Below are 72,089 nucleotides of genomic sequence, written 5' to 3'. Positions count from 1 at the left end.
TAATGTTTCACTGTTTTTTTATGAAATTCACTGAGGAAGATGGTCCTCCCCTTCCTCCTCTGAGGAGCCTCCACTGCTGTTGACATGTAGAGTAAATGTGAGTTATTGATTATTTATGACATGCTCAGGTATGACCTTAAAATACCATACCTAGGGTTGTTTAATAAAATATGACGATCCATACCGTAATGGTCCAACTCCTGCATAAACTTTTAATAACAAATCATGCTTGGGCCATCTCTAAACTTCAATAAACTTAGAGACTAGTAACCATTTTGGAACTTGATATACAGTATTTTACCCTTCACTGCACTCACTGCTACAGTAGCAGCAAATATCCTGATTTCTGTCAGTCCTGATACAATGCTCCCTGGTTGGGAGACAAACTCACAGACACAAGTGGGTGTATGTGTCTGTAGAGTCACCACAGAGTAAAGTTAGATTGTGTTTGACACCCCTATGAGCTGGGGACCTCTGCTCTGTCTCTGTCTGCACAGACCTGCCACCACCATTTTCTAAGAGCCTCTTTCTCTCTCTCTCTCTCTCTCTCTCTCTCTCTCTCTCTCTCTCTCTCTCTCTCTCTCTCTCTCTCTCTCTCTCTCTCTCTCTCTCTCTCTCTCTCTCTCTCTCTCTCTCTCGCCTTTGACGAGAGGTGCTGTCAGTGATACAGCAGCTGCATTTGACTAATATCCCCAAAAGGAGGGATTCGGGACCGCTAAATTGCATTCCTCTGTAAAAGAGATACATTTAAAAATGTTGTTTACTATAATCTGTTCCTTGCCAGTGTGGTGAATATCGAATGTGTTTATGCATAGAGAATGAGACAGAGGCTGTTATTGGAGTCAGTGTTGCCCTCACCGTGTTAAATGGATCTGACTAAACCTGTCCCTCTCTGGCGTGTCCCAGATGGCACCCTATTCCCTAAGGGCCCTTGTCAAAAGTAATGCACCACATAGAGAATAGGGTGCCATTTGGGAACCTTTTAGGCACATAATGTAGCTAAATGAATTCCTGTTTAACTCCCTTTCTGAATATGAATTAGCATCCAACAAATATTAAGCTGAATGAAAACAACAAATGCTTTATTTGCTAATGCATCCTCAGTATTTAGAGCACTTATTTGACGTATAAGTGATAGGTCTATAAGTGATAGGTCTATCACTGGAATTTATTATGGTTCAGCAGGCGGGTATAAAGGAAACCGTCTGTGGTTGAGTCGTGACAACCTGAGCTCTCAGTGTATTAGGACCCTGGCTATGTCCTAAATGGCTCCCAATTCCTCATGGGCCCTGGTCAGAAGTAGTGCACTATGTAGGTTATAAGGTGTCATTTGGGATGCAGCACCATGCCTTCTTCCCGAAAGCCCTATTTCCCCAGAAACCTCTGTTCTGTAATATTGAAGTCTGACTACCGGAAGGGACAATGAGCCCACACTCTTTTCCAAGCCTCTTCAAAAAGGAGAGAGTCTAGAAGAAATGAGCGTGGCACGATGCTACCTCGCCGTCCGAACAAAGCATCTTGTCAAGGTCTCCAGTTCAAAAAAAGACACCGTGGTTCTCCCGTATTCTGTTACAATACCTTTCCCTCGGAAGTTAAAAGTCTTCTTGGTAACCTTCTGTTTCAGATACAGCTTCATCATCGCTCAAGGAGAATTTCACCTGGTCTGAAAGTCTGTTTATTTCAAAATCAAAGTCCAATTCTATTCTTTAGTGTTGTGCCATGCGTGGGTGAATAGATCAGTACATCTGAGCTCTTTTGCACATGTTCTAAAATATACTTGTTTCCCTTTTGGGGTTAGGCAGACAAAACACTAAGGAAGTGCTAGATTATACTTCCCTCTGATGGTCCAGAGTATGAGAAATTCCCAAACTTTTGAAAATTGTTTCATTGTGAGGTAGAATAATCCTATTGCAGTATCACTTCCTTTCCGCCCAGAAGGAAAAAAGGACATCACTGCAGTATGTGGGAACAACTTGTACTAACTTCTATATGGCCTAAGAACTCTCATTTTTCCCCCTAGCTAAGATAATGAGATTTCTCTAGAGGAAACCTCACAGTGAACAGCTTGAGAGATGTGATGTGCTTTGACAAGGCAATTTTTTCTGTCTGTGGAGTATTGTAGACGTGAATGGCAGTCTAAACTGAGTTCATCTCAGTGCGTCCTCTCTGGGCTCATTGTAACCCAGGACAGGTGTGTTTCTCCGTCCCCCCCACGGGTAAGAGAACGCAGGCCGCCACATCAGACGGAGAGAAATGAATCATCAAGAGACTGTGCCTGTCTGACGTGCGGATGTTGTCTCAGCGTGTTGTACAGCAAAAATATCGACAAGATGCTGTTCCGCAGCATCAGTCAAAGTCGAGAGGGATGCAGTATAAATATACAGTTTGACAGATGAAAGTTGATTCGGGTTCGCTTTTGTATTCTCACATATTTTCTGCAGACAGAATTAATCAGGTAGTGATGTTAGCACAGAAGTACAGTATGGCTCCTGTAATATGTTGCTTGTCTGATCCTGAGACAATGAGGCATGAACGTTTACATCTCTGCTCCGGAACACTGTAAAGCAGCTTGTAAAATATTTATGAATTTCACCTTCCGTACGGTGGTTTTGATGTGATAAGATGTACCTGTGTATGCCTCAAGGATATTCAAATACTTTTGGGTCAGGCATTTGCTATTAGTGTCAACTGAGATTAGAGAGTCTCTTTGTGAGGTAAAAATGGATGACTTAGAACTAACACTATTTTAAATAGAATATCTGAGTGGAGAATATATGAATAGGGATTGACCCTTGACCCTTGACCATTGACCTGTTGGCCATTGATTATGAGTGTCATATAATTAATATAATGTCAGATTATTGGTTTTCAGGGTCATTTTCCAATTCCCAGTCTCATTCACAGCATCTTTCACGGTTCGCTGGTAATATGAGAAAACATGTCAGAGTGATAGCATCTGTGGACGCCATGCTGCGCTCTCTGAGAATATTCAGTTTCTCATCCACAACCTACGTGATAAAAAGAGAGATAGAAATTGAGATAGAGAGGAGGCAGTTGTTTCAAAACTCTAAGCACATTTTTAAAAAATATATATTTTACCAGGTAAGTTGACTGAGAACCCATTCTCATTTACAGAAACAACCTGGAGAATAGTTACATAGATGAATGAGACAATTGTTAACTGGGGATGATTAGGTGGCCATGATGGTACAAAGGCCAGATTGGAATTTAGCCAGGACACTGGGGTTAACACCCCTACTCTTACAATAAGTGCCATGGGATCTTTAGTGACCACAGAGAGTCAGGACACCCATTGAATGTCCCATCTGAAAAACAGCACCCTACACAGGGCAATGTCCCCAATCACTGCACTGGGATATATTTTTTAGACCAGAGGAAAGGGGGCCTTCTACTGGCCCTCCAACACCACTTCCAGCAACATCTGGTCTCCCATCCGGGGACTGAACAGGACCAAACCTGCTGAGCTTCAGAAGCAAGCAGTGGGATGTAGGGTGGTATGCTGCTAGCATTGACTAAGTACACACAAAATCATAGTCACTTTTTCACCAAACTTACTCAGTGTTTCATCTAGAAATATGTATCACATTGTAATGCATGTTCATATAAAGAATGTACCTTTCACAATGCAATGCTAACATTACTTTTAAAATGATTATCTTCTCTTTTGTTAAAATAAATGTTACTATTAATTAATCTGACTGCTACTAAATGACCACTTAAACATTTGGTAAAACTTTAGATTTTCCATGGAAAATGGTTTGTTTATGTCACGAATACCACCGAAGGTGGCTCCCCTTCCTGTTCGGGTGGCGCTCGGCGCTCGTCGTCGCCGGTCTACTAGCTGCCACCGATCCCTTTTTCCTTTTCGTTTGTTTTGGTCTAATTGTTTTCACCTGTTCCTTGTTGGGGTTTTGGGATGGGTGTTATTTAAGTTCGTTTAGCCCGCTGGTGTTTGTGCGGGCTTGTTGTTATTTTGACGTTAGTGGTGTTTGTGTTCTTTTGGGTTGTCGCTGTCCGGTATTTTAGTAACTATGGTTTTGGGTTTTCGCTGTCCGGTATTTTAGTAACTATGGTTTTGGGTTTTCGCTGTCCGGTATTTTGGTAACTATGGTTTTGGGTTTTCGCTGTCCGGTATTTTGGTAACTATGGTTTTGGGTTTTCGCTGTCCGGTATTTTAGTAACTATGGTTTTGGGTTTGTTGCGCCTGTGTTTTGGGCTTTACCCATGTTTGTAACTGGTTACTGTGCTAAAGGATATTAAAGCGTTTTCCCCGTCAACCTTCTGCTCTCTGCGTCTGACTCCACACCCATCACTCTCCAGACGTTACAGTTTACTACAGATTTTGAAAACTACATAATGAAAATGTGTTTCTGTAAAGTAGAAAAATAAAATGTATGATATATACTCGAATGTACTGCTATGATGATGACTATTTTGATTTGACTTCACAGTAAGTTTATAACAAATCTGATGTTGACACGATCAGAGTTGTACTGCTTGTAACAAATCAAATTTGATTGGTCATGTACACAAATGATCAGACGTTAGAGCAGGTGCAGTGAAATTCTTGTGTTTCCAGCTCCTACAGTTCACACTGCTTTACTAACATTGTATTGGCAAACACAGTGCTGTAATATGCAATTTAATTAGCAATCACATATCCTTGGTGACAACAGTCCACACATTTTGGTATGTGACCCCAGTGGGAATTGAATCCACAACTCTGGTGTTGCTACTGCCTTATGAACTGAGGCACATACAGTACCACTACAATACAGAAGTACGAAACAATACTGTAAAATACAATACACTATCACAGTACATGTGGAAGGAGTACAACACTCCTTCCGTGGCCTCCAACTGCTCTTAAACGCTAGTTAAACTAAATGCATGCATTTCAACCGATCGCTGCCCGCACCCTCCCGCCCGACTAGCATCACTACTCTGGACGGTTCTGACTTAGAATATGTGGACAACTACAAATACCTAGGGATCTGGCTAGATGGTAAACTCTCCTTCCAGACTCATATTAAACATCTCCAATCCAAAAATAAATAGGCTTCCTATTTCGCAACAAAGAACTCCTTCACCAACGCTGCCAAACATACCCTCGTAAAACTGATTATCCTACCGATCCTCAACTTCGGTGATGTCCATTACAAAATAGCCTCCAACAGTCTACTCAGCAAACTGGATGCAGTCTATCACAGTGCCACCCGTTTTGTCACCAAATCCCCATATACCCACCACCACTGCAACCTGTATGCTCTCGTCAGCTAGCCCTCGCTACATATTCGTCGCCAGACCCACTGGCTCCAGGTCATCTATAAGTCTTTGCTAGGTAAAGCTCCGCCTTCTCTCAGCTCACTGGTCACCATAACAACACCCACCCATAGCATGCGCTCCAGCAGGTATATCTCACTGGTCATCCCCAAAGCCAACACCTCCTTTGGCCGCCTTTCCTTCCAGTTCTCTGCTGCCAATGACTGGAACGAATTGCAAAAATCCCTGAAGTTGGAGACTTATATCTCCCTCACTAACTTTAAGCATCAGCTATCTGAGCAGTTTACCGATCGCTGCAGCTGGCCCATCCAATCTACCTACCTCATCCCCATATTGTTTTTATTTACTTTTTTACTCTTTTGCACACCAGTATTTCTACTTGCACATCATCATCTGCACATCTCTCACTCCAGTGTTAATTTGCTAAGTTGGAATTACTTTGCTACTATGGCCTATATATTGCCTTACTTCCTCACGCCATTTGCACACACTGTATATAGACTTTTTCTATTGTGTTATTGACTGTACATTTGTTGATTCCATGTATAACTCTGTGTTGTTGTTTGTGTCGCACTGCTTTGCCATACCTTGGCCAGGTCGCAGTTGTAAATGAGAACTTGTTCTCAACTGGCCTACCTGGTTAAATAAAGGTGAAATAAAAAAATATTTAAATATGTATTATTGCCATCCCTATGAGCTCACCACCCTCCTCCAGGCCATGGATGAGGCATGCAATGATTTCAATCCAGACCTATGTCAGGCTTGGATTCACCATGCCAAAATGATTTTCCCCAGTGTAACGGTCGTCTTGTGGTGAATGAGCGGACCAAGGCGCAGCGGGTGATGAATACATCATGAATTTAATAAAGAAAAAAGAATAACGATGACGAAGAACACTTTATAAATTACAAAATAACAAAACGAACTAAACAGACCTGAACATGAGAACTACATGAAACGAAGAACGCACGAACAGGAAAAACGAATGCACGAACGAGACAGTACCGTGTGGTGCAACAAAACACAGACACAGCGACAATCACCCACAAACAAACAGTGAGAACAGCCTACCTTAATATGGTTCTCAATCAGAGGAAACGTCAAACACCTGCCTCTAATTGAGAACCATATCAGGCAACACATTTAACCCAACATAGAAACACATAACATAGAATGCCCACCCCAACTCACGCCCTGACCAACTAAACACATACAAAAACAATGGAAAACAGGTCAGGAACGTGACAGAACCCCCCCCTCAAGGTGCGAACTCCGGGCGCACAACCAAAGTCTAGGGGAGGGTCTGGGTGGGCATCTGTCCACGGTGGCGGCTCCGGCTCCTGACGTGGTCCCCACCCCACCATAGTCAATCCCCGCTTCCGTAGCCTCCTCCAAATGGCCACCCTCCAAATTAACCCCACTGGATTAAGGGGCAACACCGGAATGAGGGGCAGCACCGGACTAAGGGGCAACACCGGAATGAGGGGCAACACCGGAATGAGGGGCAGCTCCGGACTGGCTGGCGGAACCTGGCTGGCTGGCGGATCCTGGCTGGCTGGCTCTGGCGGATCCTGGCGGATCCTGGCTGGCTGGCTCTGACGGATCCTGGCTGGCTGGCTCTGGCTGCTCATGGCTGGCTGACGGCTCTGGCTGCTCATGGCTGGCTGACGGCTCTGGCTGCTCATGGCTGGCTGGCGGCTCTGGCTGCTCATGGCTGGCTGGCGGCTCTGGCTGCTCCTGTCTGGCGGAAGGCTCTGGCTGCTCCTGTCTGGCGGAAGGCTCTGGCTGCTCCTGTCTGGCGGACGGCTCTGGCTGCTCCTGTCTGGCGGACGGCTCTAGCGGCTCCTGTCTGGCGGACGGCTCTAGCGGCTCCTGTCTGGCGGACGGCTCTGAAGGCTCAGGACAGACGGGCGGCTTTGAAGGCTCAGTACAGACGGGCGGCTTTGCAGGCTCAGTACAGACGGGCGGCTTTGAAGGCTCAGGACAGACGGGCAGTTCAGGCGGCGCTTGGCAGACGGACAGCTCAGACGGCGTTGGGCAGACGGGCAGTTCAGACGGCGTTGGGCAGACGGGCAGTTCAGGCGCCGCTGGGCAGACGGCAGACTCTGGCCGGCTGAGGCGCACTGTAGGCCTGATGCGTGGTGCCGGAACTGGAGGTACCGGGCTAAGGACACGCACCTTCAGGCTAGTGCGGGGAGCAGCAACAGGACGCACAGGACTCTGGAGGCGCACAGGAGGCTTGGTGCGTGGTGTAGGCACTGGTGGTAATGGGCTGGAGACACGCACCATAGAGCTAGTGCGTGGAGGAGGAACAGGGCTCTGGAGACGCACAGGAGGCTTGGTGCGTGGTGCCGGCACTGGTGGTAATGGGCTGGAGACATGCACCACAGGGCTAGTGCGTGGAGGAGGAACAGGGCTCTGGAGACGCACAGGAAGCCTGGTGCGTGGTGTAAGCACTGGTGGTACTGGGCTGGGGCGGGGAGGTGGCGCCGGATATACCGGACCATGCAGGCGTACTGGCTCCCTTGAGCACTGAGCCTGCCCAACCTTACCTGGTTGTATGCTCCCCGTAGCCCGACCAATGCGGGGAGGTGGAATAACCCGCACTGGGCTATGTAGGCGAACCGGGGACACCATGCGTAAAGCTGGTGCCATGTATGCCGGCCCGAGGAGACGCACTGGTGGCCAGATGCGTTGGGCCGGCTTCATGACATCCGGCTCAATACTCAATCTAGCCCTGCCAGTGCGGGGAGGTGGAATAACCCGCACCGGGCTATGCACACGTACAGGAGACATCGTGCGCTCTACCGCATAACACGGTGTCTGCCCGTACTCTCGCTCTCCACGGTAAGATCGGGAAGTTGGCGCAGGTCTCCTACCTGTCTTCGCCACACTACCCTTTAGCCCCCCCCCCCAAGAAATTTTTGGGCTTGACTAACAGGCTTCCTACCGCGTCGTCGTGCTGCCTCCATTCGCCGGTATCCCTCCTCACACTGCGCCAGAGAATCCCAGGCGGGCTCCGGCACTCTCCTTGGGTCGATCGCCCACCTGTCGATCTCCTCCCACGTAGTGTAGCCCAGATCCTTCTCTTGCTTCCGTGCTGCCTCCTCATACCGCCGCCTCTCGGCTTTAGCTGCCTCCAGCTCTTCACGAGGGCGGCGATATTCTCCTGGCTGTGCCCATGGACCTTTACCATCCAATATTTCCTCCCATGTCCATGAATCCTGCGATCGCTGTTGCTTTCTCCCACGCCGCTTGGTCCTAGGTTGGTGGGTGATTCTGTAACGGTCGTCTTGTGGTGAATGAGCGGACCAAGGCGCAGCGGGTGATGAATACATAATGAATTTAATAAAGAAAAAAGAATAACGATGACGAAGCACACTTTATAAATTACAAAATAACAAAACGAACTAAACAGACCTGAACATGAGAACTACATGAAACGAAGAACGCACGAACAGGAAAAACGAATGCACGAACGAGACAGTACCGTGTGGTGCAACAAAACACAGACACAGCGACAATCACCCACAAACAAACAGTGAGAACAGCCTACCTTAATATGGTTCTCAATCAGAGGAAACGTCAAACACCTGCCTCTAATTGAGAACCATATCAGGCAACACATTTAACCCAACATAGAAACACATAACATAGATTGCCCACCCCAACTCACGCCCTGACCAACTAAACACATACAAAAACAATGGAAAACAGGTCAGGAACGTGACACCCAGGTGCATGAACAATTAATATATTTGCTGCAATGTCGTTGAGAATCTATAGCCTAATGCTCAAGACAGTTTCTTTAATATCTTTAATTTGATTACATTGTGAAAGATTTCACACCTGATCACACCTTTGATTACACATGGAATAGAAATGATGGAAATCGATTGTTCAGTCAATTCTATTAATGGAAGAGCAAGTGTAAAACTGTATAATAGCATTGTAAATTTAAAAGGCAATTTTGAAACATGTAAATTACTTCTTTTTTTTCTCCTATTGGATTAACTGGTTGCTAAAATGATCAAATTGAGAAGATATGATTATGTTGTGTTTTGGTGATTAAACCAAAATGGGTGACTTAGAACCACCACTATTTTAAATAGACTATCTGACTGGGGAATATATGAATAGGGATAGACCCTTGACCTTTGACCGTTGGCCATTGATTATGAGTGTCATATAATTCATATAATGTCAGATTATTGGCTTCCAGGGTCATTTTCCAACTCATAACACTTCATTCCCAGTCTCATTCTCAGCTTCTTTCACACTTTGCTGGTAATGTGAGAAAAAGTAATAGCATCTGTGGACGGCATGCTGATCTCTCTGAGAATATGCCATTTCTCAACCACAACCTGAGAAAAAGAGAGAGAGAGATGGAGATAGAGAGAAGGAGGATAAGAGACACCGATGGAGTATTGTAATTGAGGTATTTTAGGGAGAAAGGGACACAGAAGAGATGCACTGACACAGAAGACACATGGATAAAAAGTGTGAGACGTAAAAGAGCAAGACAAAAGGGCACATACAGTGGGGAGAACAAGTATTTGATACACTGCCGATTTTGCAGGTTTTCCTACTTACAAAGCATGTAGAGGTCTGTCATTTTTATCATAGGTACACTTCAACTGTGAGAGACGGAATCTAAAACAAAAATCCAGAAAATCACATTGTATGATTTTTAAGTAATTAATTTGCATTGTATTGCATTACAAAAGTATTTGATACATCAGAAAAGCAGAACTTAATATTTGGTACAGAAACCTTTGTTTGCAATTACAGAGATCATACGTTTCCTGTAGTTCTTGACCAGGTTTGCACACACTGCAGCAGGGATTTTGGCACACTCCTCCATACAGACCTTCTCCAGATCCTTCAGGTTTCGGGGCTGTCACTGGGCAATACGGACTTTAAGCTCCCTCCAAAGATTTTCTATTGGGTTCAGGTCTGGAGACTGGCTAGGCCACTCAAGGACCTTGAGATGCTTCTTACGGAGCCACTCCTTAGTTGCCCTGGCTGTGTGTTTCGGGTCGTTGTCATGCTGGAAGACCCAGCCACGACCCATCTTCAATGCTCTTACTGAGGGAAGGAGGTTGTTGGCCAAGATCTCGCGATACATGGCCCCATCCATCCTCCCCTCAATACGGTGCAGTCGTCCTGTCCCCTTTGCAGAAAAGCATCCCCAAAGAATGATGTTTCCACCTCCATGCTTCACGGTTGGGATGGTGTTCTTGGGGTTGTACTCATCCTTCTTCTTCCTCCAAACACGGCGAGTGGAGTTTAGACCAAAAAGCTCTATTTTTGTCTCATCAGACCACATGACCTTCTCCCATTCCTCCTCTGGATCATCCAGATGGTCATTGGCAAACTTCAGACGGGCCTGGACATGCGCTGGCTTGAGCAGGGGGACCTTGTGTGCGCTGCAGGATTTTAATCCATGGCGGCGTAGTGTGTTACTAATGGTTTTCTTTGAGACTGTGGTCCCAGCTCTCTTCAGGTCATTGACCAGGTCCTGCCGTGTAGTTCTGGGCTGATCCCTCACCTTCCTCATGATCATTGATGCCTCACGAGGTGAGATCTTGCATGGAGCCCCAGACCGAGGGTGATTGACCGTCATCTTGAACTTCTTCCATTTTCTAATAATTGCGCCAACAGTTGTTGCCTTCTCACCAAGCTGCTTGCTTATTGTCCTGTAGCCCATCCCAGCCTTGTGCAGGTCTACAATTTTATCCCTGATGTCCTAACACAGCTCTCTGGTCTTGGCCATTGTGGAGAGGTTGGAGTCTGTTTGATTGAGTGTGTGGACAGATGTCTTTTATACAGGTAACCAGTTCAAACAGGTGCAGTTAATACAGGTAATGAGTGGAGAACAGGAGGGCTTCTTAAAGAAAAACTAACAGGTCTGTGAGAGCCGGAATTCTTACTGGTTGGTAGGTGATCAAATACTTATGTCATGCAATAAAATGCAAATTAATTACTTAAAAATCATACAATGTGATTTTCTGGATTTTTGTTTTAGATTCCGTCTCTCACAGTTGAAGTGTACCTATGATACAAATTACAGACCTCTAGATGCTTTGTAAGTAGGAAAACCTGCAAAATCGGCAGTGTATCAAATACTTGTTCTCCCCACTGTACATAGAGGTTTGTTTATGACTGTTTAGTTGTATCACTGTAGAGGTCACAAAGATAAGGCTAGTTTTCATAACTGTGTTGGACAGAGTGATATCCACTAATGACAGATCCGAAATGCAATGCAGAAGGCTGTTGGGTACATCTAAAACTATTTAGTTACAAACATTTGCTGCTCATTTAGTGGATTTACTGTCATTTAAAAAAATGTAAATCTCACTTTTGTTTATTATCTATTTCACTTCCCAATAAACCATTTGAATTGATTTGAACAGAATTGAGAGAGAGAGAGAGAGAGAGAGAGAGAGAGAGAGAGAGAGAGAGAGAGAAGAGTGTATCCCTGTAGAGATTGATATTACCACAGAGACAAATACAGCTTTTGTTTGTTCTTGGTGGGCAGATTTGTGTAGAGGAAAATATAAAACACATTTCTCTCTCTTTCTCTCTCGCTCTCGGTCTCTCGCTCTCTACTTGTGTGTTCTGGCTGTGGAGTATCAAAGCCTGATCTACCAGCCTGGCACCACCATCTCAGATCACATAGACCCACATCACACAATGGGTCAGACCTGGTCTGCTGTATGTTTCATATCTTATCTGTTAGGAGTAAACACAGACCTAGCTGTGATGTTTGAGCAACAGCACTCTCCTGTATGACTCAGCTATTGACCAGAAAGCCAATCAATACTGCTTGTTCAATGGCAAGCCAAGCTCTCCAATTGCTCCCTGCTGAGACATACTACCCAGCTAGCACATAACATTCTGAGAACCATATGTTTCTTAGAGCTTGGTGAAAGTGTGTTGTCCTATGGTTATTTTGCATAAAACATTCCTCCAATGTTCTGGGAATGGTGCAGGATACTCAGCTAACACATACCGTTCTAAAAACCATGTTTCTTAGGTGTGAATTTCAGTACTTCAGCATAACGTTTCCTACAGGTTACCTTGTGGTTCTATTTAAAGAAAGGTTCTCAGGCCATTAAGAGAACTTTCCATAAAAAAGCAACAAAACATTAGTAACGTTCAAAGAACTTTATAAGAATGTTATTTTAAAACATATGCATTCCGTTCTCAGTATCAACAAAACTCTCTCTATCCTCTATCTTGTTAAGTGTGTTCAGGTGAGTTGTCCGCACCCACTAATTGGCCACACCTGATATTAATGAAATGTGGTCTGTTTGAATAGACTAAAATGAACACGTTTGTATGAGTTAAAAAAACATGGCATGTTAGCTCCATCGTTGTCACGCCCTGACCTTAGGTTTCTATGTATCCTGTATTATTTTGGTCAGGTCAGGGTGTGACGAGGGTGGGTATGTGCGTTTTTGTCTTGTCTAGGGTTTTTGTTTATCTATGGGGATTTTGTATGTCTAGGTAATGTAGGTCTATGGTGGCCTGAATTGGTTCCCAATCAGAGGCAGCTGTTTATCGTTGTCTCTGTTTGGGGATCCTATTTAGGTTGCCATTTTCCATTTTGGCTTTGTGGGTAGTTGTCTATGTGTAGTTGCATGTCAGCACTAGTTGTTTATAGCTTCACGTTCGTTTTGTTAGTTTGTTTAAGTGTTCTTCGTTTATTAAAAGAAGAATGTATTCCAATCACGCTGTCACGATCGTCGTATGGTGGAAGAGAGGAGGACCAAGGCGCAGCGTGATAACAATACATCTTCTTTTAATGATAACGAAGACGAAACGAAGAACACTGACAAACTATACAAAACAACAAACGTGAAGCTATAAAACGAAAGTGCAGACACAAGCAACTAACGTATAGACATAGACAATCACCCACGAACTACCTAATGAATATGGCTGCCTAAATATGGTTCCCAATCAGAGACAACGATAGACAGCTGTCTCTAATTGAGAACCAATCTAGGCAACCATAGACATACATACACCTAGACTAGACACTGCCCCATAAACATACAAAACCCCTAGACAATACAAAACACATACATCCCCCATGTCACACCCTGACCTAACTAAAATAATAAAGAAAACAAAGATAACTAAGGCCAGGGTGTGACACACGCCGCGCCTTGGTCTCCTCGTTATGACGAACGTGACAATCGTGGTGCCGCAGTGGACAAATTCCATGATTAGAAAACAGAAGATAATAGGTTCGAATCTCACTGATGCAATGCCACAATAAAACAAATTATGTGTTTGTATGATCAATGCCTAAGAAAATGAATTTGTGTGTCCTATCTGTGCTTGGAGTTCAAAACAGTTAACCCAAACTATTGCTAGCAGTGTTAATAAAAGTCTTATTGAAACATGTTCTCAGAACCTATAATTTAATAATAACCTATAATTTACGTTAATAAAACCTCCCGGGAAAACCTTCAGGGAACCATAGTAAAAGGTTCTCAGAACCACCCTATAACTTAAAATTGCAGGGTCGACAGGCAACAGAGAACTTCCGTTCTCAGAACGTTTAAAAAACATTCAGTTTTACCAGTCAGGAAACTTCTGGCTTTGTTCCCAGAACCAATGGAAAACCAAAAACTTACGGTCCCACACAACTTCCAAGGAACCACATGTGCTAGCTGGGTAGTATGTTTACACAGCATCCCCTTTAGCAAAGGGAGAAAACCGCCCTGTAAACCGCCAGCTAAAGCACTCCTTTTCACCATCCCAAATGACATTCAAATCAAATCAAATTGTATTGATCACATACACGTGATTAGCAGATGTTATTGCGGGTGTAGCGAAATGCTTGTGCTTCTAGCTCCGACAGTGCAGTAATATCTAACAAGTAATATCTAACAAATTACACAACATATATAATACACAAATCTAAGTAGGAATGAGTTAAGACAAATTAAGACCCTTGTCTATTTGTTGTGCACTACTTTTGACCAAGTTCAAAAGTAGTGCACTATATAGGGAATAGGGTGCCATTTGGAATGTAACCGAGGTGTCTGTGATTTAATCCCCTTTTGGTAAATATGGGGCCGTTTGAAGACGTGAGCTGGCAGTCAGACAGGGCTGGCAGCTGTTTAAACAGTCGACCAGAGAGTGAGGCTCTTTCTCCTTTTGTGAGAGGGGCTGTAGTGTTTGGACGTTTTTAAAAAACAAAGGCTGTGTTGGTGATTAGGAGCTGTGTGTGTGTGTGTGTGTGTGTGTGTGTGTGTGTGTGTGTGTGTGTGTGTGTGTGTGTGTGTGTGTGTGTGTGTGTGTGTGTGTGTGTGTGTGTGTGTGTGTGTGTGTGTGTGTGTGTGTGTGTGTGTGTGTGTGTGTGTGTGTTATACACACAAAGAACCAGGCTCTCTGCTCCTCGCTGCCAAGAGGGAGAATGGAGGATGGGAAAAGTTCTCCCTTAAGTAAGATGAATATTTTTGGTAAAATGAAAGAGATGACAAATGGCTCAAGCAGGGAGGAGAGTGAGATGACGGGGGATGTTTGAAAAGGACAGATCTATTGAGCGTTAGGAACAGAGTGGTGGTGAGTGAGAAGAGTGCTGTTATCAGCACCATGGCCTGCTGGCTGGTGTTAGTTATCCCATCCTCTCATAAAGCCTTGCTATGCTGATTGATACTGGTTTATCTCTGTGTTACCAGGAGGGCTAAACAGAGATACTGCTGTAGGGCTAACAGACATGATGCTACTTACTGTAACTGGGTGGGGAAGGTGTCAGTGGCGGTCAGTGCCGTTTAAGATGAGGGAGGACGATTATTATTTTTCATGAGCATGGCCTTATTTCTATTACAGTATATTTGTTGGATCACTGGGTGGTCTGAGGGGAAGAGGTGTATGTAACGTCCGTCGTTAAGGGTAGACCAAGGCGCAGCGTGATTTGGGTTCATCATATTTTATTAAAATGTGAACCAGCAAGAAAAACAATAAACAATACAACGAACGAAAAGCTTTGTCGTGCAAAATACATGCAACTGTACAAAGACAAGATCCCACAACTGAAGGTGGGAAAAAGGGCTGCCTAAGTATGATCCCCAATCAGAGACAACGATAGACAGCTGCCTCTGATTGGGAACCATACTAGGCCAACAAAGAAAAAGAAAACATAGATATACAAAAACTAGAGTACCCACCCTATTCACACCCTGACCTAACCAAAATATAGAGAATAAACAGGGATTTCTAAGGTCAGGGTGTGACAGTACCCCCCCCCCCCCCCAAAGGTGAGGACTCCGGCCGCAAACCTGAACCTATAGGGGAGGGTCCAGGTGGGCATCTACTCTCGGTGGCGGCTCCGGTTCGGGACGTAGCCCCCGTTCCCTACGCTGATCCCTCCACTTCTGTGGAACCAGACCGTGGATCGTCGCCGGAGACTCCGGACCGTGAATCGTTGCCGGAGGAACCGGACCGTGGATCATCGCCGGAGGCTCTGGACTGCAGACCGTCGCCGGAGGCTCTGGACTGGGAACCCCCGCTGGAGGCTCTGGACTGCAGATCGTCGCCGGAGGCTCCGGACTGCGGACCGTCGCCGGAGACTCCGGAATGCAGACCGTCGCCGGAGACTCCGGACTGCGGACCGTCGCCGGAGGCTCCGGACTGCGGATCGTCGCCGGAGGCTCCGGACTGCGGATCGTCGCCGGAGGCTCCGGAATGCGGATCGTCGCCGGAGGCTCCGGAATGCGGATCGTCGCCGGAGGCTCCGGACTGGGGACCGTCGCCGGAGGCTCCGGACTGCGGACCGTCGCCGGAGTCTCCGGACTGCGGACCGTCGCCGGAGACTCCGGACTGCGGACCGTCGCCGGAGGCTCCGGACTGGGGACCGTCGCCGGAGACTCCGGACTGCGGACCGTCGCCGGAGACTCTGGACTGCGGACCGTCGCCGGAGACTGCGGACCGTCGCTGGAGACTCCGGACCGTCGCCGGAGACTCCGGACTCCGGAACGTCGCCGGAGACTCCGGACTCCGGAACGTCGCCGGAGACTCCGGACCGTCGCTGGAAACTCCGGACCGTCGCTGGAGACTCCGGACCGTCGCTGGAGACTCCGGACTGCGGACCGTCGCCGGAGACTCCGGAATGCAGACCGTCGCCGGAGACTCCGGACTGCGGACCGTCGCCGGAGGCTCCGGACTGCGGATCGTCGCCGGAGGCTCCGGACTGCGGATCGTCGCCGGAGGCTCCGGACTGCGGATCGTCGCCGGAGGCTCCGGACTGCGGACCGTCGCCGGAGGCTCCGGACTGCGGATCGTCGCCGGAGGCTCCGGACTGCGGATCGTCGCCGGAGGCTCCGGAATGCGGATCGTCGCCGGAGGCTCCGGAATGCGGATCGTCGCCGGAGGCTCCGGACTGGGGACCGTCGCCGGAGGCTCCGGACTGCGGACCGTCGCCGGAGTCTCCGGACTGCGGACCGTCGCCGGAGACTCCGGACTGCGGACCGTCGCCGGAGGCTCCGGACTGGGGACCGTCGCCGGAGACTCCGGACTGCGGACCGTCGCCGGAGACTCTGGACTGCGGACCGTCGCCGGAGACTGCGGACCGTCGCTGGAGACTCCGGACCGTCGCCGGAGACTCCGGACTCCGGAACGTCGCCGGAGACTCCGGACTCCGGAACGTCGCCGGAGACTCCGGACCGTCGCTGGAAACTCCGGACCGTCGCTGGAGACTCCGGACCGTCGCTGGAGACTCCGGACTGCGGACCGTCGCCGGAGACTCCGGAATGCAGACCGTCGCCGGAGACTCCGGACTGCGGACCGTCGCCGGAGGCTCCGGACTGCGGATCGTCGCCGGAGGCTCCGGACTGCGGATCGTCGCCGGAGGCTCCGGAATGCGGATCGTCGCCAGAGGCTCCGGAATGCGGATCGTCGCCGGAGGCTCCGGACTGGGGACCGTCGCCGGAGGCTCCGGACTGCGGACCGTCGCCGGAGTCTCCGGACTGCGGACCGTCGCCGGAGACTCCGGACTGCGGACCGTCGCCGGAGGCTCCGGACTGGGGACCGTCGCCGGAGACTCCGGACTGCGGACCGTCGCCGGAGACTCTGGACTGCGGACCGTCGCCGGAGACTGCGGACCGTCGCTGGAGACTCCGGACCGTCGCCGGAGACTCCGGACTCCGGAACGTCGCCGGAGACTCCGGACTCCGGAACGTCGCCGGAGACTCCGGACTCCGGAACGTCGCCGGAGACTCCGGACCGTCGCTGGAAACTCCGGACCGTCGCTGGAGACTCCGGACCGTCGCTGGAGACTCCGGACTGCGGACCGTCGCTGGAGACTCCGGACTGCGACCGTCGCTGGAGACTCCGGACTGTGGACCGTCGCTGGAGACTCCGGACTGCGGATCGTCGCCGGAGGCTCCGGAATGCGGATCGTCGCCGGAGGCTCCGGAATGCGGATCGTCGCCGGAGGCTCCGGACTGGGGACCGTCGCCGGAGGCTCCGGACTGCGGACCGTCGCCGGAGTCTCCGGACTGCGGACCGTCGCCGGAGACTCCGGACTGCGGACCGTCGCCGGAGGCTCCGGACTGGGGACCGTCGCCGGAGACTCCGGACTGCGGACCGTCGCCGGAGACTCTGGACTGCGGACCGTCGCCGGAGACTGCGGACCGTCGCTGGAGACTCCGGACCGTCGCCGGAGACTCCGGACTCCGGAACGTCGCCGGAGACTCCGGACTCCGGAACGTCGCCGGAGACTCCGGACTCCGGAACGTCGCCGGAGACTCCGGACTCCGGAACGTCGCCGGAGACTCCGGACCGTCGCTGGAAACTCCGGACCGTCGCTGGAGACTCCGGACCGTCGCTGGAGACTCCGGACTGCGGACCGTCGCTGGAGACTCCGGACTGCGGACCGTCGCTGGAGACTCCGGACTGCGACCGTCGCTGGAGACTCCGGACTGTGGACCGTCGCTGGAGACTCCGGTCTGCGGACCGTCGCTGGAGACTCCGGTCTGCGGACCGTCGCTGGAGGCACCGGACTGGGGACCGTCGCTGGAGGCTCCGGACTGGGGACCGTCGCTGGTGGCTCCGGACTGGGGACCGTCGCTGGAGGCTCCGGACTGGGGACCCTCGCTGCAGGCTCCTTGCCATGGATCATCACTACAGGCTCCGGGCCATGGATCATCACTGGAGGCTTCGTGCCATGGATTACCACTACAGGCTCCGGGCCATGGATCATCACTGGAGACTTCGTGCCATGGATCATCACTGGAGGCTTCGTGCCATGGATCATCACTGGAGGCTTCGGACCATGGATCATCACTGGAGGCTTCGTACGTGGAGCCGGAACAGGTCTCACCGGACTGAGGAGACGTACTGGAAGCCGGGGAGCTGCCACAACACGTCCTGGCTGGATACCCAGTTTAGCTCGGTGAGTGTGGAGAGCTGGCACGGGACGCACTGGGCTATGAAGGGGCACTGGAGGCATAGTGCGTAGAGCCGGTGCAGGATATGCTGGGCCGTGGAGGCGCACTGGAGGTCTGGAGCGTAGAGCTGGCACAACGTGTCCTGGCTGAATCCCCCCTGTAGCACGGCAAGTGCGGGGAGCTGGAACAGGCCGCACTGGGTTGTGCTGGCGAACTGGGGATACCGTGCGTAGGGCTGGCGCAGGATATCCTCGACCGAAGAGATGCACCAGAGGCCAGGAGCGCTGAGCCAGCACAATCCGTCCTGGCTGAATGCCCACTCTAGCACGGCAACTGCAGGGAGCTTGCACAGAGCGCACCGGGCTGTGGATGCACACTGAAGGCATGGTGCGCAGAACCGGATAACACGGTGCTTGACCGGTCACTCGCTCCCCACGGTAAGCACGGGGAGTTGGCTCAGGTCTGAACCCTGACTCCGCCAATCTGGGGAGGCTGCCTCTCATGCTTGCTTCGTTGAGCTATCTCCTCGTATCGTCGCCATTCCGCTTTCGCTGCCTCTATCTCCTCCTTCGGATGGCGATACTCCCCGGCCCTTGTCCAGGGTCCTGCTCCCTCCTGGATTTCCTCCCAGGTCCAGTCCTCCTGACCACGCTGCTTGGTCCGTTGGTGGTGGGATCTTCTGTAACGTCCGTCGTTAAGGGTAGACCAAGGCGCAGCGTGATTTGGGTTCATCATATTTTATTAAAATGTGAACCAGCAAGAAAAACAATAAACAATACAACGAACGAAAAGCTTTGTCGTGCAAAATACATGCAACTGTACAAAGACAAGATCCCACAACTGAAGGTGGGAAAAAGGGCTGCCTAAGTATGATCCCCAATCAGAGACAACGATAGACAGCTGCCTCTGATTGGGAACCATACTAGGCCAACAAAGAAAAAGAAAACATAGATATACAAAAACTAGAGTACCCACCCTATTCACACCCTGACCTAACCAAAATATAGAGAATAAACAGGGATCTCTAAGGTCAGGGCGTGACAGTGTAACAGACATTGATTGTCAAAAACAATAAAATAATACTCTTCCGCTATGAGTAATATATTTATTTTAAATTTTATTTAACCTTTATTTAACTAGGCAAGTCAGTTAAGAACAAATTCTTATTTACAAAGACGGCCTACCCCGGCCAAACCCTAACCCAGACGACGCTGGGTCAATTGTGCACCGCCCTATGAAACTCCCAATCACGACCAGTTGTGATACATCCTGGAATCGAACCAGGGTCTGTAGTGATGCCCCTAGCACTGAGATGCAGTGCCTTAGACCTCTGCACCCCTCGGGAGCACCATATATTCTCATATCCTCTAGGAGAGAATACGATCCTGTTGATTGACCACACATGAAATGAGCTCTCACCACAGCACACAACATCACATTAGCAAGTGGTAGAATCCTACAGTACATACATTAACTGAGCTGGCATGGCTATTAGTGTGTGACGGGAATGGTGATTCATTCCCATGATGCCCTTCGTGCTACACAGAGGAAGCTGATTGGGCATTTGGATGGGCAGGCAGGGCAGGCAGTGAACGGGGGAAAGTGAGGTCATTTATGAGTTCCCCTGGAAACCCAATTAAGCTTTTGAAGAGAAGACAGGATGATAAAAGGTCATTTTGTTTTGTTTGACCTTATGGGACTCTGTAATGAAGAGGGCCCTCCCTCCTTTTCCCTGTCTTTATCTCCTGAAAACCCCTCATCCTTTGTTCTTCCTTTGTCTCTCTCTCTCTCTCTATGTATCGCCCTCTTTCTTTCTCTACAAATACGCATCAGCTCTCCCCTACAGACTAATAAATACATTTGAGATAAAGCTTCAAAAAGTTTGCTACTGAAGGCCAGTTGCGACGTGAAAGAGCAATGGTAATCCATACATTCTCACTCTATTAGATGTGTGTGTGCATGTACTTGTGTGTGTGTGTTGTTTACCTGCCGCGTGTGTGTGTTTGGGTGTGTGAAAAGCATCATTTCACAGAAGAGGTAATGTCAGACAAACGATGTGGCCGGGGAGAAAAGCGCTTATCAGGCACAGTATAGCCCTGAAGCAGGAGGCCATAAAGCAAGGGAGGACTATGAAACAGAAATAAATAAGGAGAGAGAAAGAGAGCAGGAGTAAATAGATAAATGGACCATGGAGAGCAGCCATTACTCATGTTTACAGGTTGGTGACACCAGGGTTTTATTTATCTCTTAACCACAGGGAAATGCTCAATGGTAACGGTGTGTTAGGGAATCGAATTAGACTTGGCTGGCACTGTGAGGCCTTTTAACACACACGTACACACGAGTACACATACAAATGTGCAATGGGCTTGCACACACACCTACACATCATACAAATGTAACATTTCAGACACACAAACACACACACACACACACACACACACACACACACACACACACACACACACACACACACACACACACACACACACACACACACACACACACACACACAAACACAAAGGCTTTGTATATTCACACACATATGCACACACACACACACGCGTGCGCGCACACACACACACACACACACACACGCACAAACACACACACACTCACAGGATTTGAATACTCACACACTTGTGTGTGCACACATACATGCAAGCACACTAGCATGAATCATTGTCTCACTCAGTCTAGTGGGGCAGGGTTAAACCAGATCAATGTTAAATTGTGTTTTTGTGTGCTTGCATGTGTGTACTGAAAATTAATGTGCTTTCACGTGCATGTGTTAATTTGTGTAAATAGACGGGGGAGTTCTTAACTGCTCTGTTTTTGTTTTCATTGTGTTTAGCCTAATTGTGTTTCGTGGCAGGCTTATGAAGCTAGCGCCCGCAGCTTAATTTATTAGCATGGTTTCTCTAATCCTCTGGATATTCAAATTTGACACCCATAAATATAGACCTATGAATACAGATTCCTCCCTCTTAGTGGCTCCAAAGTCCACGACGAGGACTTTCTTAGCCTGAACATTATGTCTCACAGTGTCTTAACCACAATCCCTTTTTGCCTGGGCAAATGTACAGATCTGTAAATTGTTATCATTGGTTGATCATAGGTGGGTTGTGCTGTCAGACAGTATCAATCAAGTTTATTTTATATAGCCCTTCGTACATCAGCTAATATCTCGAAGTGCTGTACAGAAACCCAGCCTAAAACCCCAAACAGCAAGCAATGCAGGTGTAGAAGCACGGTATCTGCTAGGTATCAGCTAGTATCTGCTCAATTACTGTAACAGTCTGGCCCTGACTTAACTCAAACTTCTCCAGTGGTGGAAAAAGTACCCAATTGTCATACTTGAGTAAAAGTAAAGATACCTTAATAGAAAATTACTTAAATAAAGTGACAGTCACCCAGTAAAATACTACAAGTATTTGGTTTTAAATATATTTAAGTATCAAAAGTAAAAGTATAAATCATTTCTAATTCCTTAAATAAAGCAAACCAGACGGCATCATTTTCTTGTTTGTTTTTTATTTACGGATAGCCAGGGGCATGCTCCAACACTCAGACATCATTTACAAACGAAGCATGTGTTTAGTGTGTCTGCCAGATCAGAGGCTGTAGGGATGACCAGGGAGGTTCTCTTGATAAGTGTGTGAATTAGGCAATTTTCCTGTCCTGCTAAGTAATCAAAATGTAACGAGTACTTTTGGGTGTCAGGGGAAAAGTATGGAGTAAAAAGTACAACATTTTCCTTAGGAATGAAGTGAAGTAAAAGTAAAAGTAGTCAAAAATATAAATACTAAAGTAAAGTGCAGATACCTCAAAAACTACTTTCAAGTATTTTTACTTAAGTACTTTACACAACTGATCTTCTCTCAAAAACAACATGGTTTCTGTGTTATTATATTACCCTTATGGAGATGCTCCCACTCAAATCCTCTACCTTTCTCTACTCTTCCCTAGCTTTACTCTCCTGATCCAGAGACCGAATAGCAAAGCTCACATCAAATCAATGCAGTTGTCTCACTGTGCCTAATTACTGGTGCCTGGAAAAGACCATGTACATGCAGAGGGTGCTTGGTTGTCTGAAGGTGTTGCACAGCTTATACCCAGGCAATATCCCAAGGGTAGGGAGATTTGGAGGATTTAAATGGTTTTCCCTTACAAAAAAAAACACGTAACATTTGCAATTTCACAAGCAAAATTGCTTTTTTACATGTGAAATAGATGTTTTCACATGTTGAGCTTAAATTTCACATTTGAAACCATATTTTCACATCTATTACATTTTGAGTTATTTTAACACCACTTTTTCACATGTCAGGAGAATAACATGTTTTCACCTCACATGTAAATAGTAGTTTCACATGTTAAAAATGTTCATATGTGAGAATCGTATCAAGTTCACATTTACATAGCAGTTGTTTTGACAGTGTCGGAGGTGAAACTGCGTTATAGCTGTTAAGGCTCCAACACAGTTCCACGTCCGACAACGCCAAAACATCTGCCATGCTGGTTGCTGCTATCGCCAGTTAACGCTTGATCTGATTGAATTTAGGTCTCAAACTTTCACATGTGATTGTTTTTCACATGTGAACTTGCAGTTCCACATGTGAAAGTGAGATTTTCACAGTTAAAAGTTTGAACTTGCAAATCCACATGTTAAAGTGAAAATCTAATTTGCAGTTTCACATGAAAGAAAACTCCACATTTACTCCAATGTTTGTAAGCAAAGTAAATGTAAACAAGCACTGTAATGCCTAAACACATGGTTAAAACTATCATTTTGATATCATGGATGGTCAGTCTTTGGATCAATTGTGTATTCTATGGATTCCAGGAGCAAGTATCGGTACACTCAATCCAGAAACCCAGCAAGCACCCTGCATCCCTCTGCTGGTTTGCATTTGAAGCTAAGTAGGGTCAGTCCCTGGATGGGAGACCAGATGTAGCTGGAAATTGTGAAAAAAAGTGTAAGATGGGTATTTTTTTTTACATGTGTAACTTCACACGTTTCCAAAAAACACTCGTCTGACTCATGTGAAAATGTCATATGTGGAATATACACTACCATTCAAAAGTTTGGGGTCACTTAGAAATGTCCTTGTTTTTGAAAGAAAAGCAAATGTTGTGCCCATTAAAATAACATAAAATTGATCAGAAATACAGTGTAGACATTGTTAATGTTGCAAATGACAATTATAGTTGGAAACGGCAGATTTTTTTGAATGGAATACCTACATAGGCTTACAGAGGCCCCTTATCTGCAACCATCACTCCTGTGTTCCAGTGGCACGTTGTGTTGAGCTAATCCAAACCCCAGTCTCAACGTCAACAGTGAAGAGGCGACTCTGGGATGCTGGCCTTCTTGGTAGAGTTGCAAAGAAAAAGCCATATCTCAGACTAGCCAATAAAAATAAAATATTAAGATGGGCAAAAGAACACAGACACTGGACAGAGAAACTCTGCCTAGAAGGCCGGCATCCCAGAGTCGCCTCTTCACTGTTGACGTTGATACTGGTGTTTTGCGGGTACTATTTAATGAAGCTGCCAGTTGAGGACTTGTGAGGCGTCTGTTTCTCAAACTAGACACTCTAATGTACTTGTCCTCTTGCTCAGTTGTGCACTGGGACCTCCCACTCCTCTTTCTATTATGGTTAGAGACAGTTTGCGCTGTTCTGTGAATGGAGCAATACACAGCGTTGTACGAGATCTTCAGTTTCTTGGCAATTTCTCGCATGGAATAGCCTTCATTTCTCAGAACAAGAATAGACTGACGACCTTCAGAAGAAAGGTCTTTGTTTCTGGCCATTTTGAGCCTGTAATCGAACCCACAAATGCTGATGCTCCAGATACTCAACTAGTCTAAAGAAGGCCAGTTTTATTGCTTCTTTAATCAGTACAACAGTTTTCAGCTGTGCTAACATAATTGCAAAAGGGTTTTCTAATGATCAATTATCCTTTTAAAATGATAAACTTGGATTAGCTAACACAACGTGCCATTGGAACACAAGAGTGATGGTTGCTGATAAAGGGCATCTCCTCAATGAATTTCAGAAAAATAAAAAAAACATTAAAAAGCAAATTTCTCTCCACCTCTGGGTACATTGACTTCAAAACCAAATCTAGGAGGCTCGTGGGTCTCATCCGCTTCCATAGACCTATGCAGTAATTATGACAACTTGAATGGGAATTGTTTGGTCCCGCAAGGATAGTAAAACAAAAGTGTGTGTGTGTGTGTTTGGTTTTACTATCCTTGCTGGGACCAAACAATTCTCATTCAAGTTGTCAAGGAAAATGTTGCTGTTCCCCACAAGAAAAAACATCATTTTAGTCTTAGGCGTTAGGTTTAGGGTTGGGAAGACAATTAGGGTTAGGGTTAGAAGTAGCTTGGTTTGGGGTTAGGGTTAGGTTTAGGGTTAGGTTTAGGGTTAGGTTAAGGGTTAGAGTCAGGCTTAGGGTTAGAGGTTAGGGAAAATAGGATTTTGAATGGGAATCAATTGTTTGGTCCCCACAAGGATAGTAAAACAAACATGTGTGTGTGTGAGGCAGGAAGGATTGTGTGCATGAGTGTCTGTCAAGTCATCTCTGTTCTATCCCTGGCGTTGTTTTCCTTTTTCTTAACACATCCCTAGTCAGCCAGCAGGTGGACATTTTGAGTGGTGCTACCTGCAGGCTTGTTGAATTTCCAGTCAATTCATTGGAGTCGGTCCACTCCATTGGTCGAGGATGCTCTGCAGGATGTGATGTACCGCAGAAAAAGTCAAATATGTCCAGAGATCTCTCCAGTAGATAACAGGTATAAAGCTGCCGTGTTTTGAGACAGTAGTTTTATTGGTCTGTGTGATTTTGAGACTGATTTGTAGCATATTGGGACTAGAGGTCAATTTGATGTAAAAAGTATTTTGAAGCTGCCATATCTTTTTATGGCTACTGTTTGTCTCAAGTACCTTGAGGGCATTATTCAAATGTAACATTTATCTTGCTGGGAGTGTGTTGTGATGTGTTTATGTGTTGTGTTTATCTGTGCATTTGTGTGTGTGTGTGTGTGTGTGTGTGTGTGTGTGTGTGTGTGCGTGCGTGCGTGCGTGTGTGCGTGCGTGCGTGCGTGCGTGCGTGCGTGCGTGCGTGCGTGTGTGTGTGTGTGATAAACAAAGACAGTGTGCCCTGCAATCGATGTGAGGTGATCTGAGGCCATGGTCAGCTCTACCTCACTCACATAAAAATTCTGCCAGAATCACATACATCCCTCCTCCTCCATAACCCTGAGGTGCCTGCAGACCCCTGCAGAGTGGAGAGGGATTACCCTTCTCCGGTGGTGTTTCGTACCAGTCAGGGTTTGAGGTGCATCAGTAAGACAGGTATTGATTGGCCAGTTCGATCTGTGATTTGGTTATGCTGAGTGGATCTGTACATCCCCAGAGACCTGTGTGATACACACAGATTGCATCCCAAATGCACCCTATTCCCTATATAATGCATCTACTTTTGACCAAGTATGTCAGCCTGGACTCAGGAGTAGACGTAATATAGTACAAATCCAGGACACTCAAATTAGCGGTATGTGTCATGTTTGGTATCGTATGTATTGTATAATTTGTGGATGTCCATCATCCATTTCGTATGATATATTAGGAATTACGATCTGTTGTGGCTAACATTGGCTAGGTGGCAAACACTAACGTTAGCTAAGTGGCTAACATTAGCTAGGCTAGGGGTTAAGGTTTGGGTTAGGGTTAAGGTTAAGGTTAGGGTTAGAAGCTAGGTTAAAGGGTTAAGGGGTTAAGGTAAGGGTTAGGGTTAGGGGACGGGTTAGCTAACATGCTAAGTAGTTGCAAAGTAGCTAAAAGTGAATAAGTAGTGTGGTTGCAAATTTGCTAATTAGCTAAAATGCTAAAGTTAAGACTCGAACACCCAACCTTTGGGTTTCTAGACGTTAGCGTTATACAACTACTCCTCCACCTCGATCAACCACACTAATTTCATTTTTGCCTTAAGTAACTTTCTGTCTTATGTACCAAACGTACCAGTCTCCCAGATTTTCATTGACTATGTTACGTTTAATCAATGAGACCAGTAATGCACTACTAGTTTCTCTGTAAGAGTAGATTTGCATTGATCTGGTTTATGTGGGTTTTTTGTAATCATTTCTTGGCTGTTTCCATTAGGTTTTACATCTAGCCCTTATCAGAGCTGAAGTGTGGGAGGTTCAGCCAAGTTCAAGCGACAATTTAGAGGAGCAATAGAAAGAAATCTTTACAACCATTGAATCAATATGTTTTGACAATGACAGTTTACAATCTAAGGTAATACCAAGTAATTGAGTCACTTCAACTTGCTCAACAGCCGCACCATTCGTTACCAGATTCAGCTGAGGTCTAGAACTTAGGGAATGATTTGTACCAAATACAATGCTCTTAGATTTTGAGATGTTCAGGACCAGTTAATTACTGGCCACCCATTCGAAAACTGACTGAAAAATTAGGGATAACCTCCATCACTGCAGGGCAGACAGGCTCCCAGATTGCCATGGTGACTGTCGTGTTGTTGGAGGGAAGCTGTCGTTTCGTTTGTTTCCGCTTGAGGAATGTTGCAGCTAGAATTGTTGTCGTGAAGGTTGACATAATTGGCCCTCTGTGTGCCTGCATGTGTATGTGTGTGTGTGTGTGTGTGTGTGTGTGTGTGTGTGTGTGTGTGTGTGTGTGTGTGTGTGTGTGTGTGTGTGTGTGTGTGTGTGTGTGTGTGTGTGTGTGTGCGTGTGTGTGTGCGTGTGTGTGTGTGAGAGAGAGATTTTCCTTCCTCCTCCATATGGTGTGTGTGAAGCAGTGGCGGATGGTGCCATTTATGAGGGAGGATGATACATCTTATTTCTATTACAGCATATTGGATGACTGCCAATCATATTCCATTGCCCCGGTTCACTGTAAAATTGATAGGTTTAGGCTACTACATGTACCCATCATGAGGTTGCTACAACTTAGCCTATGAATGAAAGTTCAAAACGTATGTGAACAGGTCGAGAGAATTTTGAGCAATCAAGGTGACAGACTGTGACACATTCAATATCGCCTGCATAGTCTTGCCTGCATCTAGTTGATCTAGGGTGTAATCATTAGTCCAACAGTTGCAAATGTGAGTTTCTATTGGACAAATTCAGATATGTTTATTCCCATTTCTTTCCATTTGCTTCAGTTTAAGAAACGTTTTTCAACCGAATCGGCAGAATTATTACACCCCTGATGACACGCAAACACAGTTCCATTTCACAGCAGCGACATAAAAACAGCCGGATCACTTTGCTCATTTTATATATAATTGCTTCTTGCAACTTTCTACGTGCTCTCCTTCACTCACCTTTTCCCTTCGCTTGTGGACTTCAGTGCACAACACATCAGCTGTCTGTAACCAGGTGAAAAACACTTTCCAAGCCAAACCTTCATATCATGACCGCTAACCGCTAGACACAGCCTACATTATTGTCATGTTAACATATCTACTATAACTAACACATTAGTAAACCCGCTACAATCATGCAGTACTGTGAACAGTCAGCAAGCAGTTTAGCAGTTACACCGGCGGGCTCAGGTGGCAATAAATTAATAAAACCTTGACTTGAATGAGTTCCAATGTTGGATAGCCATAGCCAGCTAGCTAACATTGCATCCCTCTCTGTTTGAGCCGGGTGTTTGAGTAGGCTACACTAGCTAGCTGCATTCGCTAGCTAAGTAAAAATGAAAGTTTTAAAAAATACAACCAACTATAGCTAGCTCTCTCTCTCTGTCTCTCTCTCTCTCCTGCTTCTCCATAATTTTGGAATAAATTCATTTGTTCAACATTTTTCAACTATTGTCTTTCTCTGTTTGAGTCAACTACTCACCACATTTTATGCACTGCAGTGCTAGAGAGCTGTAGCTTATGCTTTCAGTACTAGATTTGTTCTCTGATCTTTGATTGGGTGGACAACATGTCAGTTCATGCTGCAAGAACTCTGATCGATTGGAGTACGTCCTCCGGAAGTTGTCATAATTACTGTGTAAGTCTATGGAAGGGGGAGAACCATGAGCCTCCTAGGTTTTGTATTGAAGTCAATGTACCCAGAGGAGGACTGAAGCTAGCTCTCCTCCGTTACATCATGGTGCTACACTACAGAGTGCTGCTGAGGCTACTGTAGACCTTCATTGCAAAAAAGTGTGTTTTAATCAATTATTTGGTGACATTAATATATTTAGTATAGTTTTATCTTAGTAAAGTTTTATCTTAAAAACTTTTTTGATAAAAACTTTTTTTTCACTGAGGAGGATGGTCCTACCCTTGTGAAGTGCATGTTTATGTGTGACATCTCTCCCTTCCTCCCCCTTCTTCACACTCGTGATTCATTCAGACTCACACTGACAGATTGTACACTTCAGCAAACAATTGTTTAAAAAATAACTAAACCGGAAAACCAAAAACCTGGTTGAAAACAGCCTATGTGAGGGCCTCCCGGGTGGCGCAGTGGTCTAGAGCACTGCATCGCAGTGCTAGCTGCGCCACCAGAGTCTCTGGGTTCGCGCTCTGTCGCAGCCGGCCGCGACCGGGAGGTCCGTGGGGCGATGCACAATTGGCTTAGCGTCGTCTGGGTTAGGGAGGGTTTGGCCGGTAGGGATATCCTTGTCTCATCGCGCTCCAGTGACTCCTGTGGCGGGCCGGGCGCAGTGCGTGCTAACCGAGGGGGGCGGGTGCACGGTGTTTCCTCCGACACATTGGTGCGGCTGGCTGCCGGGTTGGAGGCGCGCTGTGTTAAGAAGCAGTGTGGCTTGGTTGGGTTGTGCTTCGGAGGACGCATGGCTTTCGACCTTCGTCTCTCCCGAGCCCGTACGGGAGTTGTAGCGATGAGACAAGATAGTAATTACTAGCGATTGGATACCACGAAAATTGGGGGAGAAAAGGGGATTAAAAAACAAACAAACAAAAAAACACCCTATTTGGCATTGGTAGTAATCTATTCTAGTCCCCACATTGACTGAAAGGTGTAAATAGGATAACTTTGGTCATGAAGTCAGTATTTTACAATACTAGAATGTCTGAGATTTAGGGGATCTATGATGTCTCTGCCTTCCTTGGCATATTTGAGGGTTGGGTTTGATTGCAAGTAATTTCAAATGTGTTAGTTCATAAATTCTCTCTTGGGACGCACACTGACCATGGTAAAATGAGTTCGATGTTGGATATCTCTATGTGGCTAGTTAGTGACTATCAATAAATTACACAATGTACATACAGTACCAGTCAAAATGTTGGACACACCTACTCATTCAAGGGTTTTTCTTAATTTTTTACTATTTTCTATATTGTAGAATAATAATGAAGACATAAAAACTATGAAATAACACATATGGAATCATGTAGTAACCAAAAAAGTGTTTTTTATTTTTTAAGTAGCCACCCTTTGCCTTGATGACAGCTTTGCACACTCTTGGCATTATCTCAACCATCTTCACCTGGAATGTTTTTCCAACAGTCCTTCACTCTGCGGTCCAACTCATCCCAAACCATCTCAATTCGGTTGAGGTCGGGTGATTGTGGAGGCCAGGTCATCTGATGCAGCACTCCATCACTCTCCTGCTTGGTCAAATAGCCCTTACACAGCCTGGAGGTGTGTTGGGTCATTGTCCTGCTGAAAAACAAATGATAGTCCCACTAAGCGCAAACCAGATGGGATGGTGTATCACTGCAGAATGCTGTGGTAGCCATGCTGGTCAAGTGTGCTTTGAATTCTAAATAAATCACTGACAGTGTCACCAGCAAAGCACCCCAACACCATCACACCTCCTCCTCCATGCTTCACGGTGGGAACCACACATGCAGAGATCATCCGTTCACCTACAGTACTCTGCGTCTCACTAAAGACACGGCGGTTGGAACCGAACATCTCAAATTTGGACTCATCAGACCAAAAGATAGATTTCACCGGTCTAATGTCCATTGCTCGTCTTTCTTGGCCCATGCAAGTCTCTTCTTCTTATTGGTGTCCTTTAGTAAGGGTTTCTTTGCAGCAATTTGACCATGAAGGACTGATTCACGCAGTCTCCCCTGAAAAATTGATGTTGAGATGTGTCTGTTACTTGAACTCTGTAACATTTATTTGGGCTGCAATCTGAAGCTGGTAACTCTAAGTTCATTAGAGTTACTTATCCTCTGCAGCAGAGGTAACTCTCGGTCTTCCTTTCCAGTTTCATCATAGCGCTTGATGATTTTTGAGACCGCACTTGAAGAAACGTTCAATGTTCTTGAAATTTTCCAGATTGACTGACCTTCATGTCTTTAAAGTAATGATGGACTGTCATTTCTCTTTGCTCATTTGAGCTGTTCTTGCCATAATATGGACTTGGTCTTTTACCAAATAGGGCTATCTTCTGTATACCACCCCTACCTGTTTGGCTCAAACACATGAAGGAAAGAAATTCCACAACTTAACTTTTAACAATGCACACCTGTTAATTGAAATGCATTCCATGTGACTACCTCATGAAGCTGGTTGAGAGAATGCCAAGAGTGTGCAAAGCTGTCATCAAGGCAAATGGTGGCTAATTTGAAGAATATTGTTTAGCACTTTTTTGGTTACTACATGATTCCATATGTGTTATTTAATAGTTTTGATGTCTTCACTATCATTCTACAATGTAGAAAATAGTACAAATAAAGAAAAACCCTTGAATGAGTAGGTGTCCAAACTTTTGCCTGGTACTGTACATGGGAGAATCTTAAATTTACATCTTACATTTAAAAGTTCCAAATTTCAATGGCTTAAAAACCTCAAACCAATTGTAAAAATGTTTATATAAAAAATATTGAAAGCATTTAATGAGAAAACTAAAAGGTGTGCAACATGCAAATATTGTCCCGTGTACGTTCTATAATTTATTGATGGTTCCTAAATAGAGATATCTAACATCGAACTAACCACAGTCGCATACTGGCTAAAGCTAATTCGCTAAATCTTGCTAGCTTGCTAGTTACTTCCAGCCACAAATGAGAGAACGTCTCACTCTGACCATTTTGCTTGCCATAGCAGAGCTGGTTAGACTGTTTACAAGTTATCTCAACCTGGTCTCAGAGAATTTAAAATGATTCTGTACGTAAATCCGGGACACTCTATTTAGTATGATATGTTACGTTTCGTATGGTATGTATTAATTTGTGAATATCCATCACCCATTTAGTATGATATGTTACGAATTAAAATTCATATTATATGTTACAAATTTGCAAAACGTAGAGGTTTTGTGGATGTGGTTGCTCGGCCAAGCACACATCCCTTTGTAGACAAACTAATGTGATGGCCGTTCAATCTCCCTCTCAACACGTCAATCTACGGGAGAAGTGGAATAACTCAACTCCCTCCCACCTGGTGACATTAAAGCACAATTTGTAAGTGTGTGTGTGTGTGTGTGTGTGTGTGTGTGTGTGTGTGTGTGTGTGTGTGTGTGTGTGTGTGTGTGTGTGTGTGTGTGTGTGTGTGTGTGTGTGTGTGTGTGTGTGTGTGTGTGTGTGTGTGTGTGTGTGTGTGTGTGTGTGGGTGTGTGTGTGTGTGGGTGTGTGTGTGTATTCAGTGTATCGATGTGTTCAGAAGTTGCCTAATTAACTATAATTCCAATGCAGCTATGTTTAAAAATTGTTTTTATTGTGATTAAAGTACATACAGTGCCTAGCGAAAGTCTACACATCCCTTCGACAGTCTTCTCATTTTGCTGCCTTAAAATGCTGTGCCAGGTTGGTAGGAATCTTATTCAAAATGATTCACAGCTGTAATGGCTGCCAATTGTGCTTCCACCAAGTATTAACTCTGGGGTATGAAGATATACATCCTAATTTTATATTTCTTAGTGAATTGGAACATTTTCTATCATTTTTCTTTCACTGAAATTGTGGAGTAGGTTGTGTAGATCAGTAGGAAATGCAATCTCTTTTTAGATGACATTTTAAGGCAGCAATATGTGAAGACTGTGCAAGGGGTGTGTAGACTTTCACTAGGCACTGTATTCTCTCCATTATCAAAGCCAAGGACTGAAGCTGTGGGAGGAAAGCAGTGATATTGACAGTGAGCCAGACAAACAGACTCGGGGGCAGAACAGACAAGACAATCTAAAGGGAGACTGTTCTTTAATCTCACTGTGCTGTACTTCACCATGCCAAATATGCTTCCCAAATGGCACCCTATTCCCTATGGACCCTGGTCAAAAGTAGTGTACTGAATAGGGAATAGGGTGCCATTTTTGACGCGAACAAATGATTCATGCTCCTGGTGTTTTTACCCAGTGGAGGTGTTATCTCTGGGACAGATCTTTACCTAAATAACCTCTGACACTCCTGAATAAGACATCAAAATAAGGAGCAGGAAATGATGGAGCACAGGAAAGGTCTTCAGTATCCTTATTACAGTTTTTTACAATCCCTTTGGCACTAATTTCAGAACCTTGTGGTCATTTTTCAAAACTCTAGACACAAAACTCAAAACGGTTATCACTTGTAACACAGGCTGTCCAATGTTCAAAACATTGCATTATGCATTCATATCTTGCATTCATATCAGGTCCCGTGTGGCTCAGTTGGTAGAGCATGGCACTTGCAACGCCAGGGTTGTGGGTTCGATTCCCACGGGGGGCCAGTACAAAAAAGTATGAATGTATGTACTTGTAAGTCGCTCTGGATAAGAGCGTCTGCTAAATGACTTAAATGTAAATGTAATATCTTTAAAGAAACCTTGCACTTGCAGAATCATTGGTTCAAATAACTAATTTATCATGAAATACCATAGGAACATTCATTTAGATCACCCACACACAAGATACCGATAGGTTCACTGTGTAGTTGTTCGTACAATCATTAAATATTGTAGTACAAAATATGTGATACATGTTTCATTATGCTACTACACGTAAATACATCACTGTAAAAGGACTAGTAGAGAGAATACTACAGACACAGTGGAATCATTGAACAAAATATGAAATGTATTGATGAAATACAATAAAATCACTCATAGGTTTCTTTGAATCAAAGCAAAAATAATTAGCTACAAAAAAAGAAAATAACTACAGTAAAACATCAACTGCAGTCTCCTCACCTGGTTTACTGTAAAAAGCAAAACAAAGGATTGATTACTGTACTTCTATATTACCCTCAACCCTGTCTTGTGGATTTGGCCATAGGTTCTCATCCACATTTCAATGGATGTTTTCATTAGCCAAACATCTTGGGAAGAATCTTCGGGCATGGCGAATCCAGGCCTGACACTGGTCTTCCGTGATGTCATTGCATGCGTCATCCATGGCCTGGAGAAGAGTGGCTTGTTCGTGAGGGCGCCTATCATATACCTGCCACCTCCATGTGGAGAAAAATTCCTCAATCGGGTTTTAGGAAAGGAAAGTATGGGGGTAAGTACAGGGTGGTAAATTGTGGATGGGCCTGAAATCATGCTTGCACCATTTCATCATGGTAGAACCTGACATTATCCCACACAATGACATAGGTCATGCCATCAGCTCTACAAACCTGATTTAGCCCATCAAGGAAGGTTACATTCGAACAGCGAATCACGTGGCTGCCTGCAACTCAATATATAGAGTATATAGAGTAGAGAGCTTTAGTTGTTGTTCAACCTAACATTAGAATGGGCAAGATGCGTAATCTAAGCAACTTTGACCGTGGTATGATTGTTGATGCCACACATGGTGATTCTAGCATCTCAGAAACAGCTGCCTTCCTGGGATTGTTATGCACTACAGTCTCTAGAGTTTACAGAGAATGGTGCGATAAACAAAACACATTCAGTGAGCTGCATTTCTGTGGGCAAAAACACCTTGTTAATGAGAGAGTTCAGAGGAGAATGTCCAGACTCATTCAAGCTAACAGAAAGGCCACAAATGCTCAAATAACAGTTGTTTAAAACAGCGGTGTGCAGAATGGCATCTCTTAACGTACAACACCGTGAATAATTCAGGCTGTTGTGGAGGCAAAAGGGGGTCCTACCCAGTACTAGATAGGTGTACCTAATAAAGTGGCCGGTGAGTGTACAGTAATGTTAAATCTGAAAACATGGTCTGGAAAAGTGGTACATGGGACCATAGAAACAGTGTCTGATAAAGAATGATGATGAAATATTACATCCATAGATAATGTAGTCCAATTGGTTCATGTTCCACGGTAATTGGTGTCAATGGATCTCGTTATCGTGAAACTTTCATGATCTAAACATGGAATATTGTTTGTCAGTTTCCATAAAACTATGCATTAAGAGTAATGCAACAGTTACTTATCATTTTGAGCAGTTGTATCAATTAATTAATAGTTAGATCATTGTAATGAAATGAATAGACAGTCATCTCAGATGTAATTTGTGCATTGCATTTTGAAATGGTAACACTTTGATATTAAGTTGTGTCATTTTGAACAGATGATTTTAGTTCAATGAACAAATTATCTTAGATTAATGTGTATTGTATCCAAGCAATTGGAAAAAGTGTTAGAGTTTTGAAAAATGTGCATTTTGATCATTGGTTGTGAGTTTTGTGTCTAGAGTTTTGAAAAATGACATCAAGGTTCTGAAATTAGTGCTAAAGTGATTGTAAAAAACTGTATTAGCATGTAGCGAGTTCTGACCGAACTTTGAATCGGTCTTTTGAGGACTGTGGAATGTGTAATGTGCATAGGTCCAGAGTATCTTCTAGCCTGATTTTAAATCTCAAATACACTACAAGTGCAGGAAAGTTCTCCTGGAACAGGGTGATCAAATGAAGAGCCTACATCTGTATATGAGAGTAATGCACTCTTGTGTGGTGCATCGATTCATTCATACAGTATGTCATCTTTGTTAAGTGCGTAGGGTCTGTGACCATAATATTAGAGTGTATTGTAATCATCTTCTGAAGATGTGTCGATTGAGCTCAGTCCCGGTCACTCGTCCCTTTCCTCTTATTGTAATGAGGCTATTCATTGTTGTAGTATGATTGGGTGACTTGTCCTCTGCTGAGCCAGTGGAAGAAGTGTAGTGTTTATGAGTGTGAGCGAATAGATACACACACATACACACTTATAGACTCTTTATGCTGCTAAATGAAAAGGTTGGATCGTGTGGATCAGGTCAGGCTTTAGCCTCAACTCTGAGTGGGCGAACGCAGTGAGGAATTCATTACCAGAGGCTAGAGATCCCTTCACGCAGGTCGCTTCAGGCATGCACCTCAAGTAGGGAAAATCGAATTCCCCTGGTCGAATCTCCTCCCTTTGTGGCGTTGGTGGAGAAATTAGTGCTTGGTGGGTGGGTGCCTCTAACTATCATACATCCGTTTGTCTGAACCCTCTACTCATAAGAGTGCTAAATTCCACTGAGGCCTGTGTTGGCTGCATGCCAAATAGCACCACATTCCCCTTCATAGTGCAACATTTTTAAACAGAGCCCTATGGGCCATTTGGGACGCAGACATGGACTAATCCTCCCGAAGCCTACGCTGCACTCTGTCCCTGAGCTCAGGTGACCCTCTCCACTCTTTCTTTTCTCTCTGTCCTCCTCCCTTGCTCTCTCCCTCTCCACTGTTTCCTCTCCATTCGTTCGGATGAGTAAAAGGTTGTGGCCATTTCAAAGCTTCTGTCCTTAAAGTCTGCCGTTGGACTTTATAATGAAGACTGTCACCGATCCCTCCGGAACTTTCATCACGCACACCTGTCCCCTATTTCCACTGATTAGTATTTGTATATGTGTGCCCTTTGGTTTCCATTGGGGGTTGATTATTGTTACAATGTCCATTGGTGCGTGTGAGTACCTGTGCTGTGTGTTTTGGGCTTTCATGCCCTTATGGATTGCGCAGATGATTACGGGTCTCGTCCCGTGCGTTAATCATTGTGCGCGTGTGTATTTATTCGAGGTACTCCTCGCTCTTTTGTTTGGGTTTCAACCCTGTGTTTTTGTTACGTGTTTGTTTGGTCTTCGTCCCCGTGCCTTTACACGGCTCGCCATAATTTGGGTACAGTATAAAACGCTATTACACATTCCTCCCGAATCATTTATACCAGCGTGACAAAGACTTCATTGTGAGAGAAGTCTTGTGACTAATGTATATCCTACTCTATATAAAAATCATAATTCCTTTCTGTTACAACGGGCTACAAGTCAATTGAAAGAGTGTGTGTGTGTCTGTATGTCTGTTTGTCTGTTTAGCCATGCTGCTTGTCTCTGCCCGTCTGAAGGGGGTGGACACTTCCTCCACTGTTTCACTCCCTATCCTCCCCATCCTCCACTCCCAAACACCAGCCAATCAGCACCAAGGACAAGCCTCTGTAGGGTGCCATTTGGACGAAGACTGTGTTTTCTTTCTGGTATCAGCAAAGTCCATTATCCACTGTGTCGGACTCACTGTTCAAAGGAGTTATGGAACTGTTATAGAAAGTGTTTCGTGCCAGCAGCTAAGATTAGGCCATGAACAACCTGTTGAATGTAAAAACAAAGGTGTTATGTAAACTAATGAGTAGCAGATTACTATAACAATTATGAATAATAACAAAAAATGTAGATTGCATTTTGACTGTATTTCTTAGCTAAGTAGATGTTCCCTTTGATGGAAACTAGAATATAGACAAAGGAAGTTGCAGGTACACCACATATTATCATCTTAAATATATTTTATTTGTTTAAAACTAAGAGAGGGGGTATGTAGTGCATTCAGATGGATTGATTGTATACATGCACAATTCTTTAGAGTGTGTATGTGTGTGTGATGATGGAAAGATTAACGTGTGTGTGTGTGTGTGTGTGTGTGTGTGTGTGTGTGTGTGTGTGTGTGTGTGTGTGTGTGTGTGTGTGTGTGTGTGTGTGTGTGTGTGTGTGTGTGTGTGTGTGTGTGTGTGTGTGTGTGTGTGTGTGTGTGTGTGTGTGTGTGTGTGTGTTTGACCAGTACGAACACTGTTGCTATAAAACACCCAAAAATCACAGTAATTCCAGTAAAGATTGTGTTTGAAAAAACAGAAATAGTGACACACCGTCCATCATAGTTTTTTCCCCCTTCCATATCATTGTCTTTCAGTATATTCCGTCACATTCCATTTTCCCTCTCTCCATAGTTTGATGTGTGGTCAAAGAGAAGTTAGACTCTGGGGATGTGTCCCAAATAACACCCTATCCCCTACATAGTGCATTACTTTTGACCAGAGCCCCCTATGGGCCCTGTTCTAAAGTAGTGCACTAAATAGGGAATAGGGTTCCATTTGGGATGCATGCAAAGTCTGGTCATGATGACCTCAGCGGTCAGCATTCATCCTGCGTAATTTGGCCGGCAGGTTGTCCTCTGGTCGGCCCCCTCCTGAGGGCAGAGGGGTGTGGATGCGGGCGGGGACGGGGGCTGGGGTGGGGGGCAGCTGCAGGTCTCCAGTGGACTGGGTCATGGGTTCAAAGCCCAGTTTCAAGGCCTTGAGCTGCAGCCGAGCTGCAGCCTCTGGGCCGGGGGAGGAGCTGAGACGCTGCAACTTGAGAGGCAGGTCTCCAGTACTGCAGGCCTTCTCAGAGTGCTGGGAGCCCAGCATCAGAACCTTCCTCTGTAGGTCCTCCTTCCCAGACGAGCTCATCCTCTGAAGCTTACTGGGCAGCCTGGACTGCCCCGCCCGCTCCTCACGGTCCGTAGTGTTGATGCAGTCCACAGAGAAGACCCGGGCACGTCGGGCGTGCCCGTGGCTCTCGCCCAGCGTGGGGGTGGGGAGGGGCGAAGGCAGGGAGGACTTCTCGTCGTGATCCTTGACGCTGTAGGGTGGGGTGTTGACCTCGAAAGTGCTGTGGAACTGGGAGTAGTCCACCCTGAAGAATCCCTCCTCCAGAGACATGACGGGCAGGAAGCGGTGGCCCCACAACACCTCATCCTCCGTGTACGATGTCCGCGCCTGACACGTCATACCTGAGAGAGAGGGAGGAAGAGAGAGAATTAAAAAGTGAAACTCAGTCTCTAGCATTGACTAGGCAGCACAAACACAGGTGTTAAATAACCTTGTCATTTTTTATAAATATGATGAAAGTATTGTAGTTAACAGTTAACATCAAACAATAAGGCATGAAAGAAAGGGGGAAATTATGCAGCAACCAACCCCCTCCTGCTTATCTCATCCTCTCCATCCATCCCCCTTCTCTTTCTTTCTCTTCCACTCTCAGCATGTGTGGAAACAATTCAGTCTTTGAATTGTTGTCTTACAGCATGAGAAAAAAGCAATTTTCCTGACACAGACCTGCTTTGGCACAGACCTCCCTCACTCTTGCCATAGAGGGGAGATTTAAATACTGAGAAGCCCGTAAATCTAGCTGGAAGACATTTGCCGTTCCTCTGATGGCTCATAAAAATGGCCACGGCACTGTTACTCATCGAACCGTTTCCACTAATAGGTATGGCTGAGGCTGACCCTGAGACAAACAGATATTGCACTCACTGTTTAACTCCCTCTGCCTCTGCAGAGTGTGGGGCCATTGGCTCAAATGAGCTTGATGGAGACAGCTGACTAAAGGGCATATTGGCTACAAGTCGTTCTAGGCTGAGAGTCATAGCTAGATACTTTTATTTTCTATATCTAGCTCTGTCTCAATGAAACCACATCCAACCTGATTCTACAGCTGTTCTTTTGTATCCATGGCAATCACTAGAGGCCAAAGGTGACTCATCCCTTTGATCAGTGTTGTAATGCATTTAGTCATAATTACCAGTTGTTTATTTCTGCTCAGGCTATTAAGGAATCTCCTAACACCACCTTTACCAGATCCATACCTCGATGCTGCAGGAGCCTTGGGTCCTCGCCTCACATCACTCCTATCAATAGTACTAATAGCCTTACTCATATAAATAAGTTGAATCTAGTCTACCATAAACAAAACATGATATTCCTAAATAAAGAGAAGTAACATTGTAGCAGAAATTGCAGCATCCATGCATCAATAAAAAGAAAACATGTAGCACCTGTAGCCAAGGAAAGGGTAGTCTGGTATTGCTGTTTGCATGATGTTCTATAGTCCTATATGAAAAGGTGGTTGATTACATTACATCCTGGTCCTATTTAAAAAGGTCTCTAAGAGTCAGTCAGATAATGACCGAAGCATCATCCTGAGCACAGCCTTCTCTGGGTGCCTCATTAATAAATGCATTGGCGACGTCGTCCCAACAGCGACAGTACATACATATCCCAACCAGAAGCCATAGATTAGATGCAACATACACACTGAGCTAAAGGCTAGAGCTTCCACTTTCAAGGAGCGAGACATTAAGTTAACCCGGACTCTTATAAGAAATCCCATTATGCCCTTCGACGAACCATCCAACAGGCAAATCATCGAAGCCTACTATATCAGCCTACTATATCAGCTCTGACCCTCATCGGATGTGACAGGGCTTGCAAACTATCACAGATTACAAACGGAAACTCGGCCACGAGCTGCCCAGTGACACGAGCCGACCAGACGAGTTAAATGCCTTCTATGCTCACTTCGAGGCAAGCAACACTGAACCATGCGTGAGAGAACCAGCTATTCCGGAGGACTGTGTGATCAAACTCTCCTTAGCTGATGTGAGTAAGACCTTTAAAGAGGTTAACATTCACAATGCCACAGGGCCAGATGGATTACCAGGATGCATACTCCGAGCATGCGTTGATTTTCAACCTCTCCCTCACCCAGTCTGTAATACCTACATGTTTCAAGCAGATAACCATAGTTCCTGTGCCCAAGAACGCTAAGGTAAACTTTATGAATGACTATCACTCAAATCAAATCAAATCCATTTTTATTGGTCACATACTCATGGTTAGCAGATGTTATTGCGAGTGCAGCGAAATGCTTGTGCTTCTAGTTCCAGTGCAGCAATATCTAACAGGTAATATCTAACGATTCCACAACAAATACCTAATACACACAAATATAAGTAAAGAATGGAATAAGAATCTGTGCCTCTTTTATTGAACTCATGGGAAAATCAAAAGAAATCAGCCAAGACCTCCAAATTGTAGACCTCCACAAGTCTGGTTCATCCTTGGGAGCAATTTCCAAATGCCTGAAGGTACCACGTTCATCTGTACAAACAATAATACGCAAGTATAAACACCATGGGACCACGCAGCCATCATACCACTCAGGAAGGAGATGAGTTCCGTCTCCTAGAGATGAGCGTACTTTGGTGCGAAAAGTGCAAATCAATCCCAGAACAACAGCAAAGGACCTTGTGAAGATGCTGGAGGAAACAGGTACAAAAGTATCTATATCCACAGTAAAACGAGTCCTATATCGACATAACCTGAAAGGAAGCTCAGCAAGGAGGAAGCCACTGATCCAAAACCGCCATAAAAAAGCCAGACTACGGTTTGCAACTGCACATGGGGAAAAATAACGTATTTTATGGAGAAATGTCCTCTGGTCTGATGAAACAAAAATAGAACTGTTTGGTCATAATGACCATCGTTACGTTTGGAGGAAAAACGGGGAGGATTGCAAGCCGAAGAACACCATCCCAACCGTGACGCACGGGGGTGGCAGCATCATGTTGTGGGGGTGCTTGCTGCAGGAGGGACTGGTGCACTTCACAAAATAGATGGCATCATGAGGGAGGAAAATGATATGGATATATTGAAGCAACATCTCAAGACATCAGTCAGGAAGTTAAAGCTTGGTCACAAATTGGTCTTAAAAATGGACAATGACCCCAAGCATACTTCCAAAGTTGTGGCAAAATGGCTTAAGGACAACAAAGTCAAGGTATTGGAGTGGCCATCACAAAGCCCTGACCTCAATCCTATAGAAAATTTGTGGGCATAACTGAAAAAGCGTGTGTGAGCAAGGAGGGCTACAAACCTGACTCAGTTACACCAGCTCTGTCAGGAGGAATGGGCCAAAATTCACCCAACTTATTGTGGGAAGCCTGTGCAAGGCTACCCGAAACGTTTGACCCAAGTTAAACAATTTAAAGTCAATGCTACCAAATACTAGTTGAGTGTATGTAAACTTCTGACCCACTGGGAATGTGATGAAAGAAATAAAAGCTGAAATAAATCATTCTCTCTACTATTATTCGGACATTTCACATTCTTAAAATAAAGTGGTGAACCTAATTGACCTAAAACAAGGAATTTTTACAAAGATTAAATTTTAGGAATTGTGAAAAACTGAGTTTAAATGTATTTGACTAAGGTGTATGTAAACTTCCAACTTCAACTGTATGAGATGAGTAATACGAGATATGTAAACATTATTAAAGTGGCATTATTAAAGTGATTAGTGTTCCTTTTATTACAGTGGCCAATGATTTCAAGTCTATATGTAGGCAGCAGCCTCTCTATGCCAGTGGTAGCTGTTTAACAGTCCGATGGCCTTGAGATAGAAGCTGTTTCAGTCTCTTGGTCCCAGCTTTGATGCACCTGTACTGACCTCGCCTTTTGGATGGTAGTGGGGTGAACAGGCAGTGGCTCGGGTGGTTGTTGTCCTTGATGATATTTATGGCCTTCCTGTGTAAGAAATGTAAGTCTCCTGGAGGGCAGGTAGTTTGCCCCCAGTAATGCGTTGTGCAGACCGCACCACCCTCTGGAGAGCCCTGCCGACAGGATCCTCTCAATTGTGCATCTGTAAAGGTTGGTGAGGGTTTTGGGTGACAAGCCAAATTTCTTCAGCCTCCTGAGGTTGAAGAGGCGCTGTTGCACCTTCTTCACCACACTGTCTGTGCGGGTGGACCATTTTCGTTTGTAGGTCATATGTACGCTGTGGAACTTAAAACTTTCCACCTTCTCTACTGCTGTCCTGTCGATGTGGATAGGGGGGAGCTCCCTCCACTGTTTCCTGAAGTCCACGATCATCTCCTTTGTTTGGTTGATGTTGAGCCTTCTCCCTGTAGACTCTCGTCGTTGTTGGTAATCAAGCCTACTACTGTTGTGTTGTCTGCAAACTTGATGATTGAGTTGAAGGTGAACAGGGAGTACAGGAGGTCGATGAGCACGCACCCTTGTGGGGAACCAGTGTTGAGAATCAACGAAGGGGAGATTTTGTTTCCTACCTTCACCACCTGGGGGTGGCCCGTCATGAAGTCCAGGACCCAATTGTACAGGGCAGGGTTGAGACCCAGGGCCTCAAGCTTAATGATGAGCTTGGAGGGTATTATGGTGTTGAATGCTGAGCTATAGTCAATAAACAGCATTCTTACATACAGTGCCTTGCAAAATGATTCATCCCCCTTGGCGTTTTTCCTATTTTGTTGCATTACAACCTGTAATTTAAATTGATTTTTATTTGGATTTCATGTAATGTACATACACAAAATAGTCCAAACTGGTGAAGTGAAATTAAAAGAATTACTTGTTTAAAAAAAAAATGTCACATGATCTGTCACATCATCTCAGTATATATACACCTGTTCTGAACAGCCCCAGAGTCTGCAACACCACTAAGAAAGGGGCACCACCAAGCAAGCGGCACCATGAAGACCAAGGAGCTCTCCAAACAGGTCAGGGAAAAAGTTGTGGAGAAATACAGATCAGGGTTGGGTTATAAAAAACCCTGTGTTTGGGGGGGTGAATAGTTATGCACGCTCAATTTTTCAGTTTTTTTGTCTTATTTCTTGTTTGTTTCACAATAAAAAATATTTTGCATCTTCAAAGTGGTAGGCATGTTGTGTAAATCAAATGATACAAACCCCCCAAAAATCTATTTTAATTCCAGGTTGTAAGGCAACAAAATAGGCAACAAAATAGGAAAAATGCCAAGGGGGGTGAATACTTTCGCAAGCCACTGTAGGTATTCCTCTTGTCCAGATGGAATAGAGCAGTGTGCAGTGTGATGGGGATTGCATCGTTTGTGGACCTATTGGAGCGGTAAGCAAATTGAAGTGGGTCTAGGGTGACAGATAAGGTGGAGGTGATATGATCCTTGACTAGTCTCTCAAAGCACTTCATGATGGCAGAAGTGAGTGCTATGGGGCAATAGTCATTTAGTTCAGTTACCTTTGCATTCTTGGGTACAGGAACAATTATGGCCATCTTAAAGGATGTGGGGACAGCAGACTGGGATAGGGAGAGATTGAATATGTCCGTAAACACACCAGCCAGCTGGTCTGCGCATGCTCTGAGTATGCAGCTAGGGATGCTGTCTAGGCCGGCAGCCTTGCGAGGGTTAACATGTTTAAATATCTTGCTCACGTCGGCCACAGAGAAGGAGAGCCCACAGTCCTTGGTAGCGGGCCGCGTCGGTGGCACTGTATTATCCTCGAAGGTGAAGGCAGAGAAGGTGTTTAGTTTGTCTGGAAGCAAGACGTTGGTGTTCGCGACGTGGCTGGTTTTCCTTTTGTAGTCCGTGATTGTCTGTAGACCCTGACACATACGTCTCGTGTCTGAGCCGTTGAATTGCAACTCCACTTTGTCTCTATACTGACATTTTGCTTGTTTGATTGCCTTGCGGGAGTGAATGACTACTCTGTTTGTATTCTGCCATAGTCCCAGTCACCTTGCCATGGTTAAATGCGGTGGTACACGCTTTCAGTTTTGCGCAAATGCTGCCATGCACTGAGAATCCAGGTGGCTGTACCGACTCCGACAGCATATCCCGAAAGAGCCATGTTTCCGTGAAACAGAGTATGTTACAATCCCTGATGTCTCTCTGGAAAGCAACCCTTGCCCTGATTTTGTCAACTTTGTTATCTTGGGACTGGACATTAGCGAGCAATATACTCGGAAGCGGTGGGTGGTGTGCGCGTCTCTGAAGTCCGACTCCCTCTCCTCCGGCGGCGTTGTTTTGGGTCGGCCTCTGGAATCAGTTCAAATGCCCTGGGTGGTGCGGACAAAGGATCCTCTTCAGGAAAGTTGTATTCCTGGTCGTAGTGCTGGTAAGTTGAAGCCACTCCGATATCCAATAGTTCTTCCCGGCTGTATGTAATAACAGCTAAGATTTTCTGGGCTAACAATGTAAGAAATAATACATTTTTAAAAATACTGCAAAGTTTCCTAAGGACTAGAAGTGAGGCAGCCCTCTCTGTCTGCGCCATTTTAACACTCACATCTGTAGCCATGAAATGCTTTGAAAGGCTGGTCATGGCTCACGTTAACATCCTCATTCCAGACACCCTGGACCCACTCCAATTCGCATACCGTCCCAACAGATCCACAGATGACGCAATCTCTGTTGCACTCCACACTGCCATTTCCCACTTGGCCAATTAGGAACACCTATGTGAGAATGCTGTTCATTGACTACAGCTAAGCATTCAACACCATAGTGCCCTCGAAGCACATCACTATGCTAAGGTTCCTGGGACTGAACACCTCCCTCTGCAAATGGATCCTGGACTTCCTGATGGGCCGCCCCTAGGTGGTGAGGGTAGCAACAACACATCTGCAACGCTGACCCACAACAAGGGGGCCCCACAGGGGAGCGTGCTTAGTCCCCTCCTGTACTCCCTGTTCTCCCACGACTGCGTGGCCACACACGACTCCAACACCATCATTAAGTTTGCAGACGACACAACGGTGATAGGCATGACCACCAATGACGAAGAGACAGCCTATAAGGAGGAATTCAGAGACCTGGCAGTGCGGTGCCAGGACAACAACCTCTCCCTCAACATCAGTAAGACAAAGGAGCTGATTGTGGACTACAGGAAACGGAGAGCTGAGCACGACCCCATTCACATCGACGGGGCTGTAGTGGAGTAGGTTGAGAGCTTCAAGGTCCTTTGTCCACATCACTAAAGGATCTATCATGGTCCAAACACATTCGTGAAGAGGGCACGACAATACCTCTTCCCCCTCAGGAGGCTGAAAAGATGGACCCTCAGATGGCATGGGCCCTTAGATCCTCAAAAAGTTATACAGCTGCACCATCAAGAGCATCTTGACTTGCTGCATCACTGCTTGGTATGGCAACTGCTTGGCATCCGACCGCAAGGCATTACAGAGGGTAGTGCATACGGCCCAGTATATCACTGGGGCCAAGCTCCCTGCCATCCACAACCTCTATACCAGGTGGTGTCAGAGGAAGGCCCAAAGAATTGTCAAAGACTCCAGCCACCCAAGTCATAGACTGTTCTCTCTGCTAACGCACGGCAAGCGGTACCAGTGCACCAAGTCTGAAACCAACAGGACCCTGAACAGAATTTAACCCCAAGTCATAAGACTTCTAAACAAGACTGATAAATAACTAATAAAATGGCTACCTACAATGTCCCTTTTTTGCACTAACTCTCTTGCACTGAATCTATGCACATACACTGGACTCTACCCACACACACACACACACACACACACACACACACACACACACACACACACACACACACACACACACACACACACACACACACACACACACACACACACACACACACACACACACACACACACTGCTGTTACTGCCTATTACAATGCCTTCGGAAAGTATTCAGACCCCTTGACTTTTTCCACATTTTGTTACATTACAGCCTTATACTAACATGGATTAAATAAAAAAAATATTGTTAGCAATACCTCATAATGACAAAGCAAAAATAGGTTTTTAGACATTTTTGCAAATGTATTAAAAATAATTATTTACATTAGTATTCAGACCCTTTGCTATGAGACTCAAAATCGCCCGTGAGTTGTTTCTACAACTTGATTGGAGTCCACCTGTGGCAAATTCAATTGATTGGACATGATTTGGAAAGGCACACACCTGTCTCTATAAGGTCCCACAGTTGACAGTGCATGTCAGAGCAAAAACCAAGCCATGAGGTTGAAGGAATTGTTCGTAGAGCTCTGAGAGAGGATTGTGTCGAGGCACAGATCTGGGGAAGGTTACCAAAAAATGTCTGCAGCATTGAAGGTCCCCCAGAACACAGTGGCCACCATCATTCTTAAATGGAAGAAGTTTGGAACCACCAAGACTCTTCCTAGAGCTATCCTCCCAACCAAACTGAGCAATCAGGGGAGAAGGGTTTTGGTCAGGGAGGTGACCAAGAACCCGATGGTCACTCTGACAGAGCTCTATAGTTCATCTGTGTAGATGGGGGAACCTTCCAGAAGGACAACCATCTCTGCAGCCCTCCACCAATCAGGCCTGTATGGTAGAGTGACCAGACGGAAGCCACTCTTCAGTAAAAGGCACATGACAGCCCGCTTGGAGTTTGCCAAAAGGCACCTAAAGACTCTCAGACAATGAGAAACAAGATTCTCTGGACTGATGAAACCAAGATTCAACTCTTTGCCTGAATTCCAAGCTTCACGTCTGGAAGAAACCTGGCACCATCCCTACGGTGAAGCATGGTGGTGGCAGCATCATGCTGTGGAGATGTTTTTCAGCGGCAGGGACTGGGAGACTAGTCAGGATCGAGGCAAAGATGAACGGAGCAAAGTACAGAGAGATCCGGGATGAAAACCTGCTCCAGAGCGCTCAGGACCTCAGACTGGGGGCGAAGGTTCACCTTCCAACAGGACAACAACACACAGCCAGAGCAACGCAGGAGTGGCTTCGGGACTGAATGTCTCTGAATGTCCTTGAGTGTCCCAGCCAGAACCTGGACTTGAACCCGATCGAACATCTCTGGAGAGACCTAAAAATAGCTGTGCAGTGACGCTCCCCATCCACCCTGACAGAGCTTGAGAATATCTGCAGAGAGGAATGGGAGAAACTCCCGAAATGCAAGTGTGCCAAGCTCGTAGCGTCATACCCAAGAAGACTCGAGGCTGTAATCGCTGCCAAATGTGCTTCAACAAAGTACTGAGTAAAGGGTCTGAATACTTATGTAAATGGGATATTAATACATTTATAGAAGTGTGTTTTTTGTTTTGGCATTATGGAGTATTGTGTGTAGATTGATGAGGGGGGAAAATGATTTTATACATTTTAGAATAAGGCTGTAACCTAACAAAATGTGAAAAAAGTCTAGGGGTCCGAATACTTTCCCAAGGCACGGTATGTGTACAGTACATAGCTACCGCAATTACCTCGTACCCATGCATATCGACTCGGTACTGGTACTCCCTGTATTTAGCCATATTATTTTCCACTCCCTATAAATAGCCATGTTATTTCTACTCGTTTTTTTTATTCGTTATCCACTGTGTATTATTTTGATCTTTAACTCTGCATTGTTGGAAAAGGACCCATAAGTAAGCATTTCACTGTAAGTCTACACCTGTTATCTACGAAGCATGTGACAAATACAATTGTATTCGATTTTTGGATTTGATTTGACAAGCCAGGTTTTTATTTGACCTCATCTCTTGTAAAATAGCCACTTATGAGACCTGTATTCCTCTGTTCATTTTTAAAATTAACCTTTATTTAACTAGGCAAGTCAGTTAAGAACAAATTCTTATTTATAATGAAGGCCTACCAGGGAACAGTGGGTTAACTGCCTTGTTCAGGGGAAGAACGACATATTTTTACCAGGTCAGCTCAGTGATTCAATCCAGCAACCTTTCGGTTACTGGCCCAACGCTCTAACCACTAGGCTACCTGTCGCCCCAAACAGAACTGGCTGACTGCAGAAAGAGAAACTGATCCTTTCTCTGACATTTGACTGACACAGTAATATCACTACCAAGGGGTTATCACAACCTAAGCCTAAGCTTATACCCAAACCCTTGACTATCCTCAAACCAAAGCTGAAATGAATTAAAGTTATTTTATATTTCTGCATATAGAATCATTTGCTATAATTTGCCTATTGATGGTGGATACATGACTGGGAAGGTATACAGGTGCAGCAGGAAGTGATGTGGCTTCAGGGCCCGGCGTTCCTGCCAGTTCGCCCCATCATCCAGGTGTCCTGAGTTACACTGACAGTCTGTTATGTTTTGTGGGTCTTGAATGAAAATCAAAGCAGCTGAGCAAGTGAGCAACCAGCTGGTGGACAGAGAGCGACGTGTCCCTGGAGAGAGCTTTATGTAAAGCCTCCACTGGCACTAATCAAATGGACCATTTCCATAATAGAATGCCTCTTCTTCTCCGAGCGACTTTTCAATCCTACCACTGGCTCTCTTCATCTAACACACACACACACACCTGTCAGAAAGCTGTGACAATTAGGCCTACACAACACACATCTCTAGGAGAACAGGAGCTGATGCACAATCATAGTGTGGTAGTGGAGAGACCCCATAACCATCCAATCAGACACCAGAAAGTTGCAAACGCTATCAGTTGGTGACAGAAGGTTTCTCAAATGGCAGGACAATGCTCTGTCTGTCTCTCAGTGGATGATACGGATGTCTTTCTCTGGGGAGTAAGGGATGTCACATTGTGCACGGGACCACACAGGTGACTCCAAGGCCACCTCATTCATACAGAGCAGACCCCCTCATCTACCACCTGCTCTGCTCCTCAGCTCAGAGAAACACAGTCCTGCTGAGAGAGAGAGAGAGAGAGAGAGAGAGAGAGAGAGAGAGAGAGAGAGAGAGAGAGAGAGAGAGAGAGAGAGAGAGAGAGAGAGAGAGAGAGAGAGGACTAAAAGGGGCTAAATGTTTGGCTGCAGCCTGCCTTAATGACATTATCAACAGAGCACAGACCATGCTGCCTGCTCATCCCTCCCTCCTCCTCTAAGCCTATTCATTCTTCTGCCCAGGACAATGCGAAGAGAGGAGGGGAGAAGAACAGAGGAGAGATGAAAGGAAAAAGAGAAGGCAGCAGAGAAATAAATAAGTGATGCCAGAGAAGACAAAGACTTTGTTATTTAGGTATGACAATTAGGATGAGGAATCGTATTGTTCGATGTCGAAGACAGAAAAACACTTTTGTTGCCGTAGGTGACCCAGCACACCTGCAGCCTGCCTGTAGATCAGTACAGCTGTTGTGTTCAACGTCTCTTACTGTTTCAGAATTATCCCAGAATTAACCCTGCATTCTGCCCAGTGAGAAATATAGTAAAACTTCAGCTGAACCCCCAGCTTATTTATCTAAGTGACATTCGCATCTATGACCCTATCTATTATACATGGGGTAGGGATAAAAACCATCCCGTAGTAATAAAATGTCCTTCATAATTCAATCAGGAAGCGTACAGCTGTGAGAGAGAGCCTGGTGCTGTGCTCAATACCCAAAGTCCACCTCTCCACTGCTCACTCTGTTTACCACTGAACGCTTCCTAATATCTGCTACATTCTTACAGGGTTTTGGAGATTAAGAGAGATGTGTTAGTCTGACTCTCTCTCCAGAATCTGGATGGAAATATTACATGGGGATATGTGGCAGGTTGACATGAAGAAGTAAGACTGATAAGCATATAAGAATACAGTTGAATTTGAGTTCAGATAATAGAGGAGAGAGGAATAACATAATTGCAAGCTAAAGGGTGGAAATAGAGAACGAGCAACCCACTGAATGGAAAGAGATAACAGTTGGGGTGGAGAAGAAAAGGATCAGGAAAGGACTCAGAGTGGAAGGATAATCAAATAAAGGCCCAGTGCAGTCAAAATTAATTTTTTCCTGTGTTTTATATAATATTGTACAACAGCTGATGAAACTACCACTGTAAATACGTGACATTTTTTACCAATGTTATGACCTTTTAATCAGCAGGTTTGAATGGGCGGGAGTTTTGGCTTTCCATCGTGAAACTTGCTTGAGAAATAGGTTTTTGGCCCATTTTTTTTTTTTGCCAATTTGAATGTAAATCTATTACAGTAAGATACTTAATTGTTACCCAGAAATGATTTGATATTGACATAAAAATGGCTACATTGGGCCTTTGAAAAGGAGGAGCCTCTTTAGGAAGAAGAGAGTAAGGGGTTAACAGGAGGAGAGAGGGTAGTGGTCCTTCACCTGTGGTCTCCACAATGCCCTCCAGGATGACAACAATCTCAAACTGCTCGTTCATGAGGGATCGCTGGGACAGGTCAAAGAAAGGGCTCTTAGGATTGATCTCATGGCAGATGGTGAGAGGTGATACTAGGAAGAGCTGGTCCGCACCCGTCCCAAAACCCACATCCAGCTCACACTGGTCCAGGGGTAGGAACTCTCCCTCCGGGGTCTGACGAGACTGGGAGAGAGGGTGGGAGAGAGAGGAAGGGGGAGGAGAGAAAGGAGAAATAGGAGGGAGAGAGAGAGCGAAAGAGAGAGAGAGAGAGGTTTTGTTAGACTTTAAACTGTAGACTTGCATTTTTCCACTCTACCATGGCTATTAAGATGATTGTAGATAACAGTGTGACTGGAGCAGAGTAGCCTGGAGCCTATCAATCTTCTCTACACCACCACATGCTGTTTGTCTTGTTGTTCATTTCCTATTTTCTTCCCTTCAGGAGGTGGGTGAGTGGACAGCACATAAACCAAAACAAAGTAGGCAGCCAAAAGTAATATAGGAACATTTCAGGAAATGGGGGTGCATACATTGATATATGATAGAACATTTATGTTTTAGGTGCCATGGCCTCCAGCACAACATACCTCTTTTCTCTTATCACCCAGCACACCATCCCATCCCCCTCCCCTTATCTCCAACCCAGGGAAGCACCACACATCTGTGCAAGGAAATAGCCACTAAACTCTGCTAGTTTCCCCGCTCTCCAAGGTGAGACACACACACATACACACACTCTGTCTCTCTCTCTTGCCCCGTACCACGTGGGAGCACCAGAGGGCATTCCTTCCTCTAAATATTCAAGGATGAAAGTTGAGAGAGGCAAAGGTCGAGTCATGCGTCCTCCGAAACATGACCCACCAAACTCCGCTTCTTAACACCTACCCACTTAACCCGCAAGCCAACTGCACCAATGTGTGGGAGGAAACACCATTCAACTGACAACTGAAGTCAGCCTGCAGGCGCCAGGCCCGTCACAAGAAGTCGCTAGAGCGCGATGAGCCAAGTCAAGCCCCCCCCGGCCAAACCCTCCCCTAACACAGACGACGCTGGGCCAATTGTGCACCGCCCTATGGAACTCCCATTCACGGCCGGTTGTGGGATAGAACCCAGGTCAGTAGCAAGCCTGGCCCTTCACATTAATTTGCAGTGGGCCTGGCGAGGGTTAGATGAGGAGGTGGTGAGAAAACCCTGTTTAGACAGACCCAGCCTGCGGCGTGCTAACTGGTGCAGAAGCATTTCATTGCCCAGATGAAGACAGGGCCCAGCGCTGGGCTCTCAGCTGTCTGAGCTAAGCTGAGCTGGGCTCCTCTCTTTAACTCCCTCTGTCTCTTTCATTCTCTTTCACTCTTTCTGAAGCCTTCTCTAATAGTTCTCTCTCTCTGTGTCTCCCTCTGCCTCCCCTCTCTTTTTTCCTTATACCCCTCTGTATCTCTCTCTATCTGTAAGTCTGTGCACAATGCAGCTGCTGGGATTTTCCATGAGGAAAATAAGAGAGTTAATGAACATGAATGGGCCAATCAGCAAAAACCATAACAAAGCCAGCTCCCCACCACTGTTTCTGTAAAAAGCTGAGGGATTGGGCTGGATTCACTCTCAAATTCATAGACAGAGCTATTGATGCAGGGACTGACCATCCATGATATAAAAATTATAGTTTTAACCAAGGGGGCTATACAGTGTCTGTTTACATTTATTTGGTTTACAAACATTGGAGTAAAACAAGCTTATATTTTAAGTTCTGATGGGGTACGGCAGTTAAACTAAGCTAATCAGTTATATTCTTCAAGACTCAAGGGGAATAAATAATGAATTTATGTCCAAAAATGGATGTAGCAACTGCTGATTGCCCATTTAAGACATGCTGTTTGTCAGAAATGTAGGTTTTGTGTTTCAAATCGAAGGACAAATGAGCGTGGAGAGTCGCAGAATTGTTTCTATTCCCACTGTTTCGGAGTGTTATTATTCACATTGAAGGTCACAATCTTAATTTTCTTTTATGTTTTTCAGGTTTTATTTTACATTCTTTCTCTCTCTGTACAGTAAGTCTCCAAAACTGAGGGAAAGATTGTTACTGCAGTTTTCTCATCTCTGTTTCTTATCTCAACCTTCCTGATAATTGGGATGATGTGTCAGCCTCACCACCTACACACACCTCACCTCTAACTCTTCTCTACCACACACACACACACACACACACACACACACACACACACACACACACACACACACACACACACACACACACACACACACACACACACACACACACACACACACACACACACACACACACACACACACCCTGCACACTGCACCCCCACACAGTCCCACTCCTCCACTCAACACACTGCTGTTGCTGTTTTAGGATCCTCTTATCCTGCCTCCTACCTGCTATATAAAACTCAAGAGCATTTCCAGTACTTCCAGACCAAACCATAGAACCTGTAGTAGGCAGTAATATTTGACATGTGTATGTACAGTATATTATATATACCTCACTTCTAGTCCTTGGGCCCATGACATCAAGAGCATCTTACATGGGAGCATTGGCATTGTGCTTTTGACGTGCCAATGTCCCTAAGAACAAATTGGCCTTCTTGGCAGAGTTGCAAAGAAAAAGCCATATCTTAGACTGGCCAATAAAAAGAAAAGATTAAGATGGGCAAACGAACACAGACACTGGACAGAGGAACTCTGCCTGACTCTTCCGACTAGCTTGGAAAGACAGTACTGTGCAGTATCGAAGAGCCCTCACTGCTGCTCGATCATCCTATTTTTCCAACTTAATTGAGGAAAATAAGAACAATCCGAAATTTATTTTTGATACTGTCGCAAAGCTAACTAAAAAGCAGCATTCCCCAAGAGAGGATGGCTTTCACTTCAGCAGTAATAAATTCATGAAATTCAAGATCATGATCCTTAGATAGCAAATTACGTACTCTACTTTAAATCTGCGTATTCCTCCAAAGCTCAGTTGTCCTGAGTCTGCACAACTCTGCCAGGACCTAGGATCAAGGGAGACACTCAAGTGTTTTAGTACTATATCTCTTGACACAATGATGAAAATAATCATGGCCTCTAAACCTTCAAGCTGCATACTGGACCCTATTCCAACTAAACTACTGAAAGAGCTGCTTCCTGTGCTTGGCCCTCCTATGTTGAACATAATAAATGTCTCTCTATCCACCGGATGTGTACCAAACTCACTAAAAGTGGCAGTAATAAAGCCTCTCTTGAAAAAGCCAAACCTTGACCCAGAAAATATAAAAAAACTATCGGCCTATATCGAATCTTCCATTCCTCTCTAGAATTTTAGAAAAAGCTGTTGCGCAGCAACTCACTGCCTTCCTGAAGACAAACAATGTATACGAAATGCTTCAGTTGGTTTTAGACCCCATCATAGCACTGAGACTGCACTTGTGAAGGTGGTAAATGACCTTTTAATGGCATCAGACCTTAGTGCTGCTTTTGATACCATCGATCACCACATTCTTTTGGAGAGATTGGAAACCCAAATTGGTCTACACGGACAAGTTATGGCCTGGTTTAGATCTTATCTGTCGGAAAGATATCAATTTGTCTCTGTGAATGGTTTGTCCTCTGACAAATCAACTGTAAATTTCGGTGTTCCTCACGATTCCGTTTTAGGACCACTATTGTTTTCACTATATATTTTACCTCTTGGGGATGTAATTCGAAAACATAATGTTAACTTTCACTGCTATGCGGATGACACACAGCTGTACATTACATTTCATTTGAAAATTGCCCTCTGTAGAAGCCTGTGTTTCAGACATAAGGAAGTGGATGGCTGCAAACTTTCTACTTTTAAACTCGGACAAAACAGAGATGCTTGTTCTAGGTCTCAAGAAACAAAGAGATCTTCTGTTGAATCTGACAATTAATCTTGATGGTTGTAAAGTCGTCTCAAATAAAACTGTGAAGGACCTCGGAGATTACTCTGGACCCTGATCTCTCTTTTGACGAACATATCAAGACTGTTTCAAGGACAGCTTTTTTCCATCTACGTAACATTGCAAAAATCAGAAACTTTCTGTCCAAAAATGATGCAGAAATATTAATCCATGCTTTTGTTACTTCTAGGTTAGACTACTGCAATGCTCTACTTTCCGGCTACTCGGCTAAAGCACTAAATAAACTTCAGTTAGTGCTAAATACGGCTGCTAGAATCCTGACTAGAACCAAAACATTTTATCATATTACTCCAGTGCTAGCCTCCCTACACTGGCTTCCTGTTAAGGCAAGGTCTGATTTCAAGGTTTTACTGCTAACCTACAAAGCATTACATGGGCTTGCTCCTACCTATCTTTCCGATTTGGTCCTGCCGTACATACCTACACCTACGCTACGGTCACAAGACGCAAGCCTCCTAATTGTCCCTAGAATTTCTAAGCAAACAGCTGGAGGCAGGGATTTCTCCTATAGAGCTCAATTTTTATGGAATGGTCTGCCTACCCATGTGAGAGACGCATACTGGGTCTCAACCTTTAAGTCTTTACTGAAGACTCATCTCTTCAGTAGGTCATATGATTGAGTGTAGTCTGGCCAAGGAGTGTGAAGGTGAACGGAAAGGCTCTGGAGCAACGAACCGCCCTTGCTGTCTCTGCCTGGCCGGTTCCCCTCTCTCCACTGGGATTCTCTGCCTCTAACCCTATTACAGGGGCTGAGTCACTGGCTTACTGGTGCTCTTCCATGCCGTCCCTAGGAGGGGTGCGGCACTTGAGTGGGTTGAGTCGCTGATGTGGTCTTCCTGTCTGGGTTGGCGCCCCCCCCCCCCCATCTTTGTGGGCTATACTCGGCCTTGTCTCAGGATGGTAAGTTGGTGGTTGAAGATATCCCTCTAGTGGTGTGGGGGCTGTGCTTTGGCAAAGTGGGTGGGGTTATATCCTGCCTGTTTGGCCCTGTCCGGGGGTATCATCGGATGGGGCCACAGTGTCTCCTGACCCCTCCTGTCTCAGCCTCCAGTATTTATGCTGCAGTAGTTTATGTGTCGGGGAGCTAGGGTCAGTCTGTTATATCTGGAGTATTTCTCCTGTCTTATCCAGTGTGAATTTAAGTATGCTCTCTCTAATTCTCTCTTTCTCTCTTTCTTTCTTTCTTTCTTTCTCTCTCTCTGAGGACCTGAGCCCTAGGACCATGCCTCAGGACTACCTGGCATGATGACTCCTTGCTGTCCCCAGTCCACCTGGCCGTGCTGCTGCTCCAGTTTCAACTGTTCTGCCTGCGGCTATGGAACCCTGACATGTTCACCGGACGTGCTACCTGTCCCAGACCTGCTGTTTTCAACTCTCTAGAGACAGCTGGAGCGGTAGAGATACTCTCAATGATTGGCTATGAAAAGCCAACTGACATTTACTCCTGAGGTGCTGACTTGTTGCACCCTCGACAACTACTGTGATTATTATTATTTGACCATGCTGGTCATTTATAAACATTTTAACATCTTGGCCATGTTCTGTTATAATCTCCACCCGGCAAAGCCAGAAGAGGACTGGCCACCCCTCATAGCCTGGTTCCTCTCTAGGTTTCTTCCTAGGTTTTGGCCTTTAGGGAGTTTTTCCTAGCCACCGTGCTTCTACACCTGCATTGCTTGCTGTTTGGGGTTTTAGGCTGGGTTTCTGTACAGCACTTTGATATATCAGCTGATGTAAGAAGGGCTATATAAATAGATTTTTATTTTGAAGGCCAGCATCCCGGAGTCGCCTCTTCACTGTTGACGTTGAGACTGGTGTTTTGCGGGTACTATTTAATGAAGCTGCCAGTTAAGGACTTGTGAGGTGTCTGTTTCTCACTCCTCTTTCTATTATGGTTAGAGCCAGTTTGCGCCGTTCTGTTCTGTACCTCCATGGCTGGTTGGTTGGGTCGAGAACAGCTCCATTCTCCAGGGAAGGGGCAGACCCCTTCAGGGATGGAACCTTGCCTAGCACCGGCCAGTCAGCTGTGGAGAGTTGACACGGCAGCGAAACTTCCACCAGACGAGAGCGGCGTCCAGCTACTGGGGTAGAAGAAAAATAAAAAGTAGGTGGGCGTGGGTTCCCCCAGTAGCTTATGTAGGTTTGCTACTTGCTTGCTAAGAGTAGCTTCTTCACTCCTGTAGTCCTCCGCAAGCAAGCAGTTGCTACATTGAAAGTCAGCGCCGTCCACATTGTCCCGGGAACAAAGCAAAGTAAACACAGCTCCTGCAATACTGGAAACGTTCAATAGCGGCCTCCATTTGAGACCGCCAAGCCAGCTAGACTAACCTAAACAAAACAATGACACCGCCCCATGTGTGATACAGTATATTTTGTACATTGTATAATAATAGTGAAGACATCAAAATTATGAAGTAGCACATATGGAATCATGTAGTAACCAAAAAAGTTATAAACAAACAATTATATACTGTATCACACACGGGGCAGTGTCATAGTTTGGTTTAGACTAATTATAGGCCCAACTTATTCTGGCTTTACCTTGTGTTTATAGAGAGAGAGAGCAGTGTGGCTGATGACATAGGTCCGTTCAGCAGAGCAGTTGGATCAGATACATTATCTGTTGCAGTAATACAATCGTCTGTTACTGCCATTAACAGGCCCACAAGGAGATAACCAGCTGTTTCACTGTGATTAGTCACTTAGGAATAGATTCCCAGTTATCTAACGGACAGATAGACAATGAATGGGTGTGCTGCTGTATTCAAATGAAATGGGAATGGGTAAGGGGTTAAGACACTCAACAGATCTTTTCAGAATACATTTTTTACCACCTATAGTACCAGTCAAAAGCTTGGACACACCTACTCATTCAAGGGTTATTCTTACTTTTTACTATTACTAATTGTGAAGATATCGAAACTATGAAATAACACATATGGAATCATGTAGTAACCAAAAAAGTATTAAACAAATCCAAATATATTTTAGATTATTCAAGGTAGCCACCCTTTGCCTTGACAACAGCTTTGCACACTCTACGCATTCATTCTCTCAACCAGATTCATGAGGTAGTCACCTGGAATGCATTTCAATTAACAAGTGTGCCTTGTTAAAAGTTCATTTGTGGATTTTCTTAATGCGTTTGAGAGAATCAGTTGTGTTGTGACAAGGTAGGGTTGGTATACAGAAGATAGCCCTATTTGGTAAAAGACCAAGTCCAAGAACAGCTCAAATAAGCAAAGAGAAACGACAGTCCATCATTACTTTAAGACATGAAGGTCAGTCAATCCAAAAAATGTCAAGAACTTTGAAAGTTTTTCCAAGTGCAGTTACAAAAACCATCAAGCGCTATGATGAAACTGGCTCTCATGAGGACCGCCACAGGAAAGGAAGACCCGGAGTTACATCTGCTGCAGAGAATAAGTTCATAAGAGTTACCAGCCTCAGAAACAACAGCACAAATAAATATTTCACAGAGTTCAAGTAACAGACACATCTCAACATCTAATGTTCAGAGGAGACTGCTTGAATCAGGCCTTCGTGGTCAAATTGCTGCAAAGAAACCACTACTAAAGGACACCAATAAGAAGAAGAGACTTGCTTGGGCCAAGAAACACGAGCAATGGACATTAGACTGGTGGAAATCTGTCCTTTGGTCTGATGAGTCCAAATATAAGATTTTTGGTTCCAAACGCCATGTCTTTGTGAGACGCAGAGTAGGTAAACGGATGATCTCCGCATGTGTGGTTCCCATCGTGAACCATGGAGGAGGAGGTGTGATGGTGTGGGGGTGCTGTGCAGGTGACACTGTCTGTGATTTATTTAGAATTCAAGCCACACTTAACCAGCATGGCTACCACAGCATTCTGCAGCGATATGCCATCCCATCTGGTTTGCACTTAGTGGGACAATCATTTGTTTTTCAACAGGACAATGACCCAACACACCTCCAGGCTGTGTAAGGGCTATTTGACAAGAAGTAGAGTGATGGAGTGATGCATCAGATGACCTGGCATCCACAATCACCCGACCTGAACCCAATTGAGAGGGTTTGGGATGAGTTGGACCGCAGAGTGAAGGAAAATCAGCCAGCAAGTGCTCAGCATATGTGGGAACTCCTTCAAGACTGTTGGAAAAGCATTCCAGGTGAAGCTGGAGAGAATGCCAAGAGTGTGCAAAGCTGTCATCAAGGCAAAGGGTGGCTACTTTGAAGAATATATTTTGATTTGTTTTACACTTTTTTGGTTACTACATGATGCCATATGTGTTATTTAATAGTTTTGATGTCTTCACTAATATTCTACAATGAAGAAAATAGTAAAAATAAAGAAAAACCCTTGAATGAGAAGGTGTGTCCAAACTTTTGACTGATACTGTAGATCATAAGGTTAACTTAGAAGACAAAGCATGAACAAAGAGATGTCCATTAGGCCAGAGGCCTAGAATCCTTCCTCCATGGACGGGATACAGGATAAGAGAGAGAACAAAGGCATTTAATTCAGTTTTTAACATCTGATGTAACCTTCTCAACCCAAAACCAACCCCCATTGGCCAATGAAACGATATCAAGTTAACCATGTAATCTGACCACCAAGGCCCAAACTCCACAAGGTGTCACAGCATCTAAGAGCTTGTGTGGGGGATGAGACCAATGTAAGTAAGACAGAATTCATGAGAAGACAAAGAAATTGCATAAGAGTAATTCAGAGTTCACCCTGTACAGATTCAAGAATCCACATAGATCATACATCCATATAGATAGCATCAGAGTTATCCTCAGTGAAGAAGTTTTAGATAGATACCAGACAGTATTATTCTATCACATTCAATAGTTAGTCCTCTGGTTATTGTAAAAGAGAGATACATTTTGGCCCCTCGGAGGGGGATGGGCTGACTAGTCCTTGGGCATTGTCCTTTTGTTTTTGGACCATTTTCCATGCAGTGCCGGGTGACAGAGAACACATAAATTAAGGTCGAGCCTACAAATCCACATCCTTCCCACAAACATATCTCCTTCTCAAAGGGCTAATCTCTAGGGCCCTGAGTTTTTCCTAGTCAGTTCACAACGCCAGTGTCAGGACCCGGTGCGAGAAACAGTCACTAATAATCGTCAGAACCCAGAAGATGAGGCAGACACAGCAGTACTAGAGATGGTGGTTTAATTAAAGAACAAAATCTTCAGGCAAAGAAACTAAATCCACAATGTCCAAAAATAAAGCCAAGAGGCACAAAGTGGAAATCCTCCAAAATACAAAAGAAACTCCACAAAGTGGTAAAAAACAGCAGGGAAAAACAAACCTCAAAAGACTACTCAAATAATACACAAGAACTAAACCAGAGAACCTCTGGAAAATCCAACAAGAGAAATATCTATATAAAACAAGGCTTGGGCTGGGGCTGGGTGCTAACTTACAAACACTGAGCAAGGAACTGAGGAACACACAGGGTTTAAATACTAACAAGGGAATGACCTACAGGTGCAAACAATAATTAGAGCAAGAAAAACAAAAGGTACAAAAAAGGTGCAATGGGGACATCTAGTGACCAAAACCCGAACAGTCTTGGCCAAAACCTGACAGCCAGGAACAACTCATTGCCCCCAAGGTTAAATGTGTTCCAGTGATTTCCAGTCTTTGGCCCAATCAGGGGAGATGCAATTCTAAGTGTTGGCTGTGAAAAGCTGTGAAAGCTACAGAGGGCTTAAGGTTGGACTTGCAGACATTGATCCTCAGAGCCTGACATGTCTGATGTGTTAATGCTCTGAAGAGTATATATTTATGTGGGTACACACACACACACACACACACACACACACACACACACACACACACACACACACACACACACACACACACACACACACACACACACACACACACACACACACACACACACACACACACACACACACACACACACACACACACGCACACGCAGACACACCACTACATCATCCCAACCAAGGCAGTGGAAGGGTTAACACTACCACCTGGCCTCTCATCCTGCATTGTTATCCGAGGCAATAAAGGAAGCCACGTGTGAAGTGTGTGTCTGAGGTGTGTGGCGGAGTGTGTTTTATTTCTTATATCACTGCCAGAGACCATGTGACCCGTGAGTGATATAGAAGTGGAATGTGGAACGCGGAACGCAGATGGACACGGTGTGTCGGTGGAGATACCCTGGAGACAAAAATAAAGCAAGAGCATTTGACTGTAAACCATTATGTTACTCAACAGCTGGAGGTTATAGTACAGGGTACTCACAGAGCCACATTAGACTAGGCTCTTGTTACCGGTTCTCCAATGTGAATCCCTCTCAGGTTTTTAGTGAACTAGTGGGTGGGCTCTGGCAGCACTGTTACATTAAGCCCTATTTTGGCCATGGCAGTTGTGACCGGAGTCCTTTTCAACCGTTCCTGTCACAGTCTATGAGCATTACACTGCACATTAGAACACGGTTCAAGACAAGAGACAGAGAGAGCTAACTAGCCTCCAGTTTAGCATTACAGAACAGCCTTTTTGAATTTCAGAGTGGATTATATTATTTCCAAGAAATCTCTGTTTTCCCTGCGTCTCCTCCTCGTGTGAAGCGTTTCCAAACAACCTCTTTCCTTTCCTCAGCAGCTAGTGAACCAGGGACCACTCCAGTACCTAATCAACACATGCAATGTCGCCTGCCTCCCGCTCGGCCTGCCCGATTAATGAGGGCTTTGGAGAGGCCCAGGCATGGAGTGTGGAGATGACTCGGATGACCAGGCCTATTTAGGCCCAATCAATTTCATCTAGCGCCTGTACTCAGCCATGAGTCACTCACTGCGGAGATAAGACTCAGAAGATATGGCTCCAAAGAAGAAAATTCACTGGCTGGACAAAAAAGGACTGGAAGGCGTTTTGAAATTTGTATAAATGGGTGGTTGTTTAGAGTAGTTACTGGAAACACACACACACACACACACACACACACACACACACACACACACACACACACACACACACACACACACACACACACACACACACACACACACACACAACACACACACACACACACATTTGTTTTACTATCCTTTTGGGGACCAAACAATTGATTCCCATTCAAAATCCTATTTTCCCTAACCTGTACGCTTACTCTTAACCTCACCCTAACTCCTAACCCTAATGCTAATGCTAAACCTAACCTCTAACCCTAATTGTAACCGTAACCCAAACCAGACAGCAAGTAAAAAGTGGTAGTGCCCAGAACCAATTTGGGCTAAACCACACACACAAGAACAATGGCCAACACATGTACAGTATTCACTGGGCTGTAAACACCTGACAGTAGACATGAACAATATCCAATCTAAACACAGAGAGAGATGAGTTTATCATAACACAAACCCCACCATGCCGCTCATTGAGATTCAGTGTGTAGTAAGACAGTGGTGATATTTCCTGGCATCCCAGAAGATGTTTACTGATGAATCATTCCCTGTTTGGCACCTCAGAGGACTAGACCACAGGCCAGGCTTGACCAGGCTTAACAGAGCAATTTACAGGAGCGATTAGGGTTAACTGCCTTGCTAAAAGGCACATCAACAGATTTTTTAATCTAATCTGCTCTGGGTTTCAAACCAGCGACCTCTTGATTACTGATCCAACGCCCTTAATCACTAAGCTACCTTTAGACACAGGATTGAGAAGCCTCCTCTCCCCTAGTAGCTGCCTGCCTGTCTAGTCTATACCACATCTCCCACCTTGACACAGTTTGTTACAACAGCAACATTATCCTGCAGCAACAAGGAAGGTGGATGACTATGTGGATTATAATGCATGGACATTCTAGGGGTTGATCATTTCTTTGTAAGGAAAAATTAATTCTGAAATATCAAAGTGGAAATTACAAAGGCCTTTTTAAACCTCAAATACACTACAAATTAAGATCCTACATCTGTATACCTCTCACCCATTCTCGCTCTCTCTCTCTGTCTCGCTCTCTCTCTGTCTCTCTCTCCCTCTCTCTCTCTCTGTCTCTCTCCCTCTCTCTCTCTCTCTCTCTCTCTGTCTCTCTGTCTCCCTCTCTCTCTCTCTCTCTCTCTCGCTCTCTCTCTCTCTCTGTCTCTCTCTCTCCCTCTCTCTCTCTCTCTCTCTCTCTCTCTCTCTCTCTCTCTCTCTCTCTCTCTCTCCCTCTCTCTCTCTCTCTCTCTCTCTCTCTCTCTCTCTCTCTCTCTCTCTCTCTCTCTGTCTCTCTCTCTCTCTCTCTCTCTCTCTCCCTCTCTCTCCCTCTCTCTCTCTCTGTCTCTCTCTCCCTCTCTCTCTGTATTTTATATTACAGCCTTTTCTCTTCTCTTTCTCCATTCAGCTGTGCCTCTCTCATATTTTGGTGTGAGAGCGAGGAGCGTTCCAGCAGGATGCACTCGGAGGCTTATAGAGTCTGCCTGGCCCTGCCAGCACCAGCTCTGGGTTTGGATAGCTCTGATTGGTCTGTTTCTGTGCCCTGTGAGATGGAGCATCGCCCTTCTGCTCTCTGCTCTCCTCTAGTAATCAGCCACACCACTTCAGCAGCGCTGCATTACGCGAGGCTACACTACGCTAGTCAACACACTTTCCCCCAAACAACAAACAAGTAGCCTAGCTACCAGCGATCAGGCCGGCATTCGACAAGGACTGGACTGTCGCTTGGCTCAGCCAGCTCACAGAGCCAGTCAAATCATCCAGCAAAAGTCTTATAAAATAAATCTTTGCATAGGCCTATATTCACGGTTACTGCCTGCAGAATTGGCCCCGCTGCTTTTTGGATGTGGGTTCTGTGGTTGGCTGTGCGATTGGTGGGTTTGATTGAAGTGAGCGGTCCTGGCTGGAATGAGATGTGGACTGTGACTGACAGACGTGGGCACAAGGACCAGATGCCTTAACTACACCATGTTGTAAACCCAAACAGTAGTCCTGCCAAAACTGCCTGCCCATCTTCTCCTCTGTCTTTTATGAGCATCTAAATGAGCAGCTGTCACTGCCACACACACACACCTATACACACATTCTGCACAGTCCTACAGTATGTATGTATGTATGTATGTATGTATGTATGTATGTATGTATGTATGTATGTATGTATGTAATAATGTATGTATGTATGTATGTATGTATGTATGTATGTATGTATGTATGTATGTATGTATGTATGTATGTATGTATGTACAGTATGTATGTATGTATGTATGTATGTATGTATGTATGTATGTATGTATGTATGTATGAATGATGGGACTTAACTGAAGAATGAATACAGGAGTTCATCAGGACTTTGCTTTTCTCCAACCGATGTGTGCTCTATTTGTCTGATTGTTGTCAAGTGGTTCTAGCACCTTTTGCAATATGCCAGGTCATGTTACGGTGTATATTTATGAACATATGGCAAGTCAATACCTAAATGGAAGGTGGAAAGGACTATTTAAAAACCTGTACTGTCACACCCTGGCCTTAGTTATCTTTGTTTTCATTATTATTTTAGTTAGGTCAGGGTGTGACATGGTGAAGTATGTGTTTTGGTTTGTCTAGGGGTTTGTAGGTTTAATGGGGCAATGTCTTGTCTAGGTGTTTGTATGTCGATGGCTGCCTAGATTGGTTCTCAATTAGAGACAGCTGTGGTTTATTGTCTCTAATTGGGAGCCATATTTAAGGCAGCCATGGGCATCATGTGTTTGTGGGTAATTGTCTATGTGTAGTGTTTGTGTCAGCACTATTTGTCTGTATAGCTTCACGGTCGTCATTTTGTTAGTTTATGTATAGTTGTTCGTTTCTTGTTTTTTCTCTCTTCTAAAATAAAAGAAGCTGTATTTTGCACACGCTGCGCCTTGGTCCACTCTTTCTCAAGAAGACGATCGTGACATGTACAGATTTGTGAGTGGGGGAACAGGTGGAAGAGGGGCACAATCAACAGCACCACCATCATCCCTCTACTAGTACTGCACTTACAAAATATACACATTTATTTACTTACAAAATAGCATGATTCCTGTGAAGAAATGTTTCATTTTTCATGACTATAATTCATGTTAACTTTTACAACTGTTTTAATGTGATTCATTTCTGAGTCATTTGTTTTTAGATATGTTTTCCCAAAACTAGGAGGCTTATTTGTACATTTTTGTGCCGGCTAAAGGGTCTTTGAAGTGAAAGTAGCACAGGGCTGTGCTGTGAAGCCTGACAGCAGAGTAACAATAGGAAAGAGCCCAGAGCACAGTGTGGGTTGTATGGATGGTACCTCAAAGAGAGAAAGAGAGAGCAGGAGAGGAGGGGGATGATGTTTATTCTTTCATTTTTTTCCCTTTGTAGTCAGAGAGAAAAGGTGAGCGTGGGTTTCTTACTCGTGCTCAAAGTGCCTGCCTGCGCTTCACATATTTCATGGCGCAATCTCGGTGTTTGCCTCTCATAGCCTAACCGCTGGGCACACGCTGGTTGAATCAAAGTTGTTTCCACGTCATTCCATTGGGCACAGACGTTGAATGGATGTTGAATGGACATCTGTGCCCAGTGGGTACTTTCTTTCTCTCCCGTCCTCCTTTTTCCTCTCAAAATACACCCTAGGGGAGCTTTATATTGTGACAGCGCCTGGGTCTGTGCTTGAGCCCTATTCAATTATTACACAGGCTAAATCAATCAACAAACTAGCCCTCCAGTAAATGACCAGCCATTTGGAGAACCGTGCACCCTGTCACAGGTGTGGTGCACCCCTCCAGCTGCTGTAAATGGTCTGCCTGGGAGGCTGAGCTAGAGGATGGGGTGCATCCCAGAGAAACACCCTTCTTGGGGCTATCTATTGTGTCTGTTCTGACTGTGTGCCTAGGAGGCTGTTCTCTTTGGGGACTGCCTGGCTGTGACTGTAGAGTGGTGGGGTTCTCCCTGAATCTCTCTCTCTCCCAGCCACACTGGATGTATGTATTATTAAGTTGACCCGCGGTATGTTCAATGTGCTGATGTGTTCGCAGTGGGGGAACACATACCTAAACAAGCTCAAAGTGTGTGTGTGTGTGTGTGTGTGCGTGCGTGCGTATTCCCAGAAACTAATGTTATTGCCTCTCTTTGGTTTCATATCGATGTGTCTCTACAAAGTCCTATTCAAACATCACATTGTAAAACAGACCGTACAACATGAGAGTGAAGATGAAAGATGTATCCACATGCACTATACATATGATTTATTCCTTTACTCCAGGGTCTTAAGTCCAGGGCCACTTTTGACCTGACATCATGCTTGATCGGGGTGAGCAGCATGTATGGCTGATGATGATTTGTTTCTGTGTGTTTCATGGCTGGAGTTTTAACTGTCAAACGCCAGCCTGGGAGCCCAGATCTCTGTCAGAGCAGCTCACTGATACACAACCGTGTCCCGCAGTTAAACCACCTGCTCTTCTAAATGTCACTGGCTGAAGGGTGACTGATGTCGGACACGCTGTAGCTGCACCACTGAAGACCTTTCTCTCTCTCTCTCAACCCCTCTCTGTCTCTCTCTCTCTCCTTTCAGACCCTGTCTTGGACACGTCTGTCACTCAGCCGAAATAGAATCTCACTACTAAGGATCATGGTATACAATCTTAAGCCTTTTGTTGTTTAACAAGGCACAAACTGTCGACTAAGAGCTGCTTATAATTAAGCTTAGAAAAATAAGATGAATCAGTATCTCTGATATTGTCACGGCTTGTCTTCATCCGAAGAGGAGGAGCAGGGATTAAACCAAAATGCAGCGTCTTGAGTTGACATAATTTATTTAAAGAAAAGACGAAAACACGAACTTCACTATAAACTAACAAAACAACAAACGGAGTAGACAGACCTGGACGACGAACTTACATTAAACACGAAGAACGCATGAACAGGAAAACTGACTACATAAAAGAACGAACGTACAAACAAACCTAGACAGTCCCGTATGGTGCAACACACACTGACACAGGAAACAACCACCCACAAACAAACAGTGTGAAAACACCTACCTTAATATGACTCTCAATCAGAGGAAATGAAAAACACCTGCCTCTAATTGAGAGCCATATCAGGTACCCATTAACCAACATAGAAACAGAAAACATAGACTGCCCACCCAAACTCACGTCCTGACCAACTAACACATACAAAAACTAACAGAAAACAGGTCAGGAACGTGACATAACCCCCCCTTAAGGTGCGAACTCCGGGCGCACCAGCACAAAGTTTAGGGGAGGGTCTGGGTGGGCATCTGACCACGGTGGTGGCTCAGGCTCTGGGCGAGGTCCCCATCCCACCATAGACAATCCCAGCTTACGTCTCCCCCTTAGAATGACCACCCTCATTATACACCCACTTAGGTTAAGGGGCAACACCAAGATAAAGGACAGCTCCGGGACGAGGTAGCTCAGGACAGAGAGGTAGCTCAGGACAGAGGGATAGCTCAGGACAGAGGGATAGCTCAGGATAGAGAGGTAGCTCAGGATAGAGGGGCAACTCCGGACTGAAGGACAGCTCCGGACAGAGAGACAGCTCTGGACTGAGGGGCAGTTCTGGATAAATAGCCGCTCTGGGCTGAGGGGCAGCTCATGACTGGCTGACGGCTCTGGACGCTCATGGCTGGCTGACGGCTCTGGACGCTCATGGCTGGCTGACGGCTCTGGACGCTCATGGCTGGCTGACGGCTCTGGACGCTCATGGCTGGCTGACGGCTCTGGACGCTCATGGCTGGCTGACGGCTCTGGACGCTCATGGCTGGCTGACGGCTCTGGAAGATCCTGTCTGGTTTGCGGCTCTGGCAGATCCTGTCTGGTTGGCGGCTCTGGCAGATCCTGTCTGGTTGGCGGCTCTGGCAGATCCTGACTGACGAATGGCTCTAGCGGCTCCTGACTGACTAACGGCTCTGACGGCTCGGGACAGACGGGCGGCTCTAATGGCTCGGGACAGACGGATGGCTCAGACGGCGCTGGGGAGACGGATGGCTCAGACGGCGCTGGGGAGACGGATGGCTCAGACGGCGCTGGGGAGACGGATGGCTCAGATGGCGCTGAGGAGACGGATGGCTCAGACGGCGCTGGGGAGACGGATGGCTCAGATGGCGCTGAGGAGACGGATGGCTCAGATGGCGCTGCGGAGACGGATGGCTCAGACTGATCCTGTCTGGCGGAAGGCTTTGGCTGCTCCTGTCTGGCGGGAGGCTCTAGCGGCTCCTGTCTGGCGGAAGGCTCTAGCGGCTCCTGTCTGGCGGAAGGCTCTGTAGGCTCATGGCAGACGGGCGGCTTTGCAGGCTCATGGCAGACGGGCGGCTTTAAAGGCTCAATACAGACGGGCAGTTCATGCGGCGCTTGGCAGACGGACAGTTCAGGCGCCGTTGGGCAGACGGCAGACTCTGGCCGGCTGAGACGCACTGTAGGCCTGGTGCGTGGTGCCGGAACTGGAGGCACCGGACTGGAGACACGCACTTCAAGCCTAGTGCGGGGAGCAGGGACAGGGCACACTGGACTCTCAAAGCGTACTATTTGCCTGGTGCGTGGTACCGGCACTGGTGGCACCGGGCTGAGGGCACGCACATCAGGACGAGTACGGGGAGAAGGAACAGTGTGTACAGGGCTCTGGAGACGCACAGGTGGCTTAGTGCGTGGTGCCGGAACTGGAGGCACTGGGCTGGAGACACGCACCATAGGAAGAGTGCGTGGAGGAGGAACAGGGCTCTGAAAACGCACTGGAAGCCTGGTGCGTAGTGTAGGCACTGGTGGTACTGGGCTGGGGCGGGGAGGTAGCGCCGGTAATACCGGACCGTGCAAGCGTACTGGCTCCCTTGAGCATTGAGCCTGCCCAACCTTACCTGGTTGAATGCTCCCCGTCGCCCGACCAGTGCGGGGAGGTGGAATAACCCGCACCGGGCTATGTAGGCGAACCGGGGACACCATGCGTAAGGCTGGTGCCATGTAAGCCGGTCCGAGGAGACGCACTGGAGACCAGACGCGTTGAGCCGGCATCATGGCACCTGGCTCAATGCCCAATCTAGCCCTACCAGTGCGGGGAGGTGGAATAACCCGCACCGGGCTATGAACACGTACAGGAGACACCGTGCGCTCTACTGCGTAACACAGCGTCTGCCCGTACTCCCGCTCTCCACGGTTAGCCTGGGAAGTGGGCGCAGGTCTCCTACCTGCCCTTGGCCCACTACCTCTTAGCCCCCCCCCCAAGAAATTTTTGGGGTTTCTTCACGGGCTTCCTTGCTAGCCGGGTACCTTCATAAATCCGGTTTTGAGCTTCATTCTCCGGTTTCCAGCCACGTCTCCTAGCTGCCTCCTCATACCACCGCTGTTGGGCTCTCGCTGCCTCCATCTCCTCACGAGCGCGGCGTTATTCCCCAATGTGCGCCCAGTGTCCTTTTCCCTCTAATACTTCCTCCCAAGTCCATGAGTCCTGATCTCTTGGCCACTGCTCGAACTTGCGCTGCTTGGTTCTGGAGAGGTGGGTGGTTCTGTCACGGCTTTCCTCCTCCTCTTCATCCGAAGAGGAGGAGCAGGGATTAAACCAAAATGCAGCGTCTTGAGTTGACATAATTTATTTAAAGAAAAGACGAAAACACGAACTTCACTATAAACTAACAAAACAACAAACGGAGTAGACAGACCTGGACGACGAACTTACATTAAACACGAAGAACGCATGAACAGGAAAACTGACTACATAAAAGAACGAACGTACAAACAAACCTAGACAGTCCCGTATGGTGCAACACACACTGACACAGGAAACAACCACCCACAAACAAACAGTGTGAAAACACCTACCTTAATATGACTCTCAATCAGAGGAAATGAAAAACACCTGCCTCTAATTGAGAGCCATATCAGGTACCCATTAACCAACATAGAAACAGAAAACATAGACTGCCCACCCAAACTCACGTCCTGACCAACTAACACATACAAAAACTAACAGAAAACAGGTCAGGAACGTGACAGATATGCAACTGCTATCATAGTGCAGAGAGACTCCTATAGGTTTACTCTATTCAACGTGATTAAGTGTATTACATTTTCTTGTGCTGTTTGTTTGCCACTTTCAGGTTGAATTGATTGTTTGTCACAGCATTTTAGGACCCCAAATGCAGACGGGGTGATGGAGAAGCACATACTGTATAGGCTATGTGAAATAATGAATGCGAATATAATACATGATCATTAGTTACGCACATTAAATATGACATTAGCACACAACATCTTGGCATTTTATGCCTGGGAGTTTAATTTTCCCCTGCCGCTAAAGGCTTTTAGTAGAGAATTATCACCGTGGGTCATTTTATGAACAGTTGCCTAAATACCCCGGTGGTGCTTGTTTACCTTTATGAGTTTGCATCTGATCTGCGCGGACACCATATGGCTGTTTCGCAGGTTGCCCACGCGGAACATGAGGCACAGTTTCCCGTCGCGCTGCGAGATCACTGAGTCCTGGCTAAACATAAGCGTCTCTGCGCGCTTCTTGGGCTGGGACATTTTAATGAACATGCAGCCGATCAGAAAGGCGTCCACGATAGACCCCAGCAGCGACTGGAACAAGAAGAGAATGATGCCCTCTGGACATTTCTCCGTTATGTAACGGTAGCCGTAGCCGATGGTGGCCTCGGTCTCTATGAAGAATAGGAACGCGGAGGGGAAGTTGTAAACGTTGGCAACGCAGGGGGTGTAGGACGAGTCGTGGCCATGGTTTATGTCCCCTCTGATGTAGGCGATGATCCACCACATAGAAGCCATGACCAGCCATGCTACTGTATAGGTCAGAACAAAGATAAGTAAGTTCCATCGCCACTTGAGGTCCACCAAGGTGGTGAAGAGGTCGGAGATGTATCGGCTGGTCTCCCCGCCGAGGTTCCCGTGCTGCACGTTGCAACGACCGTTCTTCTCCACGAACCGCTGGCGTTTCTTTTTGACAGGTGCAGTAAAAGCGGCGGTGTCTCGGTTTGTATTCACTACCTGATAGTCCTCCCCAAATTTCCTCCGTAGCGCGGCCATAACTTTATCAGAGTGTGAAAAAAATCACTTGCAGTTTTGATCCATTACTTTGTTGTCTTTGTTTCACAAAGACTTGTTATCTGTAGTGCGTAAAGGTCTCCATGGCCAATAACGCGCTGCGCATGGATCTGGGTATCCTCCTCTAAACAGTGCACTCTTTACAAAAGCTTTTAACCTACTCTCACAGGCTTTAGTTGAACATTTTCCCAAAAGAAAGATATGATGGGTTGGTGTGCCATAAGGAGGTGATGGATATTCACTCGCTGATCCCTCCGCTTTCGATTAAAGTGAGAGTGCGCTCGGGGTAGACTGTCTCCTGAACAGACATGCCCACACTGAGAGCTAGCGAGAGACTGTGTGTGTGTGTGTGTGTGTGTGTGTGTGCAAGAGAGAGAGGGGGGGGGTATTCATATAATTTATCAGCAGATCTTTTTTAAATATTCAAATTAAATATATATGTCATTCAAAAACAGTATTCCTTGAGGAGAGGTAGGCCTGCGGAGAGGATCATTACCAAAAAACAACCACTTGATTAGGCTACGGTAGCCTAATGAAACGCGGGATGGTTGGACCCCATGCAGCCCTCCCCGCCTACCTGCTTTCAAGTCAGGCAATGCCACCTTGCGGACAGAAAACGCACGTACAGTCGTATGAGCGTAACGCAGGGGCCAGTGATTTATTTAGTGGGCCTATGCTTTTCTTTGAGGCCGTCTATTACAACAGTCAAGTAAAAACGGTGTTTATTAATTTACTCCAATTTGCTTTGCAGCGACTTTCATGTGCACTCTATTTCTACACAGCTCCTAATTCAACCCCCTTGCTAATGTAATGGCTCTTCTTTAGTTTCCTGTGGAGAGGCTGTTATTGATTCAAACATACTACAGGCCCTTTTCAGACATGTCCCAGAGGACATCTTCAAAACAGTGGGTAGATTCGACCTTGGCACTTGCTGCTAATCAGCCCAGCACAAAGGAATGTATTGTAACTGCAGAAGATGGCTGAATCCTGTGCATAGTTCTGCTATAATGTTCATTCCTGTTAGTCTGATTCTGCATTGATTGAACTTCATAACCATCTATATGTCTCCGAGACCTGTCTGTCTGTCTGTCTGTCTGTCTGTCTGTCTGTCTGTCTGTCTGTCTGTCTGTCTGTCCGTCCGTCCGTCCGTCCGTCCGTCCGTCCGTCCGTCCGTCCGTCCGTCCGTCCGTCCGTCCGTCCGTCCGTCCGTCCGTCCATTCCACATGGTCACTGATGTCCAGGTCATTTTTATCTACACTGAGTATACAAAACATCCAGAACATCCAGAACATTCACCAGGTGAATCCAGGTGAAAGCTATGACCACTTCAATCCACTTCAATTACTGTAGATGAAGTGGAGGAGACAGGTTCAAGGAGGATTTTTAAACCTTGAGACAATCGAGACATGTATTGTGTATGTGTGCCATTCAGAGGGTGAATGGGAAAGACAAAAGATCGACAGTAAGTGCCTTTGAATTGGGTATGATAATAGGTGCCAGGCACACCAGTTTGTGTGAACTGCAACGCTACTGGGTTTTTCACACTCAACAATTTCCCCTGTGAATCAAAGATGGTCCACCACCCAAAGGACATCCAGCCAATTTAACACAACTGTGGGAAGCTTTG

At 45.7% G+C, this 72,089-nt stretch overlaps 1 protein-coding gene across 1 annotated transcript; it reads right to left on the bottom strand.

Moving 5' to 3' along the window:
- Positions 1-37,604: 37,604 nt before the first annotated feature.
- On the bottom strand, positions 37,605-70,444 carry LOC120035208 (G protein-activated inward rectifier potassium channel 1-like). Its single transcript, XM_038982022.1, has 3 exons — positions 69,776-70,444; positions 50,485-50,701; positions 37,605-38,635 (listed from the first exon to the last, which is right to left on the bottom strand). The coding sequence occupies exons 1-3, from the start codon at positions 70,442-70,444 to the stop codon at positions 37,989-37,991; spliced, it is 1,533 nt and encodes a 510-aa protein (XP_038837950.1). The 3' UTR covers positions 37,605-37,988.
- Positions 70,445-72,089: the final 1,645 nt, after the last annotated feature.

Source organism: Salvelinus namaycush, chromosome 3, assembly GCF_016432855.1.
Source record: "Salvelinus namaycush isolate Seneca chromosome 3, SaNama_1.0, whole genome shotgun sequence".
Classification (NCBI taxonomy): Eukaryota; Metazoa; Chordata; class Actinopteri; order Salmoniformes; family Salmonidae; genus Salvelinus; species Salvelinus namaycush.
This window is presented reverse-complemented; position numbering and strand designations above follow the sequence as displayed.

What these genes read in the sequence shown, in the direction of transcription:
- LOC120035208 (XM_038982022.1), bottom strand. Translation starts at nt 70,444, where the DNA reads ATGGCCGCGCTACGGAGGAAATTTGGGGAGGACTATCAGGTAGTGAAT. An exon ending in TCAGATGCAAACTCATAAAG is followed by an intron (nt 50,702 to 69,775) that starts GTAAACAAGCAC and finishes CCTCTCTCCCAG; the next exon opens with TCTCGTCAGACCCCGGAGGG. An exon ending in GGGCATTGTGGAGACCACAG is followed by an intron (nt 38,636 to 50,484) that starts GTGAAGGACCAC and finishes CCTCTCTCTCAG; the next exon opens with GTATGACGTGTCAGGCGCGG.